General features: G+C 36.1%; 2 protein-coding genes across 2 annotated transcripts; one reads left to right on the forward strand and one right to left on the reverse strand.

Annotated features, from left to right (window-relative positions):
* Window positions 1-6,807: 6,807 nt before the first annotated feature.
* On the reverse strand, window positions 6,808-8,106 carry LOC120082048 (lignin-forming anionic peroxidase-like). The gene is made up of 3 exons (XM_039037263.1): window positions 7,663-8,106; window positions 7,403-7,568; window positions 6,808-7,320 (listed from the first exon to the last, which is right to left on the reverse strand). The coding sequence occupies exons 1-3, from the start codon at window positions 8,059-8,061 to the stop codon at window positions 6,935-6,937; spliced, it is 951 nt and encodes a 316-aa protein (XP_038893191.1). The 5' UTR covers window positions 8,062-8,106; the 3' UTR covers window positions 6,808-6,934.
* A 31,421-nt stretch (window positions 8,107-39,527) lies between these two features.
* Window positions 39,528-53,973, forward strand: LOC120081613 (NADH dehydrogenase [ubiquinone] 1 beta subcomplex subunit 7). Its single transcript, XM_039036640.1, has 2 exons — window positions 39,528-39,965; window positions 53,719-53,973. The coding sequence occupies exon 1, from the start codon at window positions 39,658-39,660 to the stop codon at window positions 39,946-39,948; it is 291 nt and encodes a 96-aa protein (XP_038892568.1). The 5' UTR covers window positions 39,528-39,657; the 3' UTR covers window positions 39,949-39,965; window positions 53,719-53,973.
* The last annotated feature ends 13,515 nt before the right edge of the window (window positions 53,974-67,488 follow it).

The following is a 67,488-nucleotide window of genomic DNA, read 5'->3' on the forward strand; positions in this document are numbered from 1 at the left end:
TTCTATGGCACTTAATGTAAATCTCATTTATATTAATCCTCCACTAGATGTATCTCATACATTATACCAATTATATCATATATAATCAAATTACCTCTTGTCAATTTGAGCATTTCAAATCAACACCAAGAACTGATCCTCAACTGAATCCATTAAGCTACCAAGGGGACTTTATGGACCTGTAGCTCAAAGCTCCAACGATACGTGAATAACTGACTAAACTCTTTAGTCACGGGATCCACCATCCGTTAATTGCCAGGCACTCCACTAAAGATCGACAGCTGAACTCTCCTTACCACAGATATATTATGTGTCCATCTTAACCAATAAGAAGTGCGACAACCCTTCACCAATCGCTCGTAAGAACAGTTGGGCCAATAATCGTTATGCCCCTGTAGTTACATCTAACTCCTTAAGTACCACTAATCCCTCTAATGAACATAAGTCATAGTCCTACTATGACTGAGTCCTCTCTTCCAAAGAGAAGTTGTAGCCACTATGTTCAAGCCCCGGAATCAACCCTTAAGGAAGCAATCTCTCTACTCATCCCTGCTTCAGGAAAGGAGTGAATTCCATCTTGTGGATTGAGTTCCCAGCTCCCAAATCAAACAAGTCCCCAAAAAGGTAGGCATATTGAGTTAGCAATCTGGTCACTCTCATCCATACTAATCAAAGGACCGCCCTCAAAGGCAGGAGTTCCTAAAACACACAGGATTGAGGTCGTGTCACCTATTGTTGTTTAGGTGAGATGTAAGTCTCTAGTATCAACAGCGTTATATACGGAGTCTAGTCATCTCGTGGTTCGGGTCTTATACAATCTCTTTATATAGGACACCTCCGCTCGTACATCTCCACATGAATAGTTAGGATCTATCATATGTAGTAGTTTACAATACTTGCAAACCTCTACAAAGCGGGTTGTATCCATAGTGTCATCAGGATCAGATATCCCACCTTAATCCTTATACGACAGACCTATTTAGGTTATCATTTAAGGCATGATCCACTTGTATATCACATATACATGCTTAAGTTCACATAAGATAACCATGGTGTTTATTGGATATGAGTAAATGCCAGAATTAAATAACAATTATTTTATTAATCAAACAATGTGTATCTTTACAAAACAACGAGACTCTGGGAGAATTAGGACACCAATCCCAACATATTAAACCACAGGTTAATGAATATAATATGATTATATTTATTATTTATTATTGGACAATTACAGGATAATTGTGTCGGCATTTTCTCCGTAACTGTGTGATAGTGGGAGGTTGCATTCAATTTTCGTAACTGAGAAATAAAATAAAAATCATTTTCATTTTGCAAGAGATCAGACATTCGCTCACGTTTAGTATATACTACCTATCGCATAGCAAACTGAGAGCCTACACGATAGCTCATTGTTTCTAAGCGATCGTATACACACGCGCAGCTTACTAAACAATCGCATAGGATTTGTTAAACGATTGTCTAGCTTTTTCATAAACGATCACATGCCCGAGCATTTACTAAACGATTGTCTATACGATCTTGGCCCTTTTACTAAACGATCGTGTACCTCTATCTAAACAATCAAGCATCGTCTATATGATAGACCCAATATTCTCCCACTTGCTTGGTCATGGTATATGATCTTCTCTTCCTCCTTCCCTCTTCCAAATCCAACAGAGCCCACACCTCCTGCATTCTCACACCAAGAATATCGAGGGTTCTAAGTGGTGGTGTCCTCCCTGTTGCTGTGTTCGTGTTAAGTCCGTTCGTGGGTAGACGACCGTGATTTGGTGGACAATTTACTTGGGCGTTCTCAGCGAGAGCGAGAGGAGTAATCCATTGGACGAGAGCGAGTTTTTGGTGAAGAAAAGTTCTTCAACTGGTACGTTTCTTATTCTCTTGTTGTTTTAAGTTTCAAAGCATGCCTGTAATTAGTTGTTAAATGCATATATATTATGTTTTATTATGAATGCATTGATTCTGTCACGATGAGTTTGGGACGTTCTCGCTTCCGTTCAAAGGTACTCTTAGATAAGAGTTCCTTCAAAAGATACATGAGGGGGTTACTTTTATGATCCTAGGGAAAACAAAGTGTTTATGTCAACGAATGTTACCTTCCTGGAGGAGGATCACATGAGGGAGCACAGTCCACGTAGTAAAATCGTGTCCTGTGAACTTTCCAACGAAACTACTAAAACTTCAACAAGAGTTGTTGAAGGGCTTGCTACATCAATAAGAGTTGTTGATGGGAGTTCATCTGGTAGGTCAAATCTACCTCCAGAGTTGAGGGAACCTCGACGTAGTGGAAGGGTTGTGAACACACCTATTCGCTATATAGGTTTCACTGGAATCCTGGCTATGGTAGCCTATGGCAAGGTTGAGGATCCGTTGTCTTATCAGAAGGCAATGGAGGATGTTGACTGGGATGAATGGGTCAAAGCCATGGATCTCGAGATGGAGTATATGTACTTCAACTCAGTATGGGATCTTGTAGATCAACTTGATGGGGTTAAACCTATAGGTTGTAAATGGATCTATAAGAGGAAACAGGGTGCTGATGGGAAGGTGCAAACCTTCAAGACTAGACATGTGGCAAAGGGTTATACCCAAGTGGAGGGAGTTTACTATAAGGAGACTTTCTCACCTGTTGCCATGTTAAAGTCTATCCGCATCATCCTATCCATTGCCTCATATTATGACTATGAGATACGACAAATGGATGTCAAGACTGCCTTTCTAAATGGTAATTTTAAGGAGATCATATATATGGTACAGCCCGAGGGATTCATAGCCCAAGGTCAAGAGCAAAAGGTTTGCAAACTGAATCGGTCCATTTATGGGCTGAAATTGGCGTCTCGATCTTGGAACATAAGGTTTGATACTACGATCAAATCTTACGGCTTTGACCAAAACGTTGATGAGCCTTGTGTCTATAAGAAAATCATCGACAGTTTAGTATTTTTCCTAGTGTTGTATGTAGATGATATCCTACCCACTAGAAATGATGTAGGTTTACTAACTTCAGTTAAGAACTGGCTAGCAACCCAATTCCAAATGAAAGATTTGGGAGAGGCTCAGTTTGTTCTTGGTATTCAGATCTTTCGAGATCAAAAGAACAAAGTGCTAGTGCTGCCTCAGGCATCGTACATTGATAAGATGTTGATCAAGTACTCGATGCAGAACTCCAAAAGTGGCCTACTGCCATTTTGGCATGAAGTTACATTGTTTAAGGAACAGTGTCCTAAGACACCTCAAGAGGTTGAGGAAATGAGATGGGTCCCCTATGCATCTGTCATTGGCAGTTTGATGTATGCAATGTTATGTACTCAATCTAACATCTGTTACACTGTGGGGATAGTCAATAGATATCAGTCTAATCCAGGACAGGGTCACTGGACTATAGTCAAGAACATCCTCAAGTATCTTTGGAGAATGAGGAACCACATGCTCGTGTATGGATCTAAGGAATTGATATTTACTGGATAAACGGACTCTAACTTTTAGACTGATAAGGATTCTCAGAAATCCACTTTAGGCTCAGTGTTCACTCTTAACGGAGGGACTATAGTATGGCGAAGCACTAAGCAGGGATGCATCACTGACTCCACGATAGAGGCCGAGTATGTAACGGCTTATGAAGCTACTAAGAAGACCGTTTGGCTCAGGAAGTTTCGGACTGATCTAGAAGTTTTTCCAGACATGTCTAGGCCTATCCCCCTTTATTGTGATAATAGTGGTGCTATGGCGAAACATAGAGAGCAGAAATATCATCTCATCTATGAGATTGTGCATAGAGGGGACGTAATAGTCATGAAGATCGCTTCAAAGCACAACGTTGCTGACCTATTTACGAAGGCTCTCATGGCTATAGTTTTTTAGGGTCACCTTCAGAGCATGGGTCTACGGGACCGTCTGCGGCTAGACTAGGGCAAGTGGGAGATTTTGTACTAGGCCTTAGTGCCCTATACTATTTTGTACTTGTTTTTATCTTATACATCCACTCGTTATAGGACAAGTGAGAGATTGTTGGGGTTGATGGCCTAAATCCCATAAGGTCTTGTAGTTTTTAAACATCTATATGAACAAATGCTTGTGATTTAATAATATGAGATATTTTCTTCACTGTTATTTATGAAATATGAGATATTTTATTTGTATTAACCACAAACCAATAAACTAAGATCACTGGTTATCGTTGTGACTTAAGCATGTATGTGGAGACATAAAAGTGGATCATATCTTAAGTTATAACCTAAATAGTTTGTAGTATATAGATAAAGGAGGAAAACCTTATCCTGGTGACACTGTGGATATAGTCCGCTTTGTAGATGTTACAAGTGTTGTAAAGTTCTACAGATGGTCTGATCCCGATCATTCATGTGAAGACATGCAAGCAAGGGTGTCCTATGCAAAGGAGTTTGTATAATACAGGACCACGAAATGTTTAGTCTTGTTATATAATGTCGTTCATGACAGAGACTTTCATTTAACTAGGATGACCATAGGTAACATGACCTTAATCCTGAGTGAGTTGGGAACTCCTGCCTATGAGGGTGATCCTTTGATTTGCATGGGTGCGAGTGGCCAAATTGTCGACTCAAACCTACCACTTTGGAGATTCATCTGATTGGGGAGCTGGGAACTCAGCTACACAAGATGGAATTCATTCCTTCCCCAAAGTAGGGGTAAGTAGATAGATTACTCCCTTAAGGGCTGATTCTGGAGCTTGAACGATGTGATGCCACACACTTTCTCATGGCCCAAGAGGTGTTCACTCATAGTAGGACTATGATATATTGTTCATTAGAGGAATCAATGGTATTTAAGGAGTTAGATGTAACTATAAGGGCAAAATGGTAAATTGGCCCAGCTATACTTACAAGCGATCTGTGAAGGGTTATCGTACTGTTGATTGGTTATATCCAATGGACACAAAAATATATTTGTAGTGAGAAGAGTGCAAATATCAGTCTTTAGTGGAGTGCCCGACAGTTAACAGATAGTGGATTTCGTGATTAAAAAGTTTAGTCAGTTATTCACGTACCATTTGAGTTTCAAGCTACGGGTCCATAAGGTCCCCTTGGTAGCTCAATGGATTCAAGTTGAGAATCAGTTTTTGGGTTAGTTTGAAGTTTCAAATTAACAAGAGGGAATTTGATTATATATGATATAATTAAATTGGTTCAATTATATGTGATATAATTGATTTGATGTATGAGATACATTAATTGGAAGAATTTGATATAAATATGATTTATATTAAATAAAGGAGAAAAGAACTATGGTTTAAATATTACATAGGATGTGATATTAAAAGTATAGGTTATAAATATAATATGATAAGTTGGTTATTATATTTATTTATAATAATAAAACAATTATATGATAATTGTGGTTGGTTATTTTCTCCATTAACTGTGAAGGTGGGAAGTTATTTTCAGTTTTGGATAACTGAAGGATAAAATGAAAAGTGTTTTTATTTCATTGAGAGATCGCTTCATTAGTAAATTACTAATAATTTTGCTCACGATAGACTACACGATAGCCTTCAAGCGAGAGACTAAACAATCGTATAAACGATCAAGCGATAGAGCAACATTTACTAAACAATCGTGTAAACAATCTAGCAAGATTTACTAAATGATCATGTACTAGCGAGATTTACTAAATGATCAAGCATTCTCAGTCTATGCGATAGATAAAACCTTCTCCCACTTGCTTGATTGTGTAGTTCGATCGTTTTCTTCCTCCATCCCTCTACCAAATTCACACAGAGCCCACACCTCCTGGATTCTCACTCCGAGAAACCAAGGTTGTCGAGTGGTTGTGTCAAGGGGTTGTTGTGCATGGATCAGACAGTTCTTGACTATTAGATGATTGGCTAGGCGATCTGAACGAAAGCGAGAGGTTTCTATCCAATTCATCACGAGAGCAAGAGTTTTATAGAAGAAGTGTTCTTCAAAGGTTTGTCTCTCATTCCTTTTATATTTGATTACTTAAGCATGTTGTAATTTTGTATAAGATGCATAACTGTTCTTGTATGTTTGTGAATACGTTTAATTCCTTCACAATGGGCTTGGAAAGATCTTGCTTCCGCTCACTGGTTCTCTTGGATAAGAGTTCCTTCAAGAGGAGACTAGAGTTGAGATACAACTTTTGAGTGAACAGATCGCTCAAATACCTGACTTGGTTAGGAATCTCGAGCATAATCTGCTGCAGCACCAAATATTTGAGGTTACTAAGGGTAATTTTCTTTGACAGCGACAATAATGACATGGATCTCGAGCCATGGGTGGAACCAATAGTCGATGTAGAAGAGCAACCCGAACTTACACCTGACATATTCCAGGTTATAGAGTTAGAGGTCGAAAGACCTCATCCTGTTATGTTTTCTGGTATTTCATACATTTTTTAGTATTCTTCTTTCTATTCTCAAGAGTAAGTTATAGAGTCTTATATTTATTTAGGCTCTTTCAAGCCGCTAAGTCTATCCCCCCAATTGAACAATTAATTCCCGCCATTTTATTTCACGTGCCAATTGAAAATTTAATTTCCATCATTATAACCACTCAAACTGACATCTTATATGAATTTCATGTTAATCCACAAAAACATCCATAAAATGAGGCATTTTTTTTCGAAACCAATATCATATAGTCAATCTGTCATCATTTATAAAATGCCAACGGACATCTTAAAGGAAAAATTATTGTAGTGAAATTTTCAGCTCCAAGTTAAAAAAGAATGACAGAGACTTAAAATTAAAATCAAAAGAAGAAACATAATTACACTTTCATTAAAGGCAACACAAAATATGAATAGAATAAATCAAGAAATAGTTATTTTAAAATGAAATTACATAACAAATGAATAAATTGACTTAATAAAATTATGGTTGCCCAAAAGTAGAGACATTTACTAGATCAAAAAAAGTTTAGTTGATAGCACCACATATATTTCTTATTTGTCCTTCCAAACCAGTTAGAGGTTGGATGTCTCCCATATTAATCATTGCAGTTGCAAAGTCAGATTTGAATATGGTTGGATCTCTACTGTACTCTGTAACAATATTATCTGTTGAACCTCCATTAAAAAGAACTTGATCTGTTTCTAGCAAGCCCTTTCTTTGAATAAGATTTTTGAAATAGTTATTGTCAAATGAATTAGGAGTGACCAAATCAAGTGATGCCAAATTTCCATTCCCTCCTGATGTTGGACAATTTCTGCGCCGAGTACTAGCAAACCCTACGTCAATATTACTTTGGTTGTATATTCTATTGCGAAAAAGGAAGCATTGAGCTTGTCCTATGGTATGAGAACCTGCAATAAAGTTGACTTGCATATGTTTAATAAAAGTTTGATGCATATATAATATTTTTTCAAAAAGTTTATATCTAATTACCAGATAGTGCAACCATATCTCTTGTACTAAGACCTTTGTTTGCAAAAATGGAAATAAGCTTGTCAAGACTTGCTTGGAAATGTGGAAGCTCGCTCTCTGCAAGAGTTTTGCTTGCAATAGTAGAGTCTCTTCTTCCAAGTTTTACTTTCCAAGATGGACCACCAACCTATTTTTTAAAACGATACATATTAATATTAGAAAAATAATGTCATAATATTTGAGCATAAACCATGTATGCATATGAAGATCAAAGTACTTACAGCAAAAGAAGCATCTCTTGCAGCCACAGCAAGAATATCGGCACAAGAAACAACACCAGGACATTTCTTTTCAACTTCAGTCTTAGCCTTATGAATCACCCCATATCCTCTAGCAGAATTTCTGTTAGGTGCTGCATTTTGTTCTCCAATCATCGAAGGAGTATCATCAAGCAATATTGATGCATCGCAACCTTGAACAAAGCAATCGTGGAAATGGAGTCGAATGAGAGATGCAGCCATTCGACGTTCTCGCGAAATTGTTTGCCTAACAACTGTTCTAATCGTGGTGAGTGCAGTAGGACAACTTTGGTCGTAAAATGTGGAGGAAAGTTGAGCATTCGATGCTAAACCCAAAATAAAAAACGTCAACATGACAACAACTACTCGTGGCATTGCCATTTTCAATTACTCGAAGGAAAAGAAATCTTTTACTTTGGTGATGATATTGAGAAAGAACAATGTGTGAGAAAAATGATTGTTGGAAGGCTCTTATTTATACAGTAACACTCGGAGGCTATAGCTGCCATTGTTTAACAAAGTAAGCCTAAGGTTTGGATTTGTTCAATTTCGGATCAAAGGTAAAGTCAAACGAAAACGCCGAAAAGGACAAGCATTTTAATGTATGGCGAAGGCTCATATAGAAGTTCCAAATAAATAAATTATATGAACAACTTTAATAAATCTCGTTGTAAACACTAAGAATAATACTGAATCAAAAAAAGAATTTCATTATTATAAACTACCAAATAATTAAATCCTTTGGAAATGTCTGCGTTCAATTTTGGATAGAATAAAAAAACAAATTGGAGACGCCAAACCGGCAAAGCATTGATGCGTGGAAGATTTTCATATGCTATGAATAATGATGATTGCCCTTGCAATGCAAAATTGAACCATAATAAAGTATATTCACTTGCAATATAGACGAAAGTTACGCATGTTATATATCACTACTAAATGTTAGTTTTATGACTTTCAACCATATTTTACGTTTTGATGATGATAATTAACATTTACTTATGGATGATTTTCATGCTATAAAGTATTTAATGGCATAGCGTTGGACAAAACGATTTCAAACGCATTTTAAATTGCTCAGATTGGATATCATACAAATAAGTTGTGGCCAAAAGAAGAATTAAAAAAAAAAATTTGTGTGACAATAAAGTAGCATATGTGGACCAATTAGAAATGGCACATGCTTTTAGTAGAGGTATTCAAATAACTCAACAACTCGAACAACCTAGACTACCCAACCTAAAATTTAAGGGTTGGATTGGGTTGGGTTACTTTTGTTCTTGGGTTGAGTTGGGTTCAACTTTTTCTATTTTTGTTTGATTGGATTGAGTCGTAGGTTGGCTAAAAAAATTAAGATTTTATATATATTAATAATATATATACATCTTTGTTTAAAGTTTGATTTGTTGGTATTAATTAATTTTTTATTTTTTTAATATTTTTCTTTTAAAATTACTATGATATTTGCCTTTGTTTAAAGTTTGCAATAAATATCATTGATATTTGGTGTTTAGCATTTGAGTTTTATGTTATTTTAGTTATTAGTTATATAAATTTCATATTTTTAATTAAAAAAAAAAAAGAAAATAAGTTATAATCCGACAACCCAATCCAACCCAACTCGAATTTGGGTTGGATTGGGTTGGAGATTTTATTTGGGTCATTTAGGTTGTCAACCCAACCAATCCAAATTTTCGGTTTGTCCTAAAAACATCTTCAACCAAACCCAACCCATGTACACCTCTAACTTTTAGGACTAAAGAGATAGTATTCAAACAGGAAAATAATCAAATAAATTGGACAACTCAAATCATGACATGTGGCGCTATTTGAATATTCTTTTTTAAACTAAAAGAAATTAAAAGAAGATGGATTTTCAAAAATAGAAAAACAATGAAAACTATTTACACAAAATAACAAAATTTTAATCTTCGTTGATAGAGGTTGATAGAAATCTATTAGTGTTTATCAGTATACAAATTGAAAGAAGTCTATCATTGATAAATGCTAATAGACTGATAGACGTTAATAGAAGTCTTATCAGTATTTTTTTTTTTATAATGTCGATAAATAGTATGACATATTTTCTATCTGCAAAAATTTTTCTTAAAAGAAATTGTTTTTCAAAATTTTTTTAAGAAAAAAGAAAAGAACTGTGACAACTGTCACTTTTCTAATTATAATTTATATAATTATTATTATTACTATTTATACTTTCCTATTTTATCTTTTAATATCCACCTTTCATCGTCTTATTTTATATTTTAATATCCACCTTTCATCGTCTTTCTTATCTAAATTTAATGGTTATTTTCAAATCCTTCAATTTTATTATTTAGCCAAATTTCATCTTTTTCCTCCCAGCGAACTTTGTCATATTTTTTGCTCCAAAAAATTCCTCACAAATCTCAAACCTCTTACAATCTCTTGATCTTAACTATTTTATTTTGTAAGATAAAATTTTGAGTGGTTTCTACTCATCAAATTTGTGTAATCTACTATTGCAAGAGTTTTCTTTTTGTGGGAATCCAATTTCAATCTTTCATTATTTGGATTTTGTATTAAGGTGTGGATGACTTTGGGATTAAATGTAATGGTTTAATCCTAAACCCGAAAAGGATTTTTATAGTAGCTTGATCATAAACCCAATAAAAAGATAGTAGTGGTTTGATCTTGAATTCATTGGAAAAGATGAAAATAGGTTGGGTCATGAACCTACAAAAGGATCAGTTGGGGGATGACTTTGTAAAAGAAGGGGTCAATTGATTTGGTTCTCAACGATAAAAGAATTATTCCAATAAATACACAAGAAGAATTATTGAAGAGTGGAGTAGGGATTTTTGAACTGCTTTCTCTCTCTTTTAATTTTTGCTCTTAATTCTTTTTTATTTCTTTTGTTTTTTATTTTTGTAGCACAATAGGGATAAGGGGATTCAACACATACCTCATGTGGTCAATAATGCTGTCGTATGCCAATTGAGCTCGCTTTGGCCGCTCTTAATTAGTTTTACGAGTATATTGCATACTTAGTAATTTGCCTTGATTCTTTCTCGTGTTACATCTTTGTTTATTTTGTAATTTATATTGAATTAGTTTAGTTTTAAATTTATTTTAAAAAAGTTTTTTTTTATCAAGTAATTGTTATGGATTTGTTGGATTGTATGTGTTGGCATTGATGCCCTAAAGTCTCATGTTCTGTAGTTTGTAAACAGTTTGTACAAACACTTGTGATGCATAATATATGATATTTTACTTTACTTCTTGATTTTGCTCATCTGAATGTTTTATTTGCTTTACCACAAACCAATAAACTAAAATCCCTGATTATCTTTATGTAACTTAAGCATGTATGTGGTGACATACAAGTAGATCATGTCTTAAGAGATAACCAAAATGGTCTGTAGTACATGGATATAGGAGGGAAACCTTATCTTGGTAACGCTACGGATGCAATTCGCTTTGTGGAATAGTTACAAGTGTTGTGACTTGTCATAGATGGTCTGATCCTGATCATTTATATAGGGGACATGCCGCTGACTCAAACCTACCACTTTGGGGATTCATCTAATTTGGAAGCTAGGAACTCAGCTACACAAAATGGAATTTACTCCTTCCCCGGAGTGAGGGTAAGTAGATAGATAACTCCCTTAAGGGCTGATTCCAGTGTTGGATTTTATGTCCTAAAACTCGTAGTTTGTAAATTAATAAACATATTCTGTTTTGTTTTTCGATAAAGTTGTTTTTGAAATTGTATTCTTGAATCCAATAAACTAAGGTCCTGAGACTATTTAATATAGTTTGAACTTTATGTAGTGACATAAATGTGGATCAAGTTCAAATATATAGCCAAAATGGTCTATAGTATATGAATAAGATTGGGCGCCTTATTCTGGGGACACTATGAATGAGGCCCACATCGTAGTTAGTACAAACGATGTGATCCTGAATCGTTTATATAGAGATACGTGAGTAGGGGCATCATATGCAATGAGTTTGCATAAGACTGAACCATGAAATAGTCACTTTTTACATTCTAAATGTCGTTTTATGTATAAAACTGACTATTTCATTAATTGATGGCCTAGGTAACTTAATCTTAATCCTAAGCTAACTATGAACTCATGTTCACTCGGAATTATCCTTAGATCTGTATAGGTGAGGGCAGCTCATCATCACTGGCCGAATAAGCCTCCCATTTTAGGGGTAAGATCGGGTGGATAGCTGGGAACATAGGGTGCAAGACGGAATTCACTCCTACCCGTTATAGGGATAGTAGATAGGTTGTTCCCTTTAGTACTGAATCCAGGTCTTGAACAAAGGGCCCCACCCTCTCCTTGGCCCAAGAGGGATTCGGTTTATAGGTTGGACCTTAAACTAATTGTTCATTAGAGGATCAGTGGAACTTAAGGAATAAGATGTAGTCTCGGGGGTAAAACGGTTTTTATGACCCAGCCAAGATTACGAACAACCTATGAAGGATTAGCTTACTAATCATGGTTATATCAAATGGACACAAATATATCTATAGTGAGGGGAGTGCAACTACGGGACTATAGTGGAATGACTCATTAGTTAACGAATGTTGATTAGCTCCGTCTAAAGAGTTTAGCTAGCTAATCTCGGATCGTTGGAGCCCATGATCTATAGGTCCATTAGGTTCCCCTACTAGCTCATATGGAATAAACTTAAAACAGTATGATAGAATAATTCAAATTGTTCGAATTAGGTGAAGAGAAAGAAACCGACAAGTATATGTGATATAGTGGTCGGGTTTTCAGTTTAGAGATACAACTTTAATATTTAAATGTGATTCAAATATAAAGAATATGAATACGTTCATATTCGGAAGCTTGGAAAAAATGGAAATGGTCAAAGATGTAAAAAGTCAAAGAGTTGACTTTTGACTTTGAAAAGTCAAACTTTGACCGACCTTATATTCAAATGTGATTTGAATTTTGAGAAAATGAATGCGGATTCATGCTCGGGAGGTAAAAATTAGTCAACACAGAAAAAATCATAAAAAGTCAAAATGTTGACTTTTTGGTCAAAGTTTGACTTTGACCAAATGACTATTTTGCCCTTTGACTAAAGTTAGCGGGAAAATCCAAACTTTTGTTGGATAATTCCACTAACAAAATAGTGGGCTAGATGTTGGCTTATAGTGGAGACATTAAGCCCGCTTAGATAGTGGATTCTAGGTGTTGGGTTTTTATGGATTTGTTTCATGCAAATGTTGCATGGTTTTTTCTATAAAATGGGCTTTCAATTATGGATGAAAAACTTTTGGCCATTTTTCCAAAATTGTTTTCCTAAATTGGGCTGAAAAAAAAAAGAGAGAAACCCAAACCAAAAGAAATTTCATTTCTTTTCCATCTCTTTATCTCTCTCGGTTTTCTTCATCCATCGGGTTCCACAATCCGATTCTGAGTCCAGAGGATAGTAGGTCAACTCTAGTGGTGGTCTGAAAGAGTTCGAGTCGAGATTTAGCGAGGAAAGGCAGTTTTCGGGAGCTCAAAGGTAAGTTAATTTACTGTTTTTCCTACTTTTTGCATGTTATTTTCCTTTACATTAAAAGCAATTAAAGTGTAATTAGGTCCTTTTCCACTGCATATATCTCGTGTTCCATCATCCAGAGCTTGAACGATGTGGTGCCATACACCTTCTCTTGGCCAAAAGGCGTTCACACATAGTTGGACTATGTTGTATTGTTCATTAAAAGGATCAGTGGTACTTAAGAGTGAGATGTAACTACAGGGGCAAAACGGTAAATTAGTCTAGCTGTACTTACGAGCATCTGTGAAGGGTTATCGTACTCATAATTGATTATATCCGATGGACACAAAAATATATCTGTGGTAAGAAGAGTTCAGCTACTGGTCTTTAGTGGAATGTCTGGCAGTTAACGGATGGTGGATCTCGTGGCTAAAGAGTTTAGTCAGCTATTCACGTACTGTTGGAGCTTAGAGCCATAGGTCCATAAGGTTCCCTTGGTAGCTTGGATAAAAGTTTAAAATCAGTTTTTGGGTATTTGAAATGTTCAAATTGACAAGAGGGAGTTCGATTATATATGATATAATTGAACTGGTTAATTATATATGATATGATTAACTAAATGTATGAGATACATTATTTTGGAGGACATTGGATATAAATATGATTTATATCAAGTAGAGGAGAAAACACTATAGTTGATATGAGATATTAAATTATAGGTTAAGAATATAATATGAATATATTCATTATTTAGTTAATTAGGCGGTTATGAGATAATTGGCCAAGTTTTTCTCCGAATTCGTGTAAAAGTGGGAAGTTCGATTCAGTTCTTGTAACTGAAGAATAAAATGAAAATAGTTTTTATTTTTTAAAGTGATCCGAAAAATCGCTCACGGTGTGAAAGTATACAATCGCTTAACGTTGAGACCCTATACGATAGTGCCCGTCTTCCTAAACGATCACACACTCGCGTACTAAACGATCGCCCGCGATTTCTAAACGATCGCTTACGTTTACTACACGATCGCTTAGCACGCCGAGCAGAACTAAACGATCGCTTAGCTATACCTACACGATCATGTACCCCGACCTAAACGACAAGCACTCGACTATACGATAGTCATCCCTTTCTCCCACTTTCTTGTTCGTTTTACATGATCGCTTGTCCTCCTCCCCTCTACCAATTCCATCAAAGTCCACCCTTTGGATTCTCACTCCGAGAATAATGAGGGCTTCAAGTGGTGGTGTGCACTACTGATCGTGTAGACGACCGTGGTGCTGCTAGGTGTCTTCTTGCTAGACAAGTAAGAATGTGAGGAGTTCATTCACGTTGGACCGAGTTCGATTGAAGATTGTCTTCAACTTGTAAGTCTCTCGGTCTTTTGTATATTTTTTAAAATCATGCCAGTAATTAGTATTTACAATGCATATTTCTTTGTTAGAATGTATGTGTGGTAATTTTGTCACAATGAAATCGGAAAGATCCGCTTCCACTTATAGGCACTCTTGGTTAAGAGTTCCTTCAGTATATCCTAAAACTCGCAGTTTGTAATGTTAAACATTTTCTATTATCAATAAAGATGATATTGACGTTTATTCAATAAAACTGTTGTTGAATATGTAAATTGCACTTGTACAAACTAAATCCAATAAACTAAAGATCCATGGCTATTATATAAATATTTGAACTATATGTAATGACATAAAGATGGATCAAGTTCAAGTAAATAACCAAAACGGTCTATAGTATATGAATAAGGTTGGGAGCCTTATTCTGGTAACACTATTGGATGCGGCCCACTCTGTAGTTGTTACGATTAGTTGTAAAGTGCCACAAACAAAGTGATCCTGATTCATTCATGTAGTGACATGAGGAGCGGGAGCGTCCTATGCAATGAATTTGCATAAAATTGGACCAAGAAATAAGTCACTCTTATTTTACAACATTATTTACTATTTAAGACTAACTGTTTCAAATCGATAACCTAGGTAACTCAACCTTAATTTTGAGCTAACTATGAACTCCTGTTTATTTTGGATTATCCTTAGATTTGCATAGGTGAGGGTTGGCTCCATAGTGTCAGCTCAATAAGCCTCCCATTTCAGGGGTAAGACCGAGTAGATAGTTAGGGACATAGGGTGCAAGACGGAATTCACACCTACCTGATTTAGGGAGAGTAGAGAGGTCTTCTCTTAAGTACTGAATCCAGGTCTTGAGCAAAGGGCCGACCCTTTCATTGGCCTGAGAGGGACTCGGTTTAGTGATTGGATCACAAACTAATTGTTCATTAGAGGATCAGTAGGACTTAAGCAACAAGATGTAATTTCAGGAGTAAAACAACATTTGACCCAGTTATGATTACGAACAACCTGTGAAGGGTCTCTTCATGTGAGTGCCATTTGAAGTGGCAATGGCTGATACTCATAGTATTTGCATGTATTAGTTACATAAAAGCTTCCAATTTCTGAGATTGAGGGAGGAAAATGCTAGAAAAATTGGTTTTTCAGTAGAAGTCTCTATCTCTCTCAAACCCTCTTGCTTCCCTCTCCTAATTCCCATCAATTCTGAGTTCCACCACTCAAATCCAAGTTGGAGAATAATAGACAAGACGCTGTTGATGGTCTACTATTGAATTGGAGGTCAATTTACTGGAGAGCAACTTGGATTTGAGAGAATTCATAAAAGGTATAAGTTTTGAAACCTTTCTCTTTGAAATTCTTTTCATGCATGTTTTTAGAATTCAAATTAAATATAATTAGGGTGCTTATTGATTCTTAATGCTTCCATTGCATGTTTGTATGTTCCATCAATTGGTATTAGAGCATGATTAAGCATTCAATTAACATTAATTTGAGTTTGATGGGTGAATTTCTATGAATGCATATTTGGTTGACTGATATTGTTGAAATTCAATATTGGCATAAGATTTCTCTTTGATTATGAAGTTTAATTTGTAATTGGCTCTTGATTGATTAACTCATATATGTGCTCTAGAGTCTGTAATTTTATTGGAGTCAATAGAGTTCAAATTAGGTTGTAATCGATGTTCGAAGCGAGCATGGTTAGCTGTAGAAACTGGAAGTTCAGCTACTGCCCTTGCAGCGTCGCAACATTGTTCATAGAGTGTCACAACACTGTTCATCAGGGAGCTCGGGGTGTTAAAACGATGGGATGTAGCATGACGTTGTTCATCCCAGCCTAAAAAGATGCATGTTCGTGAGCTGATTCGTGCGGGTGAAGTCGGTTCGACCGGTTTTGTTGGTTTTTTGTCCAGTTCAGCCCCCTTTGGCCCGATTCAGCCTTATTTGGAGCCTTGGAGAGCCGGTTCGAGTCGGGTCAGACAGTCCAAAATCGTTTTGAAGTTGTTATTGAGTTATTTATGTAATATCTAGTCATTTTGCTTGCTTAGGATGTCAAAGTTGAACTATATTAGTGTTGTTTAAATATTTATGCATGTGATGTATGTTATATTTAAATTGAAACATGTAATGCATAATGTATGCCATATAAATTTAAAATCCCACCGTAGGAAGCATGTTGCATGCATTGAAAATATACCATAAAGTATTATAATATATAATATGCATGTTTAAGGTTTCTATAGTTTAATATAAGTGTTATATTAAAGTATGAATGTCTTTGATGTATGTTATGGATGTAAAACATGTCTATTATTTTATAAGTTGTTATAAAATTGGATTAGACATTAAAATCCATAACAAAGATAAGTTGCATGCTCATGTAGGTTAAAAACATGTTTTAATAGTTAAAATAATCGTTATCTTATAAAACTACAATTACAAACTCAACCGATATATAATCCTATCTAAGGCTGGGGGGTACTTAAGTTGACGGTCTACGGAACACTTCCTACCTGGGGATTATTGCCAAATAATTGATCGTTGTTAACCAATTTTATAAGCATGTGTAATCAGTTTGAGGTGTTAAATTGGTTTATCACCTAGACATCGTATTTTAAATTCCAATTATAAACGTTATACTTGGATAAACCACATAGACTTAGGTTATTTGTTTAGCCAGAATAAACCTAAGTAAAAGTATACCTAAACAAATATAACACTTCAGTGGGAGAAAATTAACATATATGATATGTTAGAACACTTCAATGGGAAATTAATAACATATACGAACTGTTGCTCTTAGCTCTCACATCCCTAAGAGTTCACAAAGTGAGATTCATGTTTAGCTTCGTGTCACCCTAGGAGTGACCTCCATTCGAAAGTGTTTGCATGGGTCAACAGTGAGCATGTCATCTTAGGCCTTTTACTAAGAATTATGAAGGTTGTTAGGCAGAATATACGTCAATCATGCTAGGAATTCATGAGAAAAAAAGTTTGTGTCGATCAGCATATCGAATCTCAGCTAACCCATTACTTTGCGTTAATTATGCGTTCAATGTTCTATTTTTGTAGTCAATGCAAGAAATGAATGCAAACACGGAAACTGGACCATCGCATAGACGACCGCATGCAGAGAAACACTCCATCGCAAGGCAAACGCATCGATCAATGCATGGATGTTGCGGTAATTAGCCGTATGCGTCCATCGCATGGGAATTGCGCTCGTCAAGCAATTGTGGTCATCATGTAGAGTTGCAGTGTTAAGTGAATGTGGCCATTGAATGACTGTGGCTACGCGACAACGCATTCTAATGGGATCAACGCAAAGTTGGTGGAATGAACACATCAACACATCTACCTCGAGAAAATCCAAAGCTGATGCTGACATTTCACCTACCACGCCGTTGGTGGCAGAGGTTCAAAAAGGACTAAATGGCCAAACGTCAGACTCAGAGCAGTCCAATTAATGCTGTCGGCGATTCAAACTCTATAAATAGATGCCAGCAGAAATTCAGATCATTCGGGGAAGATCCTTGGATCCGTAGATTGTCCCTCAACCGAGGATTTTCCCTGCGATCCAGACAAACTGTTGAGAAGATGGCTGAGAGTTCTTCACCTCTTTCATCCATTTCGAGTGACGATCGAAGCCTTCGACCAGAGCTAGTCGAGAGAGTCCAACTCTCCACCCATGCATGGCACCACCGGCAGCCTTGACGCACATCCGTTGGAAGCAAATCTTTGCTTCTAGCCGATCATTTCTTTTTCCTTTCTTTTCCTATATTGTATTGTATGACATTTTGAATTAAGAAATTAATACAATGTGTTTTTCAATGCATTTCTCTTTTCCTTCAACTTTATCTCCATCTTCTTAGCATAGCATCTTTACTTTCTTTGCAACACTTAGTGAGATTTCTTGGGATTGCATACTTAGTCATGTGGATTAGGGATATGAAGCATGTAGCAACCCACCAAAAGGTGTGCGTTGTGCGAGTATGTGAGTAATCTTATTTGCTTAGTGTGAAGCTGCTACAACGCCTATCTATATGCTAATGCATTGCTTGTCTATGAGTGAAGTCAGCAACAATCAATTGCCCGATAGGGTAAGTGGTTGGACGCATTAACCAATGTAGGCGTTGTTCACTAGGGATAGTAACAATCTTGCGTCAACCAAGCTCATGCATTTGTCTTGTCTTATATTGTCCCCACCCTTTAGAGCTACTCGAGAGAGAGTCTAAAGAAAGAACCTAATGACTCGAGAGAGCTAGGTTAGAATCTAGACTTAAGAGAGCGAGATTAAATCGGCATAAGCGAGAGATAGGGACTTAGAGATAAGCTCTGTTTGTCAACACTACATCGCATGCACCCTAGGAATAGGAATGGTGATATGTGGTCGCCTTGTTTGTATATCATCACATAAACAAGAATTAGAGGCTTATGTGTAGGCCCTATAGACACCTCTGCTCATACATCGCATGAGTTCTAGTATTAGAAGTTGTAGCATTCGCACCGAGAGGTGGTTTACTATTGTATGAGTGTTACATGATCGCATTAGTTTGCGCTGACTAAGGTTCCCTTGCGGTCACTCTTAAGGGTTGCAATGTAAACATCTCTGCATTTTATCCATTTTCCCATTCATTTATTTCATGTCAAGGTTTGTCGCATCTCTACCTTTAATGCATATTCTCATTGCATTGTCTATTAGATAGGAGTAGAGTAGGATTAATGTAGCAATATCCCCTCCACTCTTTTATTTATACCGCCGCATGCACAATCACTGCAAACATATAGTTACAAGTCCCTATGTTCGACCTCGGATTACCCGAGAAACTTGTGTTCATGTTATACTTGGCATGAACGTAAGAAAACTTGTGGCAGGATGCATGGTCATCGCATACATTCGTTAACGCAATTTTCATTCCAATGCATGACCATCGACGCATGGCTATCAACGCATATTTTAGGAACATGCATCACATAATGCGTCCAAGAGAAGTTGGTTGTTGAGTAAAATTGACTTCCAATTTTCGCCCACCAAATAGCAAGGTGAATAAGATTAAATATATACGAGATATTGACCTTAGCTCTCACATCCCTAAGAGTTTACACCGTGAGATTCATGCTTGGCTTCGTGCCACCCTAGGAGTGACCTCCATTCGGAAAGTGTTTGCATGAGTCAATAGCAAGATGAATGGGGGAAGTAGTTCATAGTAAGTGGGTGAAGGATATGTGTCAATGTGTCTTGCGGTCTCTTCCATTAGTTTGGATCGTGAGATTCCTATGTTGTGCCTGTTGTCGTTTTTAGGTGGCATTAGCCAGTCGCTAACCACGGTTATCCCCTTGTAGGGATGTAACATAGGATTTGGAACAAATCCAACTCCAGAAATGGATAGGATTTCTTAGGTCCATTCCCAATTTGACTCTCCAATTCAATAGCATCGTTGGAACCGACCTCTGAAGTCTAAAAGTGGTGGGTTACACTTATAAAATTACTAAGTGTCAGTAAGTTCATGACGGAAAATGGTAACTAAATAACTATAGGAATCAGATTTATTCTGGAGATAGTATTTAGCCAAGAATATCTTGCTTTAGTGAAGGAGTATTTAACTGCCCCTCGACAGCACTTATTCTAACTCACTATAGTATTGTTGCAAATAAATAATGAAATTTGGGTACATTATTACTTTTGCTAAAATTGAATTGGGTTTAAAAGCATTTTACTAATTAGAATTTGTTTAAAATTTTAGCATGTCAAATTCTTCAAAATTACATGCTTCCAGTTCAGTATAGGAATCAAATATACTAGTAGACGATGATTTGAAATTTTCTTTAACAGAGGAATGTCCTCAATCTCCCCACTCATCTTCAAATAAAAAAGTTTTGAATTTTATAGATGAGGATACGAAAGTAGGACGACAAAGTAAATATGATTCACTTATCATTCAAACGTGCTTAGTAAAAAATGATAAAAAGACCTGGATAATATATTCAGATGTCGCTAATCATATTTGTGCTTCACTTAGAAAACTAGTTCCTGGAGACAACTTACAGAAGGTGAAACAACTTTTAAGGTAGGGACTAGGGAGGTTGTTTCTATTAACCTAAGTGAGCATGTTGTTTATCTTTGTTATAAATTTTAAAAGTCTAATCCAATTTCATAACAACTTATGAAATATAGACATACTTTGTATTCACAATAAACATCAAAGGCATTCAAAATTTAATATAACACTTATATTAAAATTTAGAAACCCTAACCATACATACTATATATTATAACTAACTTATAACATATGATTATGCATGTAACATGCTTTCCTATAGTGGGATTTTAAATCTATATGGCATACTATATGCAATACATATTTAATTTAAATATAACATACATCTCATGTATAAATATTTAAACAAAACTAATATGGTTCAACTTTGGCATCCTAAGCAAGCAATTGAAAATAAATTATTACAAATAAAGGTAAAAAACTGTTCCAAAAAGAATTTGGACCACTCGACCCAACCCAAGCTGAACCCAAACTACCGAATCGGCTCTCTAAGGCTCCAAAAGAGGCTAAACCGTACCAAAATGGGTTGAACCAGTCAACAGGTCACCGAACCAATCAAACTAGTTTATTCCCATGAACTAGCTTCGTCACGCGCACCTTTCTGGATTGGGATGAATAGCGTCACGACACTTCATCCCAGCGTTGCAACGCCTTGGGCTCCAAGATGAACAGTGTCGTGATGCTCTCTAAACAACGTCATGATGTTGTGAGGGCAGTAGCTCCAGTCCAGAATTCTACTACAGACCTTGCTTGCTTCAATCTTCTATTACAGCTTAATTTCAACTCTATTGACTTTAATAAAATTAGAGACTCTAGAGCACACATATAAGCTCATCAATCAAGAGCTAGTTATAAATTAAACTTCATAATCAAAGATAAATCTAATGCCAAAGTTGAATTTCAACCATATCAATCAACCAAACATGCAATCTTAGAAATTCACCCACCAAACTCAAATTAACATTAATTGAGTACTTAAATCATGCTTTGATACCAATTGATAGAGTAAACTAACACGCAGCAGAAGAAATCAAACCCAATAAGTACTCTAATTACACTTAATTTGAGTTTAAAAGCATGCTTAAAATAAAATTTACAGAAAGAGGGTTTCAAGAGTACAATACCTTAGATGAACACCTAAAGTTTCGGCTTCTCTCCACGAATTGGGCCTCCAAATTGATAGTAGACCACCACAATGATCTTCTCTACTAATCTTCAACTTGGATTGAGAGGTGGAATCTCATATTGAGCACAATTTTGGGTTAGAAAGGAAGAAGGTTTTTGGAGAGAAACTGATATTCAGAATTCCAGATTCATGAAGAAGTTCAAAATCTAAAACTTGAAGTTTTTAAACAACAAATTCATGTAACCACTTTGTTCAAGTGGATTTAGGTGTTAATTAGGGGGTTAATCCACCTCAAACTTGAAAATGTTGGAAAATTCCACTAAATGGAATTTTCCAATTTTCAATTTCTTTTCCAATTTCATTTTTATTTAATTTTCACTAAAATTAAATTTAAATAAAAATTCGTAATTGATTTTGAATTTTCAAAATTGAAATTGTTTTATTTAAATAATCAATTAAACAAATTTAATTAATTAATTAAATAATAATTTAATATCAAATATTAAATTAATTAAACACCTAATTTATATATGAATCCTAATCATGTAAATCAATATTTAAATATTTTAAACTCTCCAATTTCGTTCAATTTTGATAAATTAAATGTTTTAATTATATTGAATATAATTAATCAAACCCTAAATTGAATTTAAACATTTTAAATTCAAAACCATAATTTCAGTTTTGAACATTTCAAGTTCGCTCAGTTCACCAAACCAAGAAATAATTTTACGAGCTAGTAGAAGAATCTTATGGACCTACTTTCGTATGAAATTAACGCAACTGGAACTGAAGTAGAAGTAAATTCAGAAAGCAGTAAGACTAATTTAAGAAAGCGATAACAAAGCAATAACCTAATTTATGAAAGCATTAAAGAAGGCAGATAGAAAGCGATAAAGGAAGCAGTAAAGATAGATGTTAGGGATGTCAATTGAAAGACAAGTTCTTCAAGGTTACTGCAATCCGCATCCCCCCAGGTGGTCAGACATGCCTGCACAATGTCACTACTGACATTGTTCCTTCCCATGAGATCCGGGGGCTTCTGAATTACTGGACAACGTTTCCGGTGTTCTATTTTGAAGCTCGGCTGCCAGTTGCCTACTTGGACCTCCAAATTCTTTATGGAAGATGCTTGCGATTGCATAACCGCATCATTTTTCTCGATGTTCTGCTTCAGCAGAGCTTCCAAAGACGATGAATTTGTAGAGGTGTTGGATGAGGAAGGTTGGTTGTGCAATTGCCTCTGTTGGTGACTCTGATTCAGACCCTGGTGAAAAGCCGGAGGGTTTCCTCGATTCCCTGAGTTTTTCTGTGAATTCCTCTAGCCTCCCTGGTCATTGTTACCTCCCCAACTGAAGTTAGGGTGATTCTACCAACCCGGGTTATATGTGTTGTTGTACGGGTTATTCTAAATGGAGTACACTGCTTGTGGGTTCGATGGGCACATTTCTGTTGAATGACCCCTTCCGCATTGTGCACAGCTTATCGCTGCCACTTGTGTCAGCGCATTGGCTTGCGCTGCACCCTGAGAGAGGGTTCCTTGATTAATTACCAGTATCTAGAGGAGAGAGATCACTGTGGCCATTTGCGCGGCCAATGTTGTCATTGTATCAGCTGGTACAATGACATTTTCTACTCTTCTTCGTTCTGTCCATAAATCCTTCTACTGCAGAGGCATCAGTAAGAGCTTGCGTTGATTTGTCCAAGCAGTTGTAAAAGGTTTCCATCAGAACATAGTCGGGAATCCCGATGTGCGGACAGTTCTTTAACAATCTTCTGAATCGCACCCAAGCGGTGCTGAGAGTCTCATTTTCCATCTGCTCAAAATTCAACACGTCCCTCCGTCTTCTTGCATTGATGGCTGGCGGGAAGAATTTCTTCATGAATCACTTGACTAACTGGTCCCATGAAGTAATTTCCCTTGGCTCCAAAGAATGAGCCCACCTCTTCACCTCATCCCTCAGTGTGTACGGGAAGAGGTATAATCTAATTCCCTCAAGAGTAATGCTAGGAATGGAGAAAGTATTGCACATTTCCACGGAGTTGGTCAAGTATGCGTGTGGGTCTTCACCTTGCATACCTCCAAATTGTCCCGCATTTTGGATCATTTGAAGCATGACCGGCTTTATTTCAAAGTGTGCATTCTCCTCAACCGTGGGTCTTGAAATTCCGGGTGAGAAGTCATATAAGTTGGGCACCGTATATTTCTTCATTGGGATATTGCGATCGGCTACAAGAAAAATTGGATCTTGCGCCGACCTATTAACCCCTTGATTCCCATCAGGCCTCTCGTTATTATTCGCCATGTTCCTTCTTCGCCTAATTCGATTCTGGCATGCTCGTGCGCGAAAAGTACGCTCGATCTCTGGGTCGGCTTCAAATTCTGGTTCAGCCCCAATACTTGATAACTTGTAGAAATACAAGTTATTTATGTTGCCTTAATTAGATATTGCGGCCAAAAGAGAGAAAATATACGTCGATTGTATGAAAATTAACTAAGAAATACAATAATTATAAATTATCGCAATTACACCCACTAACATCATGAAGATGGTAGAAGAGGATATTTCTGCTCTGTTTTGCAGGAAACCAAGTCACTGCTTACGATCAAGGCTCAACGAGAAAACTGAAGAACGCATCTCTGTCACATTGTGCCCGTCAATCAACAATGAAGAGATGATTAACGCAATGCAACAGTCAATCTCGAGCTGAATTTCAACCGCATGCGGTAATAAAAACAACACCGTATGTGAGCAACCGATCGATAGATGCATCTGAGTAATGCAAACAAGAAGGATTGTGACACGTGTACAACTAACCGTTGTGCAGATTTGACAGTCTGATTGCATAACAAAAGAAATATTTATTCCTCCATCTTCGGAATTTCCATAACAATAAGTGGGGTCTACAAGCCAAGAGTCAAAGCTTTTCACCTATAAATATCCCTATAGAATTCAGAGAAGATATACTTGATACGAGGGCTAATTGATGCTAGATTATTGAGAGAGAGGCTGAGCTAAGTACTGATTAGAAGAAATCTGGGAAGAGAAGAGACAAGGCCGAGAGGTGAGTCTCAGTGCAATTCTGCCAATTCCCCGTCGTGAAGCTCTGTGCTTAGATCCCTGCTACCAGTTAAGCAAGCTTGAGAGGGAAGCTCATCCTTCCGTACAATCCATCCATGCCGGCAAGAAAATCTACATCCAGATTGGTGCCAAGACGTTGGTGCTTATTTTTATTTGTTTCTAACTCTATTTCATCAATTGTATTTCATTCTCTTAATCTCTTCATTCACAAATCATGTATCAGATGCTAAATAGTTTTATTGAATGTCTTAATCATTTCCATTTCCACTTCTCTGTCTATTTCCGTTCCTCCATTAATCGTTTTCTCCATGAAGTTTTCTTAATCCCTTGGTTAATATGAATTAAACGAGTAACTTTATCTGTGATAAAGAGATAAATGCATATAGCTAAGGCATGCTAGATGACATCTTCACCTGTGAGAGCAGAAGTGAAGATGCCATTCTGATTTGTCGAGATAAGGTTAGAAGAATGCGTTAATTAAAGCAAGTAGTACTTCCAAAGATGGAAGCAACCTTACGTTCATTACGTTCATCCCTGTTTCACCACAGAGATGCGGGAACGCGACCGATCACTGAGAGGTGTACGCCAAGGGAAAAGCAGAACCGTACTTGTATCTTTAACGCAATTAAGGAACTTGTGCTATTTGTATTAATTATCTTTTCTGTTTCTGCTTTGCACATAAGACTTGCCACCACATAACACGATCTTTGTAGATTCTTCACAGTCAGCCTCAACCTCGGTATCTTGTATCATAAAACCTATATCTTGTATCACCTTAGCTTAGATTTACTTTATCGCAATTTATTTTATTATCGCATCTTTACCGCTTTACTTTACTTTATTGCATGTTTAAATACTTGTACACAACTCTTTTATAATTGAAAAAACCCTTGGTCGCATGTATCACAAACATAACGCAATAACCTCAAACAGTACTTGTGTTCGACCTCGGATCACACCGAGAAATTTGTGGTGGAATTACACTTGGTTCCAATGCAAGGAAACTTGTGACAATGCATAGCATACTAAATATATATATATATATATATATATCATTATTAACGCATATCTAGAAGTAGTATCGCATGGACTTGAACCTCGCATTGTAGTTTTTATATCTAAAATTATGTCAACAAGTTTATGGCGCCATTACTAGGGAACTGGTAACGAGGACATGGACAACTTAGATTAAAAATTTGCGTTACAGTACTCATAAACTATCAGCCTACTCTCCGCGATAAACAGACAATATAGCAAAGATCTATCCTGCAAAATATCACAAAAGTATTCAACACAAAAAAAAATATTGCCAATCCCCAGCAACAGCGCCAAAAACTTGTAATAATTTAAAATGAATGAATGGATTTTGTTGATGGCTCTATGCGCTCAAGTTGCTTTGTGATAAAGATAATGCGATACTACGTTCTAAATGTATGCGATGATAATGATATGCGTTCGTAGTATGCGTTTGTGTAGTGCATGTTACAAGTTTTCTTATACTGGAACCAAGTATAATTTCAACGCAAGTTTCTCAGATTGACCTGAGGTCAAACATGGGGATTGTTGTTATTTAAATGCGATACTAACATGGTAAATGCGACCGGTTTAACATAAAGAATAATGAATTTGGTTGCAGAAAAGTAAATTAAGATAGTAAAATAAAGTGTTGTAACGTAAATTGCGATGATAAGTAAATGACTAAAATATTAATGATACAGGGTGAGGACTGGCTGTGAAGATGTGCAAAAGAATCTAATGAATGTGGTGGTGAGTCTTATGAATGAGTCAGAAAGAGAATGGGTTGAGGGAAAGGACATCGCAAGTTTGTCAATCTTGTTGAGGACGCAACTCAAGTTCTGCTTTCCCTTGGCTTACACCTTTCAGTGATCGGTCGTGTTCCCATATGTCTATGGTAAAACAGGGATGAATGTGATGAACACAAGGTTGTTTCCATCTCTGGAAATACTTCTCGCTTTAGTTAATGCATTCTTCCAACGTTCTTTCGATAGGCGGAATAACATCTTCACTTCTGCTCTCACAGGTGAAGATGTCGTCAAGCATGCTTTAGCTAAACTTAGCTGATTTCTTTAACAAGGATTAACTCACTCACTTAATCCTTCCTCTTTACCTAGGGGATTAGTGACACATGATGGAGAAAATGGATGATGAATATATAGAAAAGAATAGAGAGATGATAATGATTACATAATGATATTAAATCTAAGATAAGCGTTTGATACAAATCGTGAATGAAAGATTAAAGATAGATGAACACAGTAGATGAATTGGAAAAATAAGAACAAATACGGAAAGAGTGTCAATGTCTTGACACAGATCCCAATCGGAGACGTTGTGCTTGCCGGCATGTGGAAGAAATAGAGTGGAAAGCTTCCCTCTCAAGCTTGCTTTCCAGGTAGAAGTGACCTCTCGCACAGAGCTTCTTCGTCGGGAATGGAAAGAATTTCTTGCTTAGAGACTTACCTTTCAGTCTTGTCAAGTCGTTCTCCCGGATTTTCTCTAGATTGTCTCTTCAGACCAGCCTCCTTTACATTGAATTTGAGGAAGCTATTTATAGACCTTGGCTCCTGTATTAGTGGTCCCACTTTGAAAATCTGATAATTCCTGTCATGGCATAATGGAAATGTTCGCTCTGCTTCATGATCAATTTGTCAGAATCATACAACAGAAAAGTTGTACACTTGTCAGAAATTGATGGCAGGAAATTGGAAGTCAATTTTACTCGACAACTAAAATCCCGTGGATGCGTTATGCGTTGCATGTTCCTAAGATATGCGTCGATGGTCATACATTGGACTGATAATGCGTTAATGAATGTATGCGATGACCATGCGTCCTGCCACAAGTTTTCTTGCGCTCACGCCAAGTATAACGCGAACGCAAGTTTCTCGGGTAATCCGAGGTTGAACATAGGGACTTGTAACTATGTGTTTGTGGTGATGTGCATGCAGCAGTTTAAATAAAAGAATGGAGAGGATGTTACTATATTAATCCTACTTCTACTCTTATCTAACAGATAACGCAATGAGAATATACATGAAAGGTAGAGATACAACAAACCTTGATATGAAATAAATGTAGGAGAAAATAGATAAAATGCGGAGATGTTTTCATTGTAAGCCTTAAGAGTGACCACAAGGGCAACCCTAGTCAAGTAAGCCAATGCGATCGTGCTACACTCATGCATAGCAAATCATTTTCCAATGCAAATGCGGTGCTCCTAAGTCTAGGACGCATGTATTGAATGCAAAGTGTCCATAGAGCTTATTCCTAAGTCTCTACTCTTGTCCTATGCGATGATGCAAAATTCATAAAGGCAAGGTGATCGCATATAATCATATCCTATCTCTAAGATGCATGCGATGGGTTAATAGCAAATAGTGCTTATTCCTAAGCTCCTATCTCTTGTATTATGTGTTCTAATCTGACTCTCTCGAGCCTAGATTCTGACCTGACCTTTCCAAACCTAGATCCTGTCCTTAGACTACCCTCCCGACCCTAATGGACGAATGAAACATACATACTACAAGACAATCGCATGAACTTGGTTGACGCAAGGTTGTTACTATCCCTAGTGAACAATGCATACATTGCTTAATGCATCCAACCACTTACCCTCCCAGGCAGTTGATTATTGCTGACTTTACTCATAGACAAGCAATGCGTAAGCCTATAGACAGGCATTGCAGCAACTTCACACTAAGCAAATAAGATTGCTCACACACTCGCGCAGCGCATACCTCCTGGTGTGTTGCTACATGCTTCATATTCCTAATCTACATGACTAAGTATGCAATACCCAAGCACTCCCACTAAGTGTGCAGTGAAAGTAAAGATGCTAAGCAAGAAGATGGAGATGGAGTCGAAGGAATAAAGAAATGCATTGAAAACAGATTGTATTAATTCCTTAATTCAAAATGTCATATAATACAATATAGGAAAAGAAAGGAAAAGGAAATGACTGGCTAGAAGCAAAAATTTGCTCCCAGCGGATGTACGTCAAGGCTGCCGGTGGTGCCATGGATGGGCAGAGGAGCTAACTCTCTCGAGATCTAGCTCCTGTCGAAGGTTCTGGTCGTCACTCGAAATGGATGAAGGAGGTGAAGAACTCTCAAGCGTCTTCTCAACATTAATTGACTTGCTCTGAGTTCTGACAATTCTGCGCGTTTGTCCCTTTTTTTAACTCTGCCACCAACGGCGTGGTAGGCGAAATGTCAGCATCAGCTTTGGATTTTCTCGAGGTAGATGCGCTGATGCGTTCATTCCACCTACCTTGCATTGATCCAATTAATTTGCATTGTTGCGCAGTCGCAATCATTCAATGGCCGCATTCACTTAATACCGCAACTCTACATGATGACCACAATCGCCTGATGAGCGCAATCCCCATGCGATGGATGCATGCGGCTGATCACCACAACACCCATGCGTTGATTTAATGTGTTTGCCTTGTGATGGAGAGTTTCTATGCATGTGGTTGTCTATGCGGTGGTCCGGTTTCCGCGTTTGCATTCATTTCCTGCATTAGCTACAAAAATAGAACATTGAACGCATAATTAACGCAAAATAACGGGTAGCTAAGATTCGACATGCTGATCGACGCAAACTCTTTTTTTTGTGAATTCCTAATATGATTGCCGCATATTCTACCTAACAACCTTCATAATTCTAAGTAAAAGGACTAAGATGGCATGCATTTCTGCATGTCATCAGAAGTCCATGCGAATGGGTTGCTCTTCACATCTTCAATCGATCGCCGCATGCGGTGTAATTGTTTTGATCTCTTATCGATTGCCGCATGTGGTGGAAATGCGTTGATCGCTTGAATCCATGATCGATCGTCGCATACGCTGCAATTGCATTGATCTTTTTCGTTCTTGATCGATTGTCGCATGCTGTGTGGATGCATTGTTCATTTTTGTCCTTGAGCGATTAATGCATGCGGTGATCTATTTCTTGCAAACAAAAACTTGGACATTCCATTTCGCCATCGCAATGGGGTTAGTGGGTGTGTGATAACTTGTAGAAATACAAGTTATTTATACTATTTTATTTAGATATTGCAGCCAAAAGAAAGGAAAGTTGCGTTAATTGTATGAAAATTGGCTAAGAAATGCGAGAATTATAAATTGTCGTCAATACACCCACCGACACCATTGCAATTGTAGAAAAGAATATTTCAAGTCTGTTTTGCGGGAAATCAAGTCACCGCATGCGTTCATGGCTCAAGATAAACTGAACAATGCATCTATGTCGTATTGTGCCTTTCACTCAGGAATGAATAGACACAACGCAATGATGACGCATGCGACAATCGACCAAGAGCTAAGCGATCAACACAATCTCAACCGCATGCGGTAATCAAAAACAACATCGCATGCGAGCAAACGATCAAAGATGTGAAGAGCAACGCAAATGCGGAGGATTCTGACGCGTGCGCAGCTGACCGTTGTACATTTCTGACGTGATATGATTGCGTAACGAAGGAATATTCACTCCACCATTTCAGGAGCTGCTATAACAATAAAGTGGGGACCACAAGTCAGAGAGTCAAACTGAGCCTAAATAGCACCAGCCATTCCACTGAGAAAACATGCTTGAATACAGAGAAAAGTGTATATATTGATCTGAGAAAGAGACTGGTTGAGCGACTAATCAGAGTAGATCCAGGAAGAATTAAGAGAAAAGGCCGAGAAGTGAGTCTCTGGGAAAGAATCCTTCTGATCCCCACTGTTGAAGCTCTATACGACGGTCACTTCTACCAGATGAGCAAGCCTGAGAGGGAAGCTTTTCTCTTCATCCACTTCACACGCCGGCAAGCAAAACCACCATCCAGATCTATGTCAAGACGTTGACACTCTTTTGTATTTGTTTCTATCTCTTTATCATCAATTGTATTCATCTTCTTAATCTCTATCATTCACACCATGTATCAGATGCTTAATCATAGTATTAAATGTTATGATCATTTCCATCTCCATCTCTTTTCCTATTTCCATTCATCCATATTTCACTTTCTCCACGATGTTTTCTTAATCCCCTGGTAATTAGTAAGAACTAAGCAAGTAAATTAATATGTGATAAGGAAATAATTATGTTTAGCTAAGGCATGCTGACGACATCTTCACCTGTGAGAGCAGAAGTGAAGATGCTATTCTGCCTATCGAGAGAGGGTTAGGAGAATGCATTAACTAAAGCGGGAAGCACTTCCAGAGATGGAAGCCGTTCATTACGTTCATCCTTGTTTCACCATAGAGGTATGGGAACGCAGCTGATCACCGAGAGGTGTACATCAAGGGAAAGCGGAACCTAGTTACATCTTTAACGCAATTAATAAACTTGCGATATTTTTACTAGTTATCCTTTCTATTTCTAATTTATCCATAAAGACTTGCCACCGCATACCACGATCCTTTGTATAAACTTCACAGTCAGTCTCAAACTCAGTATCATGTATATCATGTATCTTGTATCTTGCATCACGTTAGCTTAGGTTTATTTTTATCGCAATTTATTTTATTAACGAAACATTAGTTTATCTGCACAATTTTACTTTACCACAATTTAATTTCCTATACAAACACACAATTTTTATTAATTGTAAAAACTGGTCACATATATCACAAATGTAACACATTAACGACAACAATCCCTGTGTTCGACCTCGGATCACTCTGAGAAACTTGCGTTGGAATTATACTTGGTTTCAGCACAAGAAAACTTGTGACAACGCATAGCATACTACAAGCATTCCATTAATAACGCATACATCTAGAAGTAGTATCGCATAAAGTGTATATAAGCATAACACAGCATCCACACTCCATCTCCATCTTTTCAAGTCATCAAGTTTATGGGAACATGAGCTTGTATGATTCACATTCATCATTGTCCATGTCCATATATGCTTATTTACAACATCAATTCAGCAGTCAACAGTGTGTTCACGACACTTTATAATTTTCGTATTTCTAAGCTAATTTCTATACTGTCGATACAATTTTTCCTTCTTTTTGCCACATAATCTAAATAAAACGATATAAATAACTTATATTTCTACAAGTTATCAGTCAAAATTATCGTTTTATCTCTGTAAATACATCTTGCTTCTTAAGCTCTCACTGATCCTCTATTGAACAATTTGGTTTATAATCCAACTAATAAACGGTGTCCCTCTCGATCATGAGAGGGTGGTGCTCCGTTGTTTAAGACTAGGAATCAACACTTAAGAGAACAACCTATCTGCTAACCCTAAGTCGGGTAGGAGTGAATTCCATCTTGCAGAACTATATCCCCAGCTATCTATCCGGTTTTATTCCCAAAATGGGAGGCTTAATGAGTAGTGCCATTGGACTACTCTTACTTATGCAGATCAAAGGATAATCCCGAATAAATATAAGTTCATAGTTAGCTCAGGATTAAGATCGAGTTACCTTAGGACTTCGAATTTAAAATAGTCAGTTTTAGCATAAACGGTCATTATAAAGAAAAGTGACTATTTCGAGGTCTAGTCTTATGCAAACTCATTGCATAGAATGCCTCCACTTGTATGTCTCCACATGAGTGATTTTAGGATCACATCATTTGTATCAATATACAAAATGGGCCACTGTTGACATTGGAATTGATGTTAAAAGATATGCTATGCTATGCGCGAAATGATGCGATACTACTTTTAGATATGCGTTAATTATGAATGTTCTTGTAGTATGCCTTGTGTTGTCACAAGTTTCCTTACGTTGGAACGAAGTGTAATTCTGCCACAAGTTTTTCGGTGTGATCCAAGGTCGAACATAGGGACTGTTTGAGGTTATTGTGGTATGTTCTTGATATATGCGACTATGTTTGTTTTGTCAATCTTTAAAGAGGGTTTTGTACAAGTATATAAATTGTGGTAAAGTAAAGGAAAGCAGTAAAAATACGATAATAAAATAAGTACAATAAACCTAAGCTAGATGATACAGGATACAGGCTTCATGATACAAGATGGTGGGGTCCAGGTTAGCTGTGAAGGTTATGCAAAGAACATGGAATGCGGCGGCAAGTCTTATGTACAAATAGAAAGAGAAAGATAATTAATATAAACAGCGCAAGTTTCTTAATTGCGTTAAAGCTATAAGTACGGTTCCGCTTTTCTTTTGGCGCACACCTTTCAGTGATCGGCCGTGCTCCCACATGTCTGTGGTGAAACAGAGATGAACGTAATGAACGCAAGATTGCTTCCAAGTCTGGAAGTACTACTCGTTTTAGTTAATGCATTCTTCTAACCTTCTCTCAATAGATCAGAATTGCATCTTCACTTCTGCTCTCACAGGTGAAGATGCCGTCTAACATAACTTAGTTAAATGCAGTTATCTTTCTTTACACAAGTTAAATACTCATTTAATTCATATTAACTACTAGGGGATTAAGAAGACATCATGGAGAAAGTGATTAATGAAGGAACGGAAGTAGACAAAAAATGGAATATGAAAGCAATCGAAACATTTAATGTATCTATTAATCGTTTGATACATGGTGTGTGAATGAAGAGATAAAGAAAGTGAAATACAATGATGAAAATAGATAGAAAAAATACAAACAAGCGCCAACGTCTTGGCACAGATTCGGGTGGAGATCTGCTTGCCGGATTGGATGGATCAGATGGATGGATGAGCTTTCCTCTCAGGCTTGCTCAACCGGTGGCAGGATTCTCAGCACAGAGCTTCTCGGCGGGTATTTGGCAGAATAGAACTGAGACTCATCTCTTGGCCTTGTCTCGTCTTCTTCCCGAATTTTTTCAGTTAAGCACTCAGCTCAGCCTTTTCTCTCAACACTTTAGCAGCAATTAGCCCCGTATCCAGTAGCATATCTTTTTTCTGAAATCTATGGGGTATTTATAGGTGAGGATCTTTGACTCTGACCTTGTGGTCCCCACTTATTGTTATGGTAATCCCGAAGATGGAGGAATAATTATTCCTTCTGTTATGTAATCAGACCGTCAATTCTGCACAACCGTTAGTTGTACACGTGTCTCCATCCTCCGCTTTTGCATTGCTCAGCTGCATCTTTCGATCGAGTATTTGCATGTGGTGTTTGTTTTTATTACTGCATGTGGTTGAAAGCCAACTCTGGATCGACTACGCATTGCACCGTCATTACGTTAATCGTCTCTTCATTGTTGATTGTCGGGAGCATTGTGACAGAGATGCGTTGATCAATTTCTCTTGAGCCTTAAGCGCAAGCGATGACTCGGTTTCCTGCAAAACAGAGTAAAATTTTCCTTTCCTTCCATCTTAAAGATGTTAGTAGGTATAGTTGTGATAATTTATAATTATTGTAATTCTATGCTAATTTTCATACAATTGACGCATATTTATTCTCTTTTGGCTGTAATATCTAGATAAGGCAGTATAAATAACTTGTATTTCTACAAGTTATCAGCCATATCCAATAGTGTCGCCAGGATAAGGTACCCAATCTCATCCATATACTTATAGACCATTTTGGCTATATACTTAAAACTTGATCCACTTTTATGTCTCCACATAGAGTTAAAGTTATTCATATTATAGCCATGGATTTGTTTATTGGATTTATAACATAATGCAATATCAATAACAATTGATTGAATGAAAAACTCAATAATACTTTTATTGATGAAGTTATTTATTAGAGATGGATACATTTTACTTGAAAATGTTTATTATATTCCTTCTATGAAAAGGAATTTAATTTCTTTCTCGTGTTTTCTAGAACGTAATTATAAAGTTTATTTTTTTAAATAATGAAGTGTTCATTATTTCGAAAGGTCTTAAGATATGTTCTGCAAATTTGGAAAATAACTTATATGTGTTAAAACCGACTGAGGTAAAAGCTGTTTTGAACATAGAGATGTTTAAAATAGCTGAAACTCATAATAAGAAAAGAAAAATTTCTTCGAATGCCTATCTTTGGCACTTAAGACTAGGTCATATCAATCTCAATAGGATTGAAAGGTTAGTTAAGAGTGGACTTCTAAACCAGTTAGAAGATAGCTCCTTACCTTCATATGAATCTTGTCTTGAGGACAAGATGACCAAAAGATCTTTTACTGCAAAATGTCTTAGAACCAAAGAATCCTTAGAGCTAGTACATTCAGACCTTTGTGGTCCGATGAATGTTAAGACAAGAAGAGAGTATGAATATTTCATCAACTTCATCGATGATTATTCAAGATATGCCTACATTTACCTAATGCATCATAAGTCTGAAACACTTGAAAAGTTCAAGGAATATAAGGCAGAGGTTGAGAACCAATTAGGTAAAAAGATTAAAACACTTCTATGAGATTGAGGTGGTGAGTATATGGACTTAAAATTCCAGGACTATTTGATAGAATACAGAATTCAGTCACAACTTACAGCATCTGGCACACCCCAACAGAATGGTGTAATAGAAAGGAGAAATAGAATTCTATTGGACATGGTTCATTCTATGATGAATTATGCTCAGTTGCCAAATTCTTTTTGGAGTCACGCAGTAGAGACTACGGTGTATGTATTGAACATGGTTCCCTCAAAAGTGGAAACACCTTACGAGTTATGGAGAGGACGTAAAGGTAGTTTACGTTACTTCAGAATCTAGGGATGCCCAACACATGTGTTGGTGCAAAATCTCAAGAAATTGGAACGTCGTTTAAAAGTATGCCTATTTATAGGCTATCCTAAAGAGACAAAAGGTGGTTACTTTTATGATCCTTAGGAAGATAAAGTGTTTGTATCGACAAATGCGACATTCCTAAAGGAAGATAACATGACAAATCATCAACCTCGCAGTAAGTTAGTATTAAGTGAGATGTCCAGAGAAACTATAGATAGATCAACAAGATTTGTTGATTGAGTAGGTCCTTCAACAAGAGTTGTTAATGAAACTAGTACTTCACATCCATCTCAAGAGTTGAGAATGCCTCGACGTAGTGAGAGGATTGTGCAACAACTTGACCAATACATGGGTTTAACTGAAACTCAGATCATCATAGCTGATGATGGATTAGAGGATCCATTTACTTTCAAACAAGCAATAGAAGACGTGGATAAGGACTAGTGGATAAAAGTCGTGGACCTCGAAATGGAGTCAATGTACTTCAATTCAGTATGGGATCTTGTAGATCAACCAGAAGAGGTAATACCTATTGGTTGCAAGTGGATCTATAAAAGAAAGTGAGACCAAGTTGGTAAGGTACAGACCTACAAAACTATACTCGTGGCAAAAGGGTTTACCTAAAGATAGAGGGTAGATTATGAAAGAAACCTTCTCTTTGGTTACCATGATCAAGTCTGTTAGGATACTCTTATTCATTGCAACTTTTTATGATTATGAAATCTAGAAGATGGATGTCGAGATAGCTTTTTTGAATGACTATCTTGAAAAGAGTATCTATATGTCTCAACCAAAGGGGTTTATTGAACAGGGTCAAAAGTAAAAGATTTGCAAGCTTAATAGATCCATTTATGGGCTAAAACAAGCATCTCGATCCTGAAATATGAGATTTATTACTGCGATCAAGTCTTATAGTTTTGAGTAGAACGTTAACGAACCTTGTGTTTACTAGAAGATTGTCAACAAAACTATAGCTTTTATGGTTTTGTATGTTGATGATATTCTACTCATAGGAAATGGAGTAGAATTTCTGGCTGATATTAAGAGATGGCTTGCTACATATTTCCAAATGAAGGATTTGGGAGAAGCACAATATGTTTTTGGGATCCAAATCATTCGGAACTGCAAGAACAGAACTTTAGCATTGTCTCAAACATCTTATATAGACAAGATGTTGTTTAGATATAAAATGTACAATTCCAAGAAAGGCATGTTACCTTTTAGGCACGGAACTCATTTGTCTAAGGAACAATGTGCCAAGACACCTCAAGAGGTTGAGGTAATGAAATGAATTCCATATGCATCAGCCGTAGGGAATTTAATGTATGTCATATTGTGTACTTGTACCAACATATGCCATGCAGTTGGAATCTTCAGCAGATATCAATTTAATCTTGGATATGATCATTAGACTGTCGTTAAAAACATCCTCAAGTATCTTCGAAGAACGAGGGATTATATGCTCGTGTATGGTGCTAAGGATTTGATCCTTACTGGATACACTGATTCTGACTTTCATTCCAATATGGATTCTAGAAAATTTACTTCGGGGTCAGTATTCACTCTGAACGAATGAGCTATAGTGTGAAAAAGTTTAAAGCAAAGTTGTATTGGTGACTCCACCATGGAAGCTGAGTATGTAGCTGCATTTGAAGCAGCCAAAGAAGTAGTATGGCTCAGAAAGTTCCTAACTGATTTGGAAGTCGTTCCAAATATGCATCTGCCTATCACCCTGTATTGTGATAACAGTGGAGTAGTTGCTAACTCAAAGAAACCTAGAAGCCATAAGTACGAAAAAAACATCGAGTGCAAGTACCATCACATCAGGGAGATCGTACATTGAGGAGATGTGATTGTCATATAGATTACCTCTGAAGACCACTTGGTTGATCTATTTACAAAGACCCTCTCGGCTAAAGTGTTCGAGGTCACCTAGTGAGACTAAGACTGCGAAATAGATAGACCTAGGGCAAGTGGGAGAATTACTGGGCATCTGATGCTCTAGTTTATTGTATTTATTCTTTCAATACTCAACATTTTATATATATTTGTATATATGTAAAACCCACTGGAGTTTTAGTTCAAGTGGGAGTTTGTTGGGTTGTATGTTCTAAAACTCGCAGTTTGTAATGTTAAACATTTTCTATTATCAATAAAGATGTTATTGACCTTTATTCAATAAAACTGTTGTTGAATATGTAAATTGCACATAAGAATAAATCCAATAAACTAAAGATCCGTGGCTATTACATGAATACTTGAACTTTATGTAGTGACATAAAGATGGATCAAGTTTGAGTAAATAACCAAAACGGTCTATAGTATATGAATAAGGTTGGGTATCTTATTTTAGTAATACTATGGGATGCGACCACTCTGTAGTTGTTACAATTAGTTGTAAAGTGCTACAAATGAAGTGATCTTGATTCGTTCATGTAGTGACATGAGGAGGGGGGTTGTCCTATGCAATGAGTTTGCATAAGATTGGACAAAAAAAAAAGTCACTCTTACTTTACAACGCTGTTTACTATTTAAGACTGATTGTTTCAAATCGATGTCCTATGTAAAAAATAGTAAAAATTAGTATAAATCCCTAAACTTATTCGTGTGCATTCACAAAAATTAAAATGTGAAAAAACTTCCAAAGCATTGAAATAATCACTCTTTTCTTTGTCACTTTGTCGACCTCTAAATTGTTTGAATTTTGAGAAATTTCTTGAACTTCAAAAGCAAGGTTTTTTCTCCATCCTCCTCAATATGCGATGATTAGTAGGTGAATCTGTTGCCTGTATAGAAAAAACTATAAAAGTATATAAAAAAGTTACATAAAATCACTCTATATATTTTTATAAAATTGAAAAGATGACGTACATTAAACAAAAAGAGAGAGGTGATATATTCCGAAGAGCTAAAATTAAACTTCTTAAAGAAGAAAAAGAAACATATGGGAAAAGGTTGCTATTAACAAAATTAAGAAAATACCTACCACAAAATTTCTAAAAAATATAAAGAAAAATCAAAGAAATTAGCTAGAGAGAGTCGGTTAACAACATTAAAAAACAAAACAAAAGGGAGAGGAGATACCTCATAAAATGAGATGTTGAAATTAGCTATTTATACATAAAATTTAGATCTCAAATCATAATTTGATTTTATTTTGTTTAAAAATAATTTTCCTTTATTTTAATGTGAAATAGATATTATTAGATATAAATTGTGATTTAAAAAAACTATTAATAAGAGATTAGAGAATAAAATGTGATTTATTTTTAATTTTTTTTTACTATTGTTTAACTTAGATTTTAGAGATAAAATGTGATTAGAAAATTGTTGTGAATAAAAGGTGAAAGGATAAAATATGATTATTTAAAAAAAATCCCTTTATTCGAAGAAAGTAGAGATTGTTAAAAATAAAAGGTAACTTTTTAAAATATTCTTCCTAAAATAAAGATTAGAGACTAAAATGTGATTTTTTAATATTTATATTCCCTTTATTCAATGTGGGGTAGATATTAGAAATAAAATGAATTTTTTTAATGATTTAAATGTGAAATTATCTAAGATATCCTAATAACCATCAATTAAAAAGGATAAAAGGAAAACAATTTTTTTTTCTTATTGCCTCTTTTAGATGATATAGGTTTTTTTTTACTATTATTTAACTTAGGTATTAGAGATAAAATGTTATTTAAAAAAGATTTTTGTGAAGAAGAGATTAAAGGAAAAAATATGATATTTTTTTAAAAGATCATTTATTTAAACAAAAGTAGAGATCGTTAAAAATAAAATATAATTTTTTGAAAATATTTTTCGTAGATTGGAAATCAGAGAATAAAATATGATTTTTTTATATTTATTTCTTTTTATTCAATGTAGAGTCTACGAGAGATAAAATGAGGGTTTTTTTTTTTAATTTTTTAATTTAAGTGTGAAATTAAGTAAAATATGTTTATTCCATAGTCCATAGTAGATCGTAGATTAATGGTTAATAAGCTAAAAGTAAACCACGGCAGCTAAAATTACAAATACTTCCTTTTTCACACAGAAAAAAAAAGAAAAGAAAAGAAAAAACTGGAGACATTTTTCATTACTTATTTATTTTGTTTTTGAAGGCATGTAGCAAATTTTCCCTGAGCAAGACGGCGATTGATAATCTGCTATTACAGTGAAGAAGCTCACGAACCGGAAGTCGACAGCCGAAGAGAGTAGATCAATCATGGAAGTTCAGGGCTCCTCGAAGAAGATGATAGCGACGCAGGCTGAGATGGTCGAGGCTAGGGTTCCAATTCCTTACAGAGATCAATGCGCTCACTTGTTGATCCCTCTTAATAAATGCCGCCAATCCGAGTTCTACCTCCCATGGAAATGCGAAGACGAGCGCCATTCTTACGAGAAGTGTGAATATGAGCTTGTTATGGAGAGGATGCTTCAGATGCAGAAGATCCGTGAACAGGAGGCCAAGTTGAAGAAGGGTGTTCCTCTCATTCCCAAAACTGCCAATGTATGACCTCATTCTTCAATTAGGTTCGTCTCTGTTTCTCTCTAATCTTCTTAAACATTACTATTTGATTCTATTGCATTTTTTCCCCTTGTCATCGATTTCTCGTGATCTTGGTTCGTATGTTTAAAATTCTATGTTTTCTTTTCCCATTTTGTTTTAGGGCTATAATCTTCCTGAGCTAATACCCCTTCATGATTTGACCTACAGCTTGATTAGGATATATTTCTTTCATGACTTATGTTGGTAATGATAATAAAATACATAAACTTATGGATGAATGCGTTTATGACATAGTTCTACGTACACGTACCAATTTGTGTGCGATGTAAGCCAGAATCCCGAGGAATGAAATAATGTGAGAATCGAGATAGAGGAAGCGCTGTTCAGCTACCTAAATTCAAATGGAATAAGAAGGTGATTATTTCCCAAGCTTCGGCTCTGAAAGTATAAACTCCTAATTAGTGAAGACAGTATTTAAATTGGCGAAGTGGTTTGATGAAAACTAATGGGTATATAATAGATCTTTCTTCTAAATACTAAGGACCTATGGTGGGGACATTTTGTATTCACTTGGGCATTATGAATTGAACCTACTTGATTGACTACTTGAGGAAGGTCCGTTCATCATTTCTTCGGGTCTGCACAAATCTCTCAAAGTTCACTTGGTACTTCATATTTTAAGAGAGGGTATGTGCTCATGGGATTCACCCCACAAGTATAATATATTTTCCTATTCTACTATTTCAATATTAGAAACTTTCCTGGAAAGATGGTCCATCCTAAGTGCAAATGATGCTCAAAAGTTACGGCTTACTTAGGTCTTTCAATGGACATAGGATTATTATCATTCATCACAGCAGAGACACAAGCTTTCCCATTATTTAGCCTATGATCACAGTGCTTATTCTTATTGCATATCAGGAAGTTTCTAAGAATTCCTCCCTCAGATGGGTCAAAAGAGTGCTTGGTATATCAAATAGGAAATGATGATTTTGACTTGGCTCCATGTTCAATGTCCACTACTTAGTTCTTGATTCAGGGACCTCCAAAATTTCAGTGATGAAGTTCTATATGAAACAAACTTTTCATGATATTGTAAAAAGTTACAAATAATAGAAAACAACCCTCGTTGGGCAATATGTAAGAGAAGATTGCACCATAGCAATTTCTGGAAACAACCCTCCCCCAGTGTACATCTTTCAACCCAAACCCAAAGCCTCTAGGAAAGACTTTGCCATCTTGAATTTATTATAGAACAGAGAAAAAAAATAATAATAAAAGAACACTCTTTCCAAAGAAAGCCAAAATGAACAATTTTCTATGCAACATTATACCCCATTGAGGATACAATCAATCAACCTCATTAAAACATTGGGGTCGGAGGCAAGAGATGAGCGGCTCAAGTTAAATGCTGAATTTGTTGATTTGGAAGGAGAATGTGAGTTGGAGCAAAAAAGTTAAGGTGAAGTTGGCTAGGGAGGGTGACTGTAATTCTGCTATTTTCATAGGGTCGCTAGTGGAGGAAGAAAAAAGAACTTCATTAGTGCCGTTGAGAAGTTAGGACGGTTAAGAGATGAGCAAAAGATGGAGGACGAGGTGCTTCATTACTTCTCCTTTTTGTATGACCCTTTGGTTGGGCCTTGTTTGTTTGTGGAGGGGTGGATTGGCATCTTGTTTCCCTTGAGAATCGAGCCTATTTCCAAGACACTTAGTCCTAAGTTTGGACAACCTTCTTTTGGCATTTTCCCAAAACAACTGTGAGTGTACCAATTCGAGGACCTTCGAAAAATCTTTAATGAATTTTATGAGAAAGGTAGTTGATTATGGGTAAATGAAACCTTTGTTTGTCTAATCCAGAGTCGAGAGGAAGGATTTATGCTTCCAAAGGTCTTAGACAATGCAACCATCTATCTCCCCTTTCTTTTCCTCTTGGTGGTAGATGTTTTGAGTAAGATGGTCTCAAAAAAGGTGGATGGTAATATTCGTGAGGGATTCCTAATTGGGAAGGACAATGTTCACCTGTCTGCCCTCACATCTCCAATTTACAGACGATACTACATTCTTTCGCTCTAAAAAAGAGGAGTCCTTTCTCAATTTAAATCAAATTTTAGTCTCTTTGAGATGATCTCTTGGCTTGTGATTAATAAAGGCAAATGTAAAATTTTGGGCATTAAATGTGACTAATATCTTCATCCATCTTGGGCCTTCCCTTGGTCATTCTTCTTGAGGTCACTCCTTTTGGGAGCTTGTCCTTGGGGACTATCTCCCAACCACCATTCTTCCCAAAAAAGCATACTTGATTCAATCTAATTCCCAAGTTTCAAATCATATTCATTGATCAACGTCTACAGAATACAGATAACTTATTTATAGCTGCCAAATTGATAAGGAAGGGTCTTTAACTAACTACCTTACTTAGCTCAAAATAGTAAAGGAACTTCAAGACTTATAACAAATCAAGTCTTTACCTAAAACTATGTTAAGGAACTAAAAGATTACTGATTGCCCATGAATGACTAACTCGCCCAAGATTACAACATCTTCTTGAAAGAATACAAAGATCCAACAAGGAAGATAAAGAACCAAGAAAACTCTTTAGGGAATGCCAAAGAGATCCAAAAGAGTTTATATCAGAATCCATCCTCCCAAGAAAAATTTTCTAGGCAAGTGAGTGTAGACAATTTCATATGGTGTCTTCCCTATGATTTTTACTTCATATGTTTGAATGCAAATTCAGCTTTAGCCAGGGAGAGATCCAATTGTTTTGGATGAGTGCCTCACAAGCATTGGATAAGATTACCTAATGTGTTGTATTACATTGTAGGCCTTGTATGCATCTTCCCCCTTCTTGGTATCGCATGTGTTGTCATAGCTTTGAATCCCCGATTCATTTGTTTGCCCACTGCTCTTTTGTGAAGCATTTTGGAATATTGTTCTGGAAGCCTTTGGTTGGTCTTTTGTCTTCCCATACTCTATTTTTGATCTCCTAGCATCTTTACTTATTGGACATCCTTTTGGTGATACCAGACATTATTTGGTTTGGCTATTGTATGGGTTATTTATTTATTTTTGGGGGTTGTTTGGGACGAGGGATGGAATAGTGAACTTCAAAGAGTTGTGAAGTCTAGGAAGTTGTGAACTCCTGGGGCCTTGGTATAAGGAGTTAATAAGGTATAAAATGATGTTTTTTAGTAGTGGGACCCACAAACTCCTTGGGACAAATAAAAAGTGGTGTTTAGAACTCCACTCCCCTCAATTCCTACTCTCCAACCCCTTGGGCCAAACTTCCCCTCTGGGATGAATGCCGAACTTCCCCTTTGGGATGAACGCAATGGTTTGCCCTTCAAAGACATATCCTTTACTTTTGATAGATTTTTGGATTTGGTGCTTACCCATGTTTTCAATTGAAGTAATTCCGAACCTCCTTTTACTTCCTATAGTTTATCTTTTTTTCTTTACCATCGGAGAAATTTCTTGTAATCACCTATAGATGTTGTGACTTTCCCTATTTCATTCTTTCAATGAAATGTTTCCGTGTTAAAAAAAAAAAATGTTTGACCTAATGTTCGTTTAATTTGGTCGTCCATTTGTGGATGACTTGTGGTGCTAAACTTGAGACTATCAAACTTTTTCCAAAGAGTTTACCAAAAAAGTAACTAAGGAATTTAACATCTCTCTTCGATACTATCGATTTAGGGATGCCATGAAGTAAAACAACTTTTTGAAACAAAAATTGCTACATAGACCGCATTTGAAGTTTTTTTGCAAGGTAAAAAATGGGACATCTTGCTGAAATGGTCTATAACAACAAGAACAAAAGTCATAGCCACTCGATTTATAGTTAGACAAAGTATGAAATCCATGGAACTCCCAAATCATTGGGAATAGTAATGGTGTGTATAATCTTGAATTATGAGAAGCTCCCTCTGAGGTTTGGGAAATAAGTAATGCTCTTCGATTGCTTTGTAATTGGTCCCAACACGCAAACACTCTTTCAGTAATCAGATTGATAGAGGAAGGGCGATAGAGTGACCCATTGCCTAAGACCTCTTATAGCATGTGAATTCTACCCCTTGGTTATTGCTTTGTAATTGGTCCCAACACGCAAACACTCTTTCAGTAATCAGATTGATAGAGGAAGGGCGATAGAGTGACCCATTGCCTAAGACCTCTTATAGCATGTGAATTCTACCCCTCGGCCAACCATTGATAATGATCGAGTACTTAATTGAGCAAATAAAAATCAAATGCAAGATCTCCATTTGTACCCAAACACCTTTCTAGCTAATTCCCTATCTTGGAAATTCCAGTCCACATGGTCATATGCCTTCTCAAAATCAATCTGAATGATGATGCCTTCTCTCTTACGAGATTTATAGTCCTGAATCACCTCATTAGCCATAAGTGATGTAGAGGTTTTCTTGGCATTTCACTATTTATTTTGTTTGTTAGTTATTTTTTTTCCTCCCATAAGTTGTTATTGATGAAAAGTAAAAAGAAGAGAAAATGACATACTTGTTATGTGGAAAACCCTAGTACAGGGAGAAAAAACCACGGTGCAGAGAACTTTATTATAATAATGTGATACAGAATAATGCCCAGAGGCTACAGTTTAAATAGAAAAAGATGAAACCTTAGGGTATACATGAAAAGACAAAAATGCTCCTAGGGCAAATATTCTATTTTCAACACTCTCCCTCAAGTTGGAACGTAGATATCAATGTGACCCAACTTGCTAACACATGAGTCAAAAAGTTGTCGTGATAGCCCTTTTGTAAGTACATCTGCAATCTGCTGACTAGAAGGAACATAGGGAACATAGATATTTCCACTGTCAAGCCTTTCTTTGATAAAATGCCTGTCAATCTCTACATGCTTCGTTCTGTCATGCTAAACAAGGTTGTTTGTAATGCTTATAGCAGCCTTGTTATCACAATAGAGTTTCATTGGTCCATCATGACTTTAGTTAAGATCAATTAGGACCTTTTCCAGCCATATTTCTTCACATATCCTAAGGCTCATGGCCCTGTATTCAGCTTTGGCACTACTTCTGGCAATCACCCCTTGTTTTTTACTCCTCCATGTAACAAGGTTACCCCAAACAAACGTACAGTAGCCCGATGTTGACTTTCTGTCGACCACTGAGCCTGCTCAATCAACATCTGTATAGGCCTCGATGCATCGCCTGTTTAACTTTCTGAACATTAATCCCCTGCTTGGAGAAGCCTTTAAATATCTCAAAATTCGTTCCACCGCCTTCATATGTTCTTCATAAGGAGATTGCATAAATTGGCTAACCACACTTACTGCATGTGCAATATCTGGTCTCGTATGGGAGAGATAAATTAGCTTCCCGACCAAATGCTGATACCTCTCCTTGTTAACTGGTGCACTACTACTCAGATCACTAAGCTTGGTATTTGCTTCCATAGGAATGTCAACTGGTTTACATCCTGTCATACCTGTCTCGTTGAGCTAATCTAGCATATACTTTCGTTGAGAGACAGAGATGCCTTCCATCGATCGGGCCACCTCCATTCCGAGAAAATACCTTAACCTTCCAAGATCCTTGATCTTGAATTCTTCAGCCATCCTTTTCTTCAATCTGTCTATTTTTGAAGCATCATCCACCGAGATTACAATGTCATCAACATACACAATTAGAATTGCCATTTTCCCAGACACAGACTTCTTTATGAATAAGGTGTGGTCTGAATGTCCCTGACTGTACCCTTGCGATTTTACAAATGTAGTAGATCTACTAAACCAGGCTCTCGGAGACTGTTTCAACCCATATAATGACTTCTTCAGTTTACAAACTTTGCGACTGAACTGTTTTTCAAACCCTGGAGGCGGACTCATGTAAACTTCTTCTAATTCTCCATTAAGGAATGCATTCTTCACATCAAACTGGTGCAAATGCCAATTCTTATTAACTGCACACAAATTGTATTTAACTTTGCTATTGGAGAGAGTCTCTGAGTAATCTATCCCAAAGGTTTGAGTGAAACCTCTGGCCACTAACCGTGCCTTGTACTGGTCGATCGTACCATCAAGTCTATACTTAATAGTAAACACCCATTTGCAACCAACTGTCTTGTGTCCCTCAGGAAGAGTGACCTATTCCCATTTGTCGTTCTTTTCAAGAGCTTTCATTTCTTCCATGACAGCGGCTCTCCACTCAGGAATTTCCATAGCTGTATATATGCTGCTTGGTTTTGAAATAGTGTCGAGGCTAGTAGCTAATGCTTTGAACACCGGAGACAAGTTACTATAAGACATATAACTTTGAATTGGGTACTTGGTACAAGACTTCGTTCCTTTCCTCGAAGCAATAGGAATGTCAAGAGAGGCATCATGATCTTCCTGTTCTTCTGACTTCTCATCACACTTAGTATCTTGCTTTGTCCCATCTTGGTCTTTCTGATCTTCTGACTTCTCATCATACTCAATATTCTGCTTTGTCTCATTTGTATCTTCTTCAACATTTTCAGTCGGAACCTGGGGCTCATTACTGCCTTCACCTGTACCAGCCATATTCTCAGTACTGTCACTGTTACTGTCAGTACTATCATGGTGATAAGTATCCACATTAGTCACATTCTTGGTACTGTCTCTGCTTACACTACTTTCAACACAAGCATTATCACCACACATGTTATCATTATTAAGAATAGAAGACTTTGTACCTGAAACTGTCACTCGTTCTGACTCATGTACTGGAGTCGGAGAAGTGATTGACGACACTATTTCCTTTCTAAGATTCCTCCTATAGTACATGATCCATGGGACTTGCTCGGTAGGAAGAATAGGAGCATCGACACTTGTGTCAGGAATGGACTCAGGAAGGTCTGGCAGGCAAGGACTTAGACCCCAATTGGACTCTTCACTTATACTCTCCCTCGGAAGAGGACTAAGGGGAAAAAAGGGACGGTCTTCGAAGAAGGTGACATCCATGGAGACAAAGTACTTGCGGGAAGAAGGATGGTAACATTTGTACCCGCGTTGATGAAGAGGATATCCCCTGTCTCTTATACACATCTAGATGTGTATAAGAGACAGACCTAGTGTGGTCGTCTATAAAGGTTACAAACCACCGTTTGCCAGTAGTGGTTGTAACCGGAGACGAACCCCACACATCACTATGAAAGAGGGTGAAGGGTTTCGAAGGCTTATAAGGGTTAGGGTTTGAACGAGATGCGAGGTTGTTTAGCTTGGACACCCTTGGATTAAGTCCTGCCAAATTGAAAAAAATATTTAGTTCCCAAAATTCGGCTTCGTACAACATCAAATTTTGGATTAAGTCCTGCCAAAAAATCATAGACCCGGTTTGTCTCTTCGGATTGATAGTGCAAAACTCCTCCACACGGACAACTCCAATTCAACTCTCGACATAAATCCATCTCTTGCCAAATCGAAAACAGCTTATTGAAGTACAACTTCTTCACAGCCTCCCAAATATCCCTTGCAGTAGCAGCATACAACAGGGGTGTTCCAATTTGGGTTTTCATACTCCCTATTAACATAGATCGGAGTAGAGAATCCTCTCCTTTCCATACGCGTTCCTGAGGGTTGTTGCCTTATCTAGGTTTTGGTATTTTTCCAGTCAAATACCCGAACTTATGACGACCCTCGAGAGCCATTCTCACATATTGGGACTACGAAAAATAATTATGACCATTTAATTTCTCTCCTACAATACAGCTAGCAGGATTCCCAGAAAATAATTGAGTTGTAGATAAAGTAGGGAAAGAAGTTACCGGGCTTTCTAAATAAGCTGGGCAATTAGAGATTTCTCCCCGGCCATTTGACGTAGTTCCAAGAGCCTCTCCAAGATTGGCCATTTGCTGCTATATTGACTCGTTCTGCTGTTTAATCTGAATCTGGAACTGGGCCAACTGTTCCTGAACGTAGTCAGATCCGCTTGGCTGGAAAGAATTAGAACCGCTCGATTGGAAGGAATTGCGAGCGATTCTGGCAGTCATATGTGACGACGGCTTGAGAACATGGCTTGAGAGATCGAAGCTCGTGGCTCGGATCGATGCTGACTCACGCAACTGGGTATCAAATCTGGGCATCAACGTCGGCTGTCTGACTACGTTCATCGCGTACGGCTGGGCATCATCCAATGGCTGGAACATCGCGTGCGGTTGGGCATCACGTGCGGTTGGAATATTGAGCACCGGTGGCTGGGCATTGCGTGCGTCTGGCTGGGCGTCAACACCGGCGGCTAGGATCGGCGTTGGAGGAAGCTGATCATCTGATGTGTGCAGCTTGGATCATCTTTGAGTGGATCCGAAGCCTTCTCCNCTCACGCAACTGGGTATCAAATCTGGGCATCAACGTCGGCTGTCTGACTACGTTCATCGCGTACGGCTGGGCATCATCCAATGGCTGGAACATCGAGTGCGGTTGGGCATCACGTGCGGTTGGAATATTGAGGATCGGCGTTGGAGGAAGCTGATCATCTGATGTGTGCAGCTTGGATCATCTTTGAGTGGATCCGAAGCCTTCTCCGAGTGGATCGGCGTTGGAGGAACCTGGGTATTTCGATTGTCTCCGAGCGGCTTGGACTCGACCTTTTCATGCGGCTGACTAGGGTCGGAAGCAGCAGACCCGTGCGATCTGAAGCTTGATCCAATCATCTCCTGAAATCGGGGCATCATCATCTGAAAATACCGTTCCATGGCTGTTTGAACGACAACTTCGATTTCTGTAGTCGTAGTGCTAGAAGGCCGTTGCGATTCTCTTGTTGGGTTTTCCTCAATGGTGGCCAGGGTTTCATCTTGCTCTGATACCATGATGAAAAGTAAAGAGAAGAGAAAATGGCACACACTTGTTACGTGGAAAACCTTAGTACAGGGAGAAAAAACCACGGTGCAGAGAACTTTATTATAATAATGTGATATAGAATAATGCCCAGAGGCTACAATTTAAATAGAAAAAGATGAAACTCTAGAATATACCTGGAAAGACAAAAATGCCTCTAGGGCAAATATTCTATTTTCAACGGTTACTATGAGTTACTTTGTTAAGTTTTTTATTTGTTTGCTGCTGGATTTGTTTGAACCAGAAGGTTGTCGATTTTAATCAGCCTAATTTAAAGGCTTGTACATTAAGTTTCTGGCATCAATAAGTGTTGGATCTAGATTTACTCCAACATTTCTCAATTGGTTAGGCAACACTTTATAGACATTGGCAATTAGACTGACAGGTCTATAATCTCTCACTCTCCTCGCATTCTCCTTCTTAGGAATAAGATGAACAAAGGCTCATTAATGGAGCTATACAACATAAAACTCATAAAAGACCTTCCAAAGGTCCCCCTCCATACAATCCCAACTATCTTGGTAGAAGGCCTTAGATAAGCGATCCGAACTTGGGGCTCTATTCCTATCAAGCTCGAAAACCACCCTCTGGATTTCCTCCAAGGAGAAGGAGGCCTCCAGAGTAGACAAATCATAAGTAGAGAGAGGATTCTAATCCAGTCATACCAAAAATGAAATAGGCTTTACTCTTTAGAGGTAGAGGGAAACTAATACTACTAAGACCCTAAGTTTTTTTATAACTAAAAAAACCTTTATCAGAGTAGTAAGGGCCATCAAACATCTTAGTGTTTCCAATTTTCTTTTACAGGTTCTGATCTTGAAAGATATAATGAGATTCCAAGAAGGTGACACAAGAATTTGGATCTCAACAAAGATTATTGACATATAAAAGGTTACATGTTAGTGTAGGAACATGAAGGTGCAAAGAAATTGTATCCATCAATTGAATGGTTTATTTTCTTACAATAGAAGAGAAACTATCATCCTCAATTTTAAATTGTTTATTTTACAAAATAAAATACGATTAAAAAAGATGAGATGAACTGAATAGTGGCTCCTAAATCAATGATCCACGGAGATGAGTTATTACAAGAAAAAGCTTGAGGATAGTTACATATCTATGCCAAGGAAACACAAATATTACCAGATGATTAATTGGTTTGTAACACTTGCAGGAATTGATGAACTTGTTCTATACCGAGGTAACTTAAATTAGATCAGCCTGAACTAAACCAGAAATTAATCAGCCATAATTAAACCAAATCAAGCCAAACTAGATCTGAACCAAACCAAGATTAAATATCAAACAGTCGGTTCTAGGTTTCCAACCAGAGCTACAACATAGATTTGTTCAAACCCATGAAGACCATGAATAGAGACAAAATTGAATGAATGAACAACCTTCGGCGAATCAGTAGCAGTTGCCATGTCGTTCAATGAATTGAGGGTGGGTGCGACAGCTTTCAGCGAATTGATGTCGGGTGTGATGGTGATCCACCATGCGACAAACTGATGAGAGAAAAAACTCACGAATAATCGATTGTGAACACGCAAAAAACGAGAGGGGGTCTTGGGATTCGACGAACGAATAGGAACAAGAACAAGAACTGCCAGACAAGAAGGTATCGTCAAAAGTGGAGTTGCTGTTTCTGGATGATGGCTAGGGTTTCGACATTATTGGCAGTGGCGACTAGGGTTTTTAAAGGTTAGAGTTCTTTCCTTAATCTAATACCAATTTGACTTTGGGAAGAGAGTAGTAATGTATTTCTTCTATCTTATGAATCAAATATAGGGTCTCTTATATAGAAGAAAGACCAACACCAATAAGGAAAAAAATCTTATAGTTATACATGATAATTATACACATAATAAACATCTAATACTACAAAGAATATGAAGGAAATCCAACTAAAGTCTATCAAAGGAAGTGGGCAAATGTTGGAGAAAGAAAAGAATGAGCAGAAGAGACGTTTTTTTTTGTTATGGGCCAGTAGTGTAGGACTTTATTTTAAGAATCTAGTATATGTATTGTTTAGGAGGTGTGAGTATGTATCTTACAGAAAAGGACGTTCTTGTGGTAGGAAATAGGAGAAACGGTAGTTCTTGAAATCCTTCTCAGATTATTATTTACATTCTTGTAATCAATAAATTCCAGTTTATCTAATTAGTTCTATTAGTGGATAAGGGAAATGAAGATTTTAGGTAAGGGAACTTTATTGCTTTTATTTATAATTGTTAGATTGGAATAAATGGTATGTGACCCTTCGTTAAGGGTTGCATCCTTACAATTTCATAAGTTGCATTCTTTCATGAAATGGTGCATCTTTTCACTAAATAGCCCAATTTAAACGGGACACGACTATTCGAATGACCACAAATTAGTCTATAAATATGACCTTTCTTAAAATTGATTTTTTACGTTTTCAATCAACATTCTTCCTTAAAATTCTTTCCATTTCAAAATTTGTTGAAGTTTGGTATATGAGTATAGTTTGTTGTTGTGGACGTGGTGCTACTTCTATAGGAAAGGTAATCTCTTCTATCCTAGAAGACAATTACTATCTAAACTCAGGTAATAGAGTGAGTAAATTTGTTTTAAGTAGACAACGTGAATTCTTTGGGCTTAGATATTTTCTTTTATACAAATTTTATGATTTTATGTGTTTTGATTCATCTCACAATAATGTCTATTGAAATTATTAAAAAATTCGAAGTTTCAATTTCTAAACCATTTCAAAATATGTGTGCAACATAATGGTGGGCTTTCTATGGCGGTAATGCTCCGAGTTTACCAAAGTTAGCCATGAGAGTTTTTAATCTTTAATATTACATGCAATGCTTCATAACTGTGAGCTCAATTGGAGTATTTTCTAACATGTAAGCGGTTTTTTATTTTTATTTTATTTTTATTTTTTTATTATTATTATTTTTTTTCTTTCTTTCTCTTCTTCTTTCTAAATTATTCACTTAAGATTTAGAAATTTACTTTTGACTCTGCATGGGTTAATAGCTTTGAAGATTCGTGGGAAGTGGAGGAATGTATTAGGGAAAATGTGTCTAAATTATTTTCGAGGAATGTGGGAGAAGTTCTAACAAGTGGAGGGAGTTCACCTAAGTGAGATTGGGAGTAAGTGAATAAGGGTTTAGGACGGTTCACCTCTTAAAGTCAGACTCAGTCTCTGGGGCACAGGATTGTAGCATGTATGGTTGTCAGTTTCTAGGTCGGCCATTCCCACAGTCTCCTGATGTACATTTAGAAGTCCTTTGAAAGTCACAGGTCTCCTGATGCACATTTAGAAGTCCTTGGAAAGTCACACATTATTTAACTTGCTTTATTAATTACTTTGAATTCTTGGTGGGTAATGGGGCTTGGATACGGTTGTGGAAAGATTTGTGGGTAGGTGGAAAGGCGACTTAGGCCTTGATTAAATTGGTGCCAGGAATGATTACGTTATTGATTTTGGTTTTTATTTTAGAAGAAAGCCTCTTTGAGATGCTCTCTGAAGATCTGCCTAATCTTTTTGTATCACAAACTATCTGTCGTGTTATAAATATTAGCGACTCATATTGTTGGTTCTCTGAGTCCTCAAGATTTTTTCTCGTCTCTTTTTGACTAAATTTCATATCTCATTCCAAAGATCAAGTTGTCTGCATGGCTTATATTTCCTTCAGATGTCAAACACTGATGTTGTAGAAGTGCTTGTTGACTCGAGAGAACTAGTATAGTTTTTAAAATATAGGAAGTCGAGAGAATGTTAGGAGTAGGTGCATGTCTCTCTCAACAAGCGCATCTATTGATCTTTGCCGATTATATTTTATCTTTTTATTCAGTTTTGTTTGGTCCTTTGTTTAGACCCTTCTATATTGTTGACCCCACTTGTTATACTTTTGCATAATAAGTTGATAAAAGCTAGTTTCTTATAAGTCATTATAAAAAGCTATAGGCCTTATTTTTAACAGTTACAATAGTTTCTGATTTTGCATCGGGAACCAGTTTTATTGCCTATAATATTTCGTAGTTGGGAAAATCATGAGATTTATCCATATATCATTATTTTGGATGGTTAAGTCAATCCATGTTCTCTTTAGGTGATCATGATTTCCCTCCCTTTCTTATTTTTGGGTTAAGCTGTTGGATAAAGTGCAAATTGCAATAAATTGCTAAATTCCATGAAGTAATTCCCTTGGTTGAAATTCTCGACAGCTTTGTTTTTGTCCCTTCCATTTGAGTTGTTTGAAGAGATGCTTTTCTGTAAATTGTTACTGTTGAATCTCTGTTGAAAACCATGGAGGGTGGAAACATGAATATGTCGTGATTGTGAAAGAATATTTGATTAGGTTTGTTTTGCTGAATATTTGGTTTGCAACTATGTATTTTTTTAGTGGAGAATAGATATTTGAACTTTTGACTTCTTGGTCGGGTTATGTTCTTTAATGAGTTATGTTAATGCTTATGTTGCCAAAAAAAAAAAAAGTAAAAAAATGTTGATAACTCGAGAAATTTTGTAGCTTTTAGACAAAGTTCATCTCTTTGTGATCCAGACGTACATTGAAAGAACAATTCTTTTATATTCCTTAAAGCTGTATCACCATTTCTCGTGACGATGGCCATGTCTTAACAAGTTGATTCTAGTGTCATTTTGCAATTATTCCAATGGTTTTATGTTCCTTCAATAATTTTCTAGAAGGTTGTTGAAACATGAATGCCATATTTGCTGTCTTCCCTTTCATTTAATTGCCTATATCGAGTGTAGTACATTGAAAGTTCAGAAGATGATCTATCAAGTTTGTTGCTTTAGAAAATGGGCTTGGAGGATTCCTAAAGGAAGGAGAACTTGTTTTGGAATTAATATGAAATTTTAAAATTTAGATGTCAAATTATAACAATTTAATGATTTACTTCGCATCGTGAGGGTTATCTGTTGATTGTTTTGCTTAAATCTGACAGGAAGCCGTAAATTGCCGAGGCATGTCAAGGTTCACTATTTTCCAGCACCAGCAATGGGAAGGTATTTGATACTGTTTGGTCGTTTGTAAACTCCTAATTTTGAATGCCATCTTTCCAAACTTTTGAATCTGGTCGGCATCCTGTATTCAGGTTTTGGAATAAAGTTACCCCCCTTAACTAAGGAAGTGTAAACTTGATCCTTTGATTTCTTTGATAAAGTATCTCATCTATGTTGATGTACTATTTTCTTGAATATCATTTTGCCTCATTGGTTGTTAAATCATCGATTTATTCAAAAGTTTAAGTTGAATTATATCCACTCTCTTAACACTTTCTCTCCTGGGCTTGAAAATTATAGAAGACCCAACAAGTATTAAATGGAGAGTTAATAGCATTATTGGTGTTTGAAAACATGACAACCCGGTGTTTGAAAACATGTTATCCTACTTTGATATCGTGCTAAGTCACCAATTGACTCAAAGTTTAAGTGGATGGGTGAAGGTAAAATTTTATTATATCAACACTCATAACATTGATTATATTAATAATTTCTTAACAGTTCGTCGGCATCTTATGACATATTCAGCCATTTTGGTTGAGGTTATAATTTCAGACATTACTCGTTGATCATGTGAGAAATGAAATTGGAGGTTCACTTTTACAAACTTTTGGTTACCCAGGAAGTTCATGGTAGAATTTAATAAATTCGAATATAATTTCACCAAATGAAGGTTTGAAAGGAGATTAACAGTACACGTTTATTTTATTGTTTGATTTAAATTTTTATATTTAGTTAATTCCGTTTTAGATATCTGAACTTTTTGGGGTCAATTTTGGCGTTTAGGTTCGCATCTTCAACTTGAAAATATGAACCCTAGGGTGTTTGGAATGCAAGTTAGTTTGCATTGCTTAAAAAAATCGATTTTTTAAAAATATTTAATTGTATTAAATAAATGGATTGATTTTAAATCCTTTTTAAATTGTCATTTAAATTATTTATTATAGTTGAATGTAAGTAAATTATTTTCTTAGGGTTTAATTATAATTAATTAGACAAATAATTTTTTCTTATATTTTGTTATATTAAATCGACTAAAATAATTACTAAAATTTTTTATGGAATAACTACGTAAAAATAAATATGTTATTTTAATTTAACTAAGATCAAATTGAATGTTATGGTTATATATACACACACGTTAAATTAAATATGACTAATTTGTCAATTAAATATTGTTTTTAATATGGCCAATTTAAAGGAAATGTTATTTATTTTACGTTTGTAACATAACAATATGTTCTTTTGTTGTCCAATGAGAAATTAAGGGTCCATTTGATAATGTTCTCATTTTATGTTTTATGTTTCTTGTTTCTTGTTTCTTGTTTCCTCTTTTTTTAGAACAAGAAATAGGAATATATTTGATAACTATTTTTATTTCCCGTTTTTGAAAAAAGAAACAAGAACAGAAACTTATTTGATAACTATTCTTGTTTCTTGTTTCTTGTCTCTTGTATTTTTTTCTTTACATTTTTTTTCCATATTTTATAGTTTAAATATAATCTAATTATACAAAATAAAAAATATATAGCATGCATTAAAATATAAAAATTAATTATAAAATATTTAAATTATTGAATACACGTAAGTTCTGATTTAAAATTAATAACTATAATACAATTATTTCTATTATTCATATGTCGCTAAAATTTGATTTATAACATTGTTTTAAAATTTAAACATAGACTCAAATCTAACTCAATTATATTATTATGTACATATCGTGATTGTAAAAATTATTAAAATGAGCCTCAATGAATATCTAGTAAACAAAATTTATATATCGTAAATTTTTAACTTGTTTTATATGTAAGAAAAATAAAAAAATAAAATTTAAAAATATATATAAAAATTCATACTGCAAAATTTAAAATTCAAAACTCAAAAAATATTTATATATACATATTGAAAAGGGAAATTATTTTAAACGATAATACTGCTGAAAATATTTATAAATATTAGTTAAATATCACAGTCTATTTGTGATAGACTACTATTTGTGTCTATCATGACAAAGATAGACACAAATACTAGTTTATGGTGGTCTATCGGAGATAGATAGTGAAATTTTGTCATATTTATAAATATTTTGGTTCATTTTCTTATATTTGAAAATAACTCTATTGAAAATTTGAAATTTGAAAAATAAAATAATTTATAAATCTAAATATTTAAAAATTCAAAAATAAATTTGCTATATCGTAATTTCTTGGTCCCCCGCCGATAGGTGTTGTAAATATTTTGGTTCATTTTTCTATATTTGAAAAAAAATTCTATTGAAAATTTGAAATTTGAAAATCAAAATGATATCTAAATCTAAATGTCTGAAAATCAAAAATTCGAAATTAAATTAACATATAGATATAAAAAAAATAATAAAGAAATAAATACAAATAAAAGAAAGAAATAATTATAAAAGAAATATAAAAAAAATATATATAGAGAGAAAAAGAAAATATATAAGAAAGAAAGAGAAAAAAAAAAAGTCTCCCCTAAAATTTTATCCTAACACCATGAAGTTAAGCAGTGTTTTTGAGCAAGCCTCCTCACCAATTAACCACGTCTACACATTAATATAATAAAGCAACAACATTAAATAAGATATAAATAAAATAAGAGATAGTTCTTCAATTTTGACCCCATTTTTTAGAACGTTTCTCAAATTTTAGGAATAAGAAGCAAGAATGATTATCAAATAGGTCAGTTTCTTAAAAAATGCGAAACAAAAACAAGAAACAGGAAACGGAAACGTTATCAAACGGACCCTAAGTAATCAAATTTTATCATGGAAACACAACAAAACTCTTTTTTATTAAATTTATGGCACACCTAAATTGAAATTTGAAGACAAATATAAAACAACTGACAAACTAAAAAATGCTATGACGATAGGTTTGATCAAATTCAACGGTTAAGCCTAGAGTTCCATCAATAATTTGGGCCAGCAACCCAATTTGGTTTAGTTTAAACAAGGTTAGGTCGAGTCAATTTAGGTGCACACATAAGAGGATTTCATCAACACCATTCTTCTTCATTGCAATATCATAAATCGATCTTGGGATCGGGGACACCGCGACAAAAGCACAACTTAGGATACGTCTAGCAGCTCCTACAAAATCAAATACAAAAATAATGAAAACCAATCACCAAGTCAACATCGGAAAGTATACCGTAGATAGAAGTGGGGAAGAATAATTTGGATGTGTTATATTTAATTGAATACAAGATGAAAATTTAAAGATTGAAGGTGATTTGATGGGCAATTCAACTTCCTATCAATTGCCTACCAATACATGTTCTTGAAAATACCAGATATCATGTTTTTAGAAATAATCAATATAGTGTTTACAATAGTTCAATTTTATTTTTGTTAATTGTTTTTGCGTTTTGTTGAATATTCAAAGAACTATGTGTACTTTCTCGTTTTAAATGGTTATAAAGTTGTAGTCCCCACAAAACAGATATCAAATATTTGTACTGTCCTACTTTTATGGTGGGGTTGTAATAATTTAGTTTCTAGATGACAAATACATAATAATTGCATTTGTGTACTCCATGGTTTATTGATAATTTATAGAAATACAAGTTATTGTAGCTTTTTACTTAGAATAATAAGGGTAGCTAAGCAAAATATGCATTGATTATACTAAAAATTTATGTTAAATGATATAATTCGTTGAACTATACTAAAAATCCTGCTGACCGCATATCATGAGTTAAATTGTGACAAAGTGTGTATTTTACAGTTGATCGCAAGATTTGTCTGCATGCACCGAACTTCTACCCGATGAACAAATATTTGGTCGCATGCCTTGGGATCTCTGACCTAGTGCCAACAGATCTTCTCTTGTAAACTTAATAATGTTAACCATGATAGCAGTGTTGACATTCTCACCTTGCACGTCAGAGATAGTGATTGATCAGAGCAAGATTCCCAATGATTGTCAGCGCATGGCTCTATAAATAGAGCCTTGATGCCCATAAAGAAGAGTTCCGAAATCCGTGAGTCAAGGTTTACTTGAGAACATTCTTAGGCACGATTCTTGCAGCATAAGCAAAGAGTGAACCAGAGAGCATTTCTAAGAACTTTCACTTCTAAACTCCACCTAGACTTGTCATTGGAACTTCACTAGAGCAAGAGCTTGAGAGGGCCTTCTCCACTCCACACTATCATTCTGTCACCAGCAGCCTCGACATTACACCTATTGGAAGTTCTATTTACTCTCTTCTTGTCTTTTACTATTGTATTGCATTTGAGACTAAGAGATTATTCACTTTTGTAAACAAGAAGTCTATTTAGGTGTATCTTGACCCCGTGTGTCTTCAGATACAGATCAAGACTCATACAATAACCTAGGATGTTTGTTTATTGGATTAGGGTTATTTAGGCAAGATAAGTACAAGATAAACAGTAACTATTTATTGCAATAAACATTGATAACACTTTATTAATGACCGCTCAAATGTTTCATTTATTATCTACGAGTTTTAGGGCATAAAATCCAACAATAAGGGCCCATTGTTTTGGGCATTTAATTCATCCTATCGAGTCTGTATGTGCGTGTCGATCATGATGCAAATATTGCTAAGAAAATCAGTGCAATAAGGAGCAAGAATGGACTGGTTCTAAAGTAAGAAATTGCATTTTGTGTTAGAGCATAACGAGAGAGAATTGCAATGCTACCCTTTACACTATAGCATAGAAGGGCTATCGTTGCAACACTTTAACCGAGCGTAATTTACACTGGGATGTTTTTCCAGACCAACGTCGTTACGCTCGACCCAGCGTATTACGCTGGGATTTTTTCCAAACCAGCATCCTTACACTCTAGCTGAGTGTAATTACGCTAGAGCAATTCTAGACCAATGTAGTTACGCTCCAGTCGAGTGTCACAATGCTCTGAAAAGTTCATGCGCACACGCCCCACATACTGGAAGTCATGAATTCGAGGCTAACGTGGAGCAACTGCCATTTTTTAACTATTTTTTTATTTTATGTATTTGTTTTTAATTAATGAAATTAGTATAAATGTTATATTAATTTAATTAATTCTGAGGAGTGCCAATTTTTTGTCCAATTTTTCCGTTTAGTTAATTTTACATGTGATGTATGATTAGTTTTCATATATAGCATAATGTATGCCTTATATAAAATCCAACCATAGGATAAACATTTTCTTCATGCATCATATTTAATATAATTGTTATATTATATAGTTGCATGATATATCCAAAGCATTCTTATGCATCATATTGAATATAAATGTTATATTACATAATTGCATGAATCATACTATGGTATAAAAGTTATATTATATGGTTTGTATGATGGACATGTTTTTATTTTCATTAGTTTATAATATAAGTGTTATATTATATAATGAAAATGAAATCGCATTGAGCATGACGTTACTTAGTAGATATAAGTATTATATGTAATGAATGTCATTAAATGCATGATTGTAGATTTTAATTACTTCATTAATTTGTAAGTGTTATAAGTTTAATGATTAGAATTAAAATCTATAATCAAGAGTTGCATGGAAACATAGGTTTCAATTAATTTTAAATGGTTTAAATTAATTCACCTAGACCTATGTTGAATTATTTCTAATATGATTAGAAATTGGTTAATCTTTTATTTTTATTTTAATAGGATTAAATTGGAAATAATAAAAGATTAAATTTATAAAATAATTTTTTATAAGGGACCTTTATCTAAGGAAAGTTCTGTCTAAGGTTGGGGTATTTAAGCTTATGAAAATGGAACACTCTTACCTAAGAACCGACTTGGAAGGTGAATTACAAAAATATTTTATAAGCATACAATACATGATTAGGTTTATTAAAGTGTTTATAAATAAGAATCATATTGTTAAACTATCTAATATAAGAGTTATATTTGGCCAATTTAACAATGCATTTAGATAAATTGTTAGTCGGATTTACCTAAGTAATAAACTTTAGGTCTTAAACACTTAATGAGAGGAAAATGATGTATATGATATGCCAATTTCCTTTCTCATTCTCTTTAATAGTTCACACCATAAGATCTATGTTCGCCCTCGTGGTACCATTTGCTTGTGTCTCCCTAAGGAATGTATTTGCATGAAATTTTACTCAAACTTCAATAATGGATAGAATTGCTTTAATTTTTGTCCCAATCGGTTTTTTCCTATGGTTGGCTCATTGAGGTAGAACTCTAGAGTCTAAAATGAAGGGTTAGACTTACAAGAAATTGATAAGCAAATTAATAATTTCTTGTCTGAACAATGATGACCAATCATTATAGGAATAAATTTTTTTCTGGTATAATGATTGGTTGAAAATGTCTCAATTCAGTGAAGGGGTGACTGTCCACCCTATGATGGCTTTCATCTTAACACATTGAACCATCATTGTAAAATTAGATGTATCATAGAGTACATTGTAATTTTACTAAATTGATTGGTTTTTAATGATTAATGTATATAACTAATAAAAATAATTTGTATGGTTTCAGTAAATTTCAAAATGACTAGAGCTATAATCAACCTATTAAGTGCTGATAAATTAATTGGCGACAACTATACAAGTTGGAAAAAGAAAATCAATACTGTGCTAATCATCAATGACTTGAGGTTTGTCCTTCTCGAGGAGTATCATCAGGCTCCAGCTCAAAATATAGCTTGAAATGTTCAAGATGCAAACAAGAGATGGGTAAGGGCAAATGAGAAGGCCCGAGCATACATTCTTGCCAGCTCGTCTGAAGTTTTTTCAAATAAGCATGAATCCATGGTCACTGCACGTGAGATTAAGGATTCGTTGTGAGAGATGTTTGGACAACCATCTTCATAGCTAAAACATGTTGCTCTCAAGTTCATCTTCAATGGCCGTATGAAAGAGGGGACATCTGTTAGAGAACATGTTCTCAACATGATGGTCTATTTTAATGTTGTTGAAATCAACGAGGTTGTCATTGATGAAGCCAGTCAAGTTAGCTTTGTTTTGGAAACATGGCTAAGAGTTCGCTTCAGTTTCGTAGTAATGCTATTATGAACAAGCTAGACTACAACCTGACCACCTTTCTCAATAAGCTACAAACTTACCAATCCTTGATGAGAGTCAAGGTATAGAAGAGAAAGGAAAATGTTGCCACTTCCTCCAAGAAGTTCCGCAGAGGTTCAACCACTGCAACAAAGTCTGTACTATTGGGATGGGTATCCTAATTCTCTCGAAGTCTCGTAGTTTGTAAACTGTACACATTGTTATGAATAAAATAAGAGTTATTTTATTTGACATTTACTCATATCTAATAAACAAAGCTCCATGGTTATTGTATGTAAACTTAAGCATGTATATGAGATATACAAGTGGTTCATGCCTTAAGTGATAACCTAAAAAGGTTTGTAGTATAAGGATTAAGAAGGGATACCTGACCTTGGTGACACTACAGATACGGCTCGCTTTGTAGAGGTTTGCAAGTGCTATGAACTACTACAGATGGTAGATCTTGACCATTCATGTGGAGAAATGTGAGTGGGAGTGTCCTATACAAAGAGTTTGTATAAGACCGGACCACGAGATGACTAGTCTCTTTATATAACGCCGTTTATACTTGAGACTTACATTTCACCTAAATGACTATAGGTGACATGACCTTAATCCTGAGTGTTTTGGAAACTTTTGCCTTTGAGGGCAGTCCTTTGATTAGTGTGGGTGAGAGTGGCCAGATTGCCAACTCAACATGCCTACCTTTCTGGGGATTTGTTTGATTTAGGAGCTGGAAACTCAGTTACACAAGATGAAATTTACTCCTTCCTCGAAGCAGGGGTAAGTAGATAGATTGTTCTCTTAAGGGCTGATTCTGAGTCTTGAACATAATGGCCACAACTTCTCTTTGGAAGAAAGGACTCAGTCATAGTAGGACTATGACTTATGTTCATTAGAAGGATTAGTGATACTTAAGGAGTTAGATGTAACTATAGGGGCATAACGGTTATTGGCCCAACTATACTTTCGAGTGATTTATAAAGGGTTATCGCACTGTTGATTGGTTGATATAGGCACAAAATATATCTGTAGTAAGGAGAGTGCAGCTGTCGATCTTTAGTGGAGTGCCTGGCAGTTAATGGATGGTGGATCTCGTGGCTAAAGAGTTTAGTCAGCTATTCACGTACCATTCGAGCTTCAAGCTACAGGACCATAAGGTCCCCTTGGTAGCTCAATAGATTCAAGTTGAGAATCAGTTCTTGGTGTTGATTTGAAATGCTCAAATTGACAAGAGAAAATTCGATTATATATGATATGATCGGTGTGATGTATGAGGTACATCAAGTGGAGGATTAATGTAAATGAGATTTACATTACGTACCATAAAATAGAAAAAGTACTGTGGTTTATATGTTTAATGAGATTAAATTAAAACTATAGGTTATAAATATAATATGGTAAGTTGGTTATCATATATATTTATAATAATATTAGTTATTGGATAATTATATCTTTTTCTCTAATAACCAATTGAGTGGGAGGTTATTGATGGTTTTATGGTAACCGCGAGTTAAAAGGAAAAATGTTTTCCTAAATTTAAAAGAGTTGCTATTCTCGAAAAGGAACTCAAAGTTTGCTATCAAGTGAATTGGATTCACTAAACCATAGCTGAAAGAGAGACTAAACGATCGTGGAGTGACACTATACGATAGTTCACTCAGCTGGTCGTAGCTAAACGATCGCAGGGCTTTTTCTATACAATAGATTGCCTTCTTCTAAACGATTGAGCATTTGTCTATACGATAGATTCTTCTCATCTCCCACTTGCTTAATTGTTTACACGATTGTTATTCCTCCGGTCTCTTCCTCTAACCAAGTTCACACAGAGCCCACACTTTTGGATTCTCACATCGAGAATACTAAGGTAGCCATTGTGGTGGTGTCCTCACTCAACTCGACCGAGTTCGAGGTTTTGGAGGCCGTTCGTTGGGTTTGTGATCTTGGAGATTGTTGAGTTCGTGTTTTCTATTGATCGTGCTGTGTTGCGGTCGTAATGTTCGAGCATTCGTGTGTTGCTGTCTTAGAGATTGAACGAGCATTCATGATTGAGGAAGTTTGAAGCATAAGTCTTCAAAGGTATGTATTTGGTATCCCTTGATCTCATTGTAAAGCATGTTGTAATTTCGTTTTGTGCATGACCTATAAACTTTCGTTTCTTGACTGTAATTGTTAGTGTTCAATTTTGAATAAAATTTGGAACGATCATTCCGTTGCTCATGAAAATCCTCATGTCTGATTTCCTTCATATACCATCTTCATTTGGCATTAAAAAGAAGAACAATGAAGGTTAAGGAAATAAAGCTAACCCTATTGCGGTTCAGAGGGGAAGGAAGGCCAAAGTTGCCAAAAGAAAATGTTTCCATTGCAATCCGGAGAGATACTAGAAACAGAACTATCCCAAGTATTTCGCAGAGAAAAAGAAGGCCAAACAAGGTAATATGATTTACTAGTTTTAGATACCTATTCAGTGAAGAATGATGATTCGACTTGTATAATTACTAGTCATGTTTGTTCTTCTTTACAGGGAATTAGTTCCTGGCAGTAGCTCAGGACTAACGAGATAATGATGCGGGTTGGAACTGGGCAAATCGTCTCAGTAGTAGTAGCAGGAGGCGTTAGATTACTTTTACAGAAATGTTTTATATTATTGAACAATGTTTATGTAGTTCTGGTTTAAAGAGGAACTTGATTTCTGTAAAATTTTGTGTGAACAACATTATTCTCTTAATTTCAATGTGGAAAAATTGTTTCTTTACAAGAATGGTGTTCAAATTTGTTCCTTAAACTTAGAAAGTAATCTTTATGTGCTAAGGCCGTTAGCAATTAAGGTGCTTCCAAGTATTGAAATGTTCAGAACTACAACAACTCAAAATGAAAGACAAAAGATCTCTCCTAAAAAAATGCCCAACTTTGGCACCTAAGATTAGGTCACATAAATCTCAATAGGATTGAGAGATTGGTTAAAAGTGGACTTTTAAGCGAGTGATAAGAAAACTATTTACCAGTATGTGAGTCATGCCTTGAAGGCAAAATGACAAAAAGACCTTTTACTGGAAAGGGTCATAGTGCCAAAAAACCCTTGGAACATCTACATTCAGACCTCTGTGAGCATAAGAATGTTAAGACAAGAGGAGAGTTTGAATACTTCATCTCTTACATAAATGATTATTCTAGATATGGGTATGTTTATCTAATGAAATATGTCTGAAGCTTTTGAAAAATCTAAAGAGTATAAGGCTGAGGTTGAGAATTTATTAGGTAAAACCATTAAAACACTTCGATCATATCGAGGTGAAGAATATCTATATTTATGATTCCAAGACTATATGATAGAACATGGAATCGTATCCCAACTCTCAGCACTTGGTACATCTTAGTAGAATGGTGTATCAGAAAGGAGAAATAGAACCTTGTTGGACGTGGTTTGGTCTATGATGAGTTATAGTCATTTACCTAATTCATTTTAGGGTTATGCAATGATGATTGTAGCTTATATTTAGAACTGTGTTCAGTCCAAATGTTTCTGAAACACTTTTGGAACTATGGAATGGTTGTAAAGGTAGTTTACACCACTTCAGAATTTGGGGTTGCCCAACACATGTGCTAGAGGCTAATTCTAAGAAATTGGAACCACATTCAAAATTGTGCCTATTTTTAGGTTATCCCAAGGGAAGGAGGGGTTGTTACTTCTATGATCCAAAAGAGAATAAAGTATTTATGTCGACAAATGCTACTTTTTTGGAAGAAGACCACATCACGGAGCATAAACTCTACAGTAAGATTGTGTTGAATGAACTTTCCAATGAAACTATTGACATTTCAACAAGAGTTGTTAAAGAGGCTAGTACATTAGCAAGAGTTGTTGATGTGGGTTCATCTAGTCATGGACATCCACATCAATAGTTGAGGGAGCCTCGACATAGTGGAAGGGTTTCAAACCTACCTGTTCGTTATATAGGTTTCCCTGACCGTCATATTTGATAGCAAAGTTGAGGATCCATTATCTTATAGACAGGAAATGGTGTTGGGATTGGTGTCCTAATTCTCCTGGAGTCTCGTAGTTTGTAAACTTTGTACACAATTGTTATTAATAAAATAAGAGTTATTTTATTTGCATTTATTTATATCCAATAAACAAAGATCCGTGGTTATTGTATGTAAACTTAAGCATGTATATGAGATATACAAGTGGATCATGCCTAAAGTAATGACCTAAAAGGTCTGTAGTATAAGGATAAAGGAGGGATACCCTATCCTAGTGACACTATGGATACGATCCGCTTTGTAGAGGTTTACAAGTGTTGTGAACTACTACAGATGGTCTGATCTTGACCATTCATGTGGAGACATGTGAGCGGGGGTGTCCCATATAAAGAGTTTGTATAAGACCGGACCACGAGATGACTAGTCTCTTTATATAATGTCGTCGATACTTGAGACTTACATCTCACTTAAACGACCATAGGTGACGTGACCTCAATCTTGAGTGTTTTGGGAACTACTGCCTTTGAGGGTGATCCTTTGATTAGTATGGGTGAGAATGGCCAGATTGTCAACTCAACAAGCCTACCTTTTTGAGGATTTGTCTGATTTGGGAGTTGGGAACTTAGTTACACAAGAAGGAACTCAGTTACACAAGAAAGAGCTCACTAACTCCCCGAAGCAGGGGTAAGTAGATAGATTGTTCCCTTAAGGGCTGATTCCGAGTCTTGAATATAGTGGCCACATCCTTTCTTTCGAAGAGAGGACTTAGTCATTGTAGGACTATGAATTATGTTCATTAGAGGAATGAGTGGTACTTAAGGAGTTAGATGTAATTATAGAGGAAAAACAATAAATTGGCCTAGCTGTACTTACGAGTGATTTGTGAAGTGTTATCGCACTTTTGATTGGTTGATATGGACATAGAAATATATCTGTAGGGAGAAGAGTGTAGCTGTCGGTCTTTAGTGGAGTGCCCGATAGTTAACGAATGGTGGATCCTGTGACTAAGGAGTTTAGTCAGTTATTCACATACTGTTGGAGCTTCAAGCTACAGGTCCATAAGGTCCTTGGTTAGTTCAATGATCAATAAGAATCAGTACGTGGGTGTAGTTGAAGTGTTCAAATTAACATGAGGAAATCTCAATTATATAATGATATAATTGGTGTGATGTATGAGATACATCAAGTGTAGGAATTAATGTAAATATGATTTACATTAAGTACCAAAAATAGAAAAAGAACTATGGTTTGTATTCAGTGAGATGAAATATTAAAACTATAGGTTATAAATATAATATGGTAAGTTGGTTATCATATTTATTTATAATATATTAATTATTTGATATTAAATCTTTTTCTCTAATAACCGATTGAGTGGGAGATTATTGGTGGTTTTATGGTAAGCGTGAGATAAAAGGAAAAATGTTTTCCTAAAATTAGAGGTTAATTCAGAAAGTTACTCACGGATAAGCTATCAAGTGAATGTATTTCACTAAGCGATAGCTCACAGACACTAAACGATTGTGGAACATTGACTATACGATAGTTCATCAGCTGATCGTAGCTAAACGATTGCACGGCTAAGTCTATACGATAGGTTGCCATTTACTACATGATTGGGCACATCGTCTATACGATAGATGCTTTTTATCTCCCACTTGCTCGAACGTCTACACGATCGTTGTCTTCCAGTTTCTTCCTCAAGCCAAGTTCATACAGAGCCCACAACTTCTAGATTCTCACATCGAGAATACACAAAGGAGTTGCACTTATGCGCTGATCCTGGCGACTAGCCTTCGTTTTGGCTTGCCCCCACGTGTGTCATGCGGGCATCCAACTTCGAGCAAGTGCCTTTCACAGCTTAACTCTTATCAACATGGGTTTCCCCATTGTGTTGACAGTGGAGTTATTATTCTCAAAATCTCACTTTAACTTTTTTTTTTCAAATGATCGCAATATAATGAACGTAATTCTCCGAGACCGCTGCCACCCCCAAACTTAGAGATTGGTAGTGTTCTCACCGCAAAGCTAAAAACAGAATTACAAGAATGCGATAATAAATGTTTGAACAAAGGTTTGAACAAAATAAAACTTAAGACTTTCAAAATTTGAAGAAGGTAGTAAAAGTAAAGAATGCCTTGCATTGATTAGTTAGAAAATGCGGTGAACTATACGTACCATCATAGAAACATCGCAAAACAGTGCAATAAGGAAAAAGAGAATTTCAAAAGGATAAGGCATACAAGATAGCAAGAAAAGACCTTAAGTGGAACAATGCATGTGCTCATGCGTTGGAATCCACGTGATTGAAGCCATGCGTTGAAGGGTGAAAGGAAATCTTCCGTTGAACTATGACGAGGGGACTTTTTGTTGCACCTGCAAGAGCAAACGTACCACATCCAAGGAAGCAGCCATATATCCACAATAACAATGAAAATAAAATAAAATAAACCTATACTAAGAAAGCAAAGTAAAGATAGAGCAGAAGACGTCCCTTGAAAAATAAGAGTGTTGTCACTGCAAGGAGTCTTCCATGCAGGAGATGGCTCTTAACTGCTTGGGTCAAGTGACCTTGACCATTGGAACTTTCGGCAATTGTTGGGCGCATGTGGCCGTCATGTGCTTAGAACTGCCTTCAGCTCTTTTGCGACTGATTGCCCTTCGCACGCACATGTACAATTAGTAAACCACCTTCA

The sequence above is a fragment of the Benincasa hispida genome, chromosome 7 (assembly GCF_009727055.1).
Source record: "Benincasa hispida cultivar B227 chromosome 7, ASM972705v1, whole genome shotgun sequence".
Classification (NCBI taxonomy): Eukaryota; Viridiplantae; Streptophyta; class Magnoliopsida; order Cucurbitales; family Cucurbitaceae; genus Benincasa; species Benincasa hispida.

What these genes read in the sequence shown, in the direction of transcription:
- LOC120081613 (XM_039036640.1), top strand. Translation starts at nt 39,658, where the DNA reads ATGGAAGTTCAGGGCTCCTCGAAGAAGATGATAGCGACGCAGGCTGAG.
- LOC120082048 (XM_039037263.1), bottom strand. Translation starts at nt 8,061, where the DNA reads ATGGCAATGCCACGAGTAGTTGTTGTCATGTTGACGTTTTTTATTTTG. An exon ending in CAAGAGATGCTTCTTTTGCT is followed by an intron (nt 7,569 to 7,662) that starts GTAAGTACTTTG and finishes TTTAAAAAATAG; the next exon opens with GTTGGTGGTCCATCTTGGAA. An exon ending in AGATATGGTTGCACTATCTG is followed by an intron (nt 7,321 to 7,402) that starts GTAATTAGATAT and finishes ACTTTATTGCAG; the next exon opens with GTTCTCATACCATAGGACAA.